The 69,280-nt window shown below is 58.7% G+C and overlaps 2 protein-coding genes and 1 non-coding gene across 10 annotated transcripts; 2 read left to right on the top strand and 1 right to left on the bottom strand.

Moving 5' to 3' along the window:
• The first annotated feature begins 9,561 nt into the window (after positions 1 to 9,561).
• Positions 9,562 to 13,677, top strand: NKX1-1 (NK1 homeobox 1). The gene is made up of 2 exons (XM_005554273.4): positions 9,562 to 10,203; positions 12,197 to 13,677. The coding sequence occupies exons 1-2, from the start codon at positions 9,741 to 9,743 to the stop codon at positions 13,078 to 13,080; spliced, it is 1,347 nt and encodes a 448-aa protein (XP_005554330.2). The 5' UTR covers positions 9,562 to 9,740; the 3' UTR covers positions 13,081 to 13,677.
• Positions 13,678 to 26,093: 12,416 nt separating this feature from the next.
• On the bottom strand, positions 26,094 to 67,757 carry UVSSA (UV stimulated scaffold protein A). Of its 8 annotated transcripts, none has more exons than XM_065544653.2 (14): positions 67,001 to 67,757; positions 66,764 to 66,863; positions 65,234 to 65,564; positions 63,416 to 63,536; positions 61,846 to 62,229; positions 60,425 to 60,537; positions 60,015 to 60,143; positions 48,966 to 49,077; positions 37,881 to 38,025; positions 37,225 to 37,359; positions 34,158 to 34,341; positions 33,426 to 33,534; positions 30,477 to 30,651; positions 26,094 to 28,557 (listed from the first exon to the last, which is right to left on the bottom strand). In XM_065544653.2, exons 2-14 carry the CDS (start codon positions 66,859 to 66,861, stop codon positions 28,464 to 28,466), a joined length of 2,130 nt encoding a protein of 709 aa, XP_065400725.1. In that variant the 5' UTR covers positions 66,862 to 66,863; positions 67,001 to 67,757; the 3' UTR covers positions 26,094 to 28,463. The 8 variants fall into 8 exon arrangements, 5 of the variants coding, with proteins under 5 accessions (XP_065400725.1, XP_073895299.1, XP_065400724.1 ...); XM_074039198.1 differs by having other exon boundaries at positions 62,350 to 63,536; positions 67,459 to 67,757; XM_065544652.2 differs by having other exon boundaries at positions 67,459 to 67,757.
• Positions 35,087 to 35,614, top strand: LOC101925818 (uncharacterized). The gene has a single exon (XR_006698104.2). It is a non-coding gene; the product is annotated as an uncharacterized protein (transcript).
• Positions 67,758 to 69,280: the final 1,523 nt, after the last annotated feature.

The following is a 69,280-nucleotide window of genomic DNA, read 5'->3' as shown; positions in this document are numbered from 1 at the left end:
AAGATGAAGAGGAGGTGACTTCAGAACAAGGGGACAGCCAGTGCAAAGGCAGCTGGCCCGCTCACCCGGCAGGCAGCAGGGAGGCCACGCGGCGGGGGCGTGGGAGCCAGGAAAAGGAGAGGGAGGGTGGGCAGGGCAGTCCTGGCAGGCCCCGTGGACCCCGGCTAACGGCATGGGTTTCAATCTCCGAGTGTGGGGTGGTGTTGGAGGAGCTCGAGGTGAGGACTGGGCTCCAGGCATGCAGGGAATGGTCCGGCCAGGTCCTCACTTCAGAGAAAGACAGGAAAGCCAGTGGGGCACAGGGTGCTCCAGGCCCCAAAAGAGAACCCAGAATGTGGGCACCTGCCTCCCTGCCAGGCCTGCAGCCCTGGGCCAGCAGCACAGGCAGGCGGGCCTTCCACTCCAGCCTCAGTCCCGTTGGCCAGCTGAGGGCCCCACCTCAAGCAACCCTGCCCAGTGTGCCCACTGGCTATGTACGAGGGAACTGGGCCATGCTGGGCCTGCTGGTGGGGACGAGGCCAGCGAGGCGGGCGGCAGTATCCCAGGCCTTCTCGGCACCTGTCCCCAGATTAGATTTCCCCTTTCTCATTACCACCGTAATGGGTCCTTCAGACCTCATTCCAGCCCTAGATATTATCTGACCCGTATAATTAATTAATTATAGCCCAAATATTATAGATTATTAAAAATAGCATAACTAATAGTGTAATATCTCAAGCTGTCGACTTTAATAGTCAACATTGTCTTGGCGGAGCTTATCAGCCCGGGACACCCGGTGAGAATATTGATTCCGGGTAATTTTAGCCGTCATCTGCCATCCTGACGGGGAATTGTCAGGTCCTCACCCGAGCCGGGCCTCATTTGAAATCGTTAAACCGCCGCGCAGCACACAGCGGATCTTAATGTTTCCTTTTTCTCCCCTTCAATATGTTTCGGCAACAGAGAGGAAAATAAATAGAGAAGTGAAGTCGGGGGGGAGAGAGAGAGAGAGGAGGATCCGTTCAAGAAGAGGGGGTGACTGACTTGTCTCTTGCTTTGGGGACCTTGGACTCTGCATCTCCCGTCTTTTCTGGGGGGCTCCTTCCGGCCAAGCCCACGAGGCTGTGAGGAGGAGGGGCCAAAGGACAGGGCCAAGGGACTGGGAGTTACACACAGACACCCCACGTGGCACTGCAGCCCGGCCGGAGACCAGGGGGCCGAGTCCAGGGGCCCCTCAGGGTGCGGTCTGCCTGCTGCACCCAGCAACCCCCCCACAGGCCCACGACAAAGGCCCCCAACACGCTCAAGCCAGGAGCAGAAACACACGCACCCAGGCGCACAGACCCACGGACGCCCGGACGCTCAGTCGGCACGCACCGCGCGGTCACACGCGGACATGGACACGCGTGGACGCCCCGCAATGCACACGATCGTAGGGACACGTGGATGCGGACACTCGGACACGCCGCGCGGTCACAGGCTCACGCACCCACTCGGAGACCACAGGTTGGACGCGCGGGACGGACACCTGCGCGCCACTCACGGGGGCCTGCGGGTGCCGGGAGGGGCCGAGGTTTAGCAGGGGACGGCGGGGGGCGGGGGGCGGGATCCGCCAAGGTCGCAGAGAATCAGAAAATGCAGGGGCCGCGCGGGGGCGAGGGCGGGGCCGGCTCCCAACCGCCGAGAGGAGGGCGCTGCTGTGGGGGGAGGGCAGCTGCCGGGCTAGTGCGGGGCCCGAACGGAACGGCCCGTGGGGGAGGGGCTTGGCGGTGCGGGGGCGCGAGGAGGGGAGTCGCTGCGGGGTGGGCGGGGCCGTCTGAGACCCCAGCCTTGGGCGCAGCCGGGGGCGCGCCACGTGAGCGCGCAGTAGCCCGTGCTCACACGCCTATCCCCACCCACCTCCCACGGGCACGCGCCCACCCTTACCCCCTCCCGCGGACACATGCCCATCCCCACCCACCCCCCATGGACACGCGCCCACCCCCACCCACCTCCCGCGGACATGTTCCCACTCTTAATCCCTCCCGCGGACACGCGCCCACCCCACTCCCTCCCGCGGACACGCGCCTACCTTTACCCCCTCCCGCGAAAACGCGCCCACCCCGACTCCCTCCCCGCGGGCGGCCCCAAGCACGTGGTGGCGCCAGAATCACTCTCCAAGGCTTCCCCAGGAGCGTCCCTCAAACTTCTAATTATGATTCATGCGCGCGATGATGATAATTTAATAATCACGGAGCTGCGGGAGGCACTAACCTCAATTAAGCTCATTGCGCGGCCTGACCCGCCCTCCCCACTCGCCCTCCGAACCCAGAGCGGCCCTGCAGGGCGGGGTGACGGGTGCCGAACTCGTTTATTGAGCACCTGCTGTGTACCTGGCCTCTCAACCCCCTACTCCTCCTTCCTCCTCGCACCCACCCAGCTTCCCTGGAAGCTGCTTGCTCCCCTGGCAGGCAAGGGCCGCCTTCTCACGCCCGGAGCCTTCCCAGACCACATCTGCCGCCTTCCTCCTCCCTGAAAGGCTGCGGTGACCGCGGGGTCTCCCTGAGCGCGCTCATCCCTGCCTCTTACAGCCCCCACAGTGCCCACCCTGTCAAAGGAGCCAGGAGGAGCCCCTTGAGTGATAACGAGGGAGTGGGCTCCTCGTGAGGCACGGAGTGCTGGAGGAAACGCTGGCACCTGCATCTGGGTAAGGGTGGGGAGGATAGAGGTGAACACATGGAACCCTGTCACAGAGGGAGAAACTGAGGCAGAGTAGCCAGGTGAGATGGGAGCCAGGTAAGAGGGTGGGCTCTAGGCAGATGCACGGTGGTGGTGCTGAAGCCACATTTTCTCAACCCCAAGACTCAGTGGCCTGCAGTGGCCAGCGGCACGGCTTCTTCCAGGCCGGTGGTCTCTGCTTGCCTCTGGGTAACAACCCCGAAGACAGGGTCGAGGCGGCACCGTCTCCTGCTCTGGGCTGCAGTGGGCTCAGTGTGGATGCCCTTGGTGGGCTCATTAGCATGAAGGCTTTGCATTGGATCCAGTTGGCTCCAAGCCTTCATTCCAAGTCCCAGGCTGAGGGAGTAATCCCTGCCTGCAGCACGTTCTCATGGAGGGGGTCTCCAACTGGCAGGGGGCCCTTATGGACTGAGCTCAGAACCCACACCTCACTCTCTGCCCACTGCGGGTCATGGGCCAAGACCAGCTTCAGCGTGGCTGGAAGTGTTCGCTTCCCGAGGAAGGCATGGATCTTGGAGAGGGCAAAGGGAGGAGAACTGTGGGTAAATTCTCCCATGGGTCACATTGCTGATTCAATTAGGGCTTCCCCAGTTGGATGTGGCTGCGATGAGGGAGGACGGGCCCTACCGTGAATGCACACCACACATCCTGGCTCCTGACCTGAGCTGGAGCCAAGCTCCACAGCATGGCATGGATGACCACTCCCCCTGTGCAGGGGACTCCCCAGGTTTCTGTTTCCACCCTCTTCCTGCACGGCCTCTGGGGAGGCCAAAGCAGAGCCAGAGGCAGGGATTCAGATGCATTCAGATGCCCGGGATTTACCAAAGGCAGGGATATCAAGAGGGAGTCCAGGAAAGACAGAACCAGAACTGAACAAAAATACCTCTCTGTAAAGTCCCCCATGGCCTGATCCGAGGGCAGTTCTGGGTTGTAAATCCCACCAGCTGCTCAGCCATGGAGGAGGGAGTAGTGTGCTCCCAGGTGTCTCTGGGGGCCTAGGGAAGTTCCCCCAAGTTAAGCCACGGCACTCACAGCAGCCCAGAGCAGGGGTCCACCAGCCCACACAGAGAAAATGGATCAGTTCCAGGCCACACTGTTCGTGGAGGACAGAGTCAAGGTGGCCAGAGCCATTTCCCTGCCCAGGGGCTAGACAGATAGACCAGGACGTCAGACTACTAGAAGGGTGGAGGTGGGGTGCACAGGCTGAAACACTGCCCCACCTGCCAGCATTGGGCCCTTCACTCTTCCCTGTCCCAGAATGCTTTTGCCTTTTGCATCCTGGCTCTACCTTGATGAAGGACAGAGCTAGGTGAGACACACACCATGTCCCAGAGCCCACAGTCTCGGGGGCAGATGGTGATCCACGAGTGAACAGATAAAGGTCATGTGATGTGTTAAGGCAGAACTGTGGAAGCTTGGGTTGGAGGGCGCACAGGATGGTACCTGCCTCACTTGAGGAAATCAGAGTGGCTTCCAGGTGGTGCTGCCACCAAGGGGAGCAGGGATGATGCATGTGCACTAGTGAGTGGCTAAGTGCACCACCAGCAGAGAGGACATGGCAGCTCGGCCATCCAGGCACAGGGAGGGGCTCGGAGTACCGGGTACAGGCTTAGGGAGCTTACAGGATAGCTGGAAGGATCCAGCCAGGAATGGCCCCTGATACCAGGCTGCAGAGCCCAGACATGGTCCCCGGCGTTTCTGCAAGGGGAGGGTACTATTCAATTTACATTTTAGAATGATGGAAAGCAGACCAGAGGCAGCCAGGCTGGGGCAGGGGCAGGCAGAGACCAGGTAGCCAAGACACCCCCAGACCCCCACTCAGAAGGGGTCTCCTGACCATGTGTCTCCAGGCAACATGACCCTGGTGTTTCCTACAGAGCCCCCCAGATGACTGTGGCAGTCATAGACAGGAGAATGCCAATGCTTCGAGCCCTGAGTACCGGCAGGAGCTTGGGGACAAGGGAGGGAAGGTGGCCATCCCAGGCAGGCTCCAACCTTGGCACCCTGCTGCCCCATGCAGTGTAAGCCAGTGGCAGGCAGAGGCCAGAGAGGGCAGGGGCAGTAAGACAGAGTCTGGAGGGACAGAGCCTGAGGAGCAAGGACCCCTCTGGGCTCAGATGCTCTCTCTCAGAGACCAGTCACATGATTACCTATGACTTTGCACATGAAACATGCTGTGTCAAAGGAAATCAGCTTTCACATGAAAACCCCACCACTTACCGGCTGGGGGACACTGAGCACAGCATGGGTCCTCACTGGCCTCAGGTTATGCATCCGTAAGGTGGTAATCCCCGCCCCGGCCTGACCCTGTGGTCAGTAAAGCCTCAGGAGCCAGGGTGCTCCCCAAGTTCAACCAGCAGTACCCGGGAGAGGGAGCCAGCAGCGGCCTCCTCTGCAGCCCTGATGGGAAGCCAGGCGTCCTGCCCTCCAGATAGCACCCATGTCCCCAGTTGTTCCGATTGTTTGTATCTTTTTATTTTTAAGTGTAAAGTGTTTCAACCTCACCTTTGCATCTCTGGTGGGCTCCTCGCCAGAAGCTAGGCCCTGTGCCACGTGCTTTCCATCCTTAACTCACGCAGCTTGCAGGTAGGAGAATGAAAGCCCACGCGGTGAACGGCCTGGTAAACTTCTGGCCCTTTGGTGGGTGCTGGCTTGGTCGAGGTGAACGGGCTGGCTTCTGATCCGGCTGTGTAATGTACGCCGTGCCAAGACTCCACACACAGCCTGTGGCCCTCTTCCTCCCCTGGGGCATCCCAAAGTTTGAGAAGGAGTCGAGGGCGGGTCAGGGAAGTCAGAGAGGCGGGCTGGAGACCGGGAGACACACGGAGTTGCGGGCTCTGTCCGCGGTGCTGAACACGGCCCGAGCTGGTGGCCTCCGGGGCGTGGCTGGAGCGCGCTGTCCGCGGTGTTGGCGCTGTCCGCAGTGCTGAAGCCGTCCTGTGCGGAGGCGCCCGAGGCTGGGGCCGCTGGTCTCCAGAGCTGACGTGCTCTTAAGGTCCGACCCTGTGTCCCCTCTCGCTTCTGGTGTTCCGAGTGTGGTGCACTCTTTCTTGAGGAGTCACAGGCCCCTAAGTGGACATATCTTAGAGAAGGAACCCAGGCCTGAAAGCAGAGGGCTCCCCTCTGACTTCCCAAACTGCGGTGATCAACAGGGGTCGCGGTGGTGTGGAGTGTGTGTAAGGGCGAGAGGAGGGGACACAGGACCCTTCTTCCTCGTCCTCCGCCCGCTCCCCTGCCCCCATCCGGCAGATGCAAGGAGGTGCACAGCGAGGCTGTGGGGCCACGGGTGGGGTGGTGTGCACTTCGCACGGGGCAAACACTATACAAAGTGGAGGTGAGTATGCCTCTGCCCAACCCTAGAGCCCCCGGGACACTGCTGCCCTTCCAGTCTATCCAGCTAAAGCTTTCCAGGCAAAGAGAGAAGGGACTCCCCTCCATGCACCAAGTAAAAGGCTGTGACCTTGTCGTCATCATTCGCACCACGAGTGGAAGGTATCAGGACCTGGAAGCTCGCATGGGACTCAGTCCCTGCAATTGACAGATGAAAAAAATGAGGCAGGGGGTGGTTCATAAACCCACGCTGAGTTCGTGGCAGTGGTGGCTGGCTCCGCCTCTTCCTCTTGTCCCTCAAACTTTAAAAACCTCTAATGCTGGGGAGGAAATCCTTGAAGTCTCAGCTCCCACCCACTCCTTTCCTCATGCTCCCTTCTAAGACCTTTTACCATCCCCCAGACTTCTGCCCCTGTCCCAAGCCTGTTCCTGCCCACACCCGCACCCAAGCCCATGGTTACCCCACCTGGACCTGCAGCGGGGGAGGGGGGAGCTCTGCAATGGAGGGAATGTTTCCTGTGCACTGGGCAGGCAGAGGCAGCGCACCCCCAGCACTGATTTCACCTGTCAGTGCCCACCTGGGGCCCTGCAAGTGAAACTGGTGTCTTGCAGATAACCCGAGATGGCAGATGGGCAGAGATTGCACAAATGGGGGTCTAATTGACAATCAATTGTGATTAGGAGTGAAAGGACGTCTTTATAGCCCCAGACATGCTAGGTTGAGATCGGGGAGGGGAGGGATGTTCCTGGGGATCTGAGAGAGGACGAGGAGGAGGGGTGCCCTGCATCTCTGTGGCATGTGTTTTCCTCAAAGATGGGGGAAGGGTGGGGCAGGGGAGCATGCAGCAGTGCCCTCTCCGAGCCTTTCCCAGGGGAGGCGATGGGAGGTGCCCTGTGTAGCTCTGGGGGACCCCTCAGGCTCCACCACCCGGCCCCTGCTCCTCTGAGCCTGACTGAGAACTTGAAAGTTCATCACCCTGCCCACTGCAGCTCACATGAGGATGGTGTGGGGCAGAGAGAGGAGGGGAGGGAAGGCTCAAGGAGAACCTTGGGGCCCGCAAACTTCAGATAGCCACGTGCTTTCCTCAAAGTGTCACTCAACCATGACCAGGCCCCGCCCCCATCAGGAAGAACATTCTGCAGTCCTGGGTGTGCACGTGTTTGCTGGGAAACGCATCATCGTTGTATATTATAACACAATTCCGTTATGCTATTCCCTATCGTATTTAATGTGTTATATTTACCATGTTTTAGTGACAATCATCATACACACTGCATCTATGTTGTATAAAACATCTTTTACATGTGATTGCATTCGTTTTGAAAGTTATACCAAGAGGGCTGAGTGCCCATTACCCATCCCTTCCTCACGCGCAGGTGTTCCAACTCTCTGGGACCTGGCAGGGTTGAGTGTTGTGGCTACTGGTGGGAGATGCTTGGCTGAGGTCAGGCCGTGGCAGGGACGGACGCTTTGAGTGGGTTGTGCTGCAGAGAGACCGGCAGCCAGGTCAGGGGTCTGCCCTTGAGACCTGCCCTGCCTTCCCCCACCCAGGCCTCGCTGGCCACCCAGCAGCTGTGCCTCCTGGGGAGGGGTACAGGGACTGGGAAAGGGTCCTGTGTGCCTCTCCTCCGGAGAGAGTTAAAGACAAAGCCAAGACCAGCGTGGAGCTGGCGCTGGAGCTGGCGCTGGCGGGGGAGAGGGAAATGCAGGGATGCCAGTGCATTTGTGAGGGCTCTGCCGGGCTTGTGTGCCTGGGTGCTCATGAACGGATCTGTGCTTGTATGTGCTACGCACTTGTGAACGAGTGTGTGTGTGAGTGGCGTGTGCACATCTATATCCAAATTTAGCTGGGGGAGAGGGAGAGAGTGAAGACCAAGGTGGGGCGGAAAGGAGATAATTGCCTCCCTGCGATGGGAGATTACCCACCCTCCTTCCCCAGAGGTGATTTATAATTTAAAGATAAAGAATAATCAAGTCCTGGCAAGGAAGGACACAGTGTTGTGGATCTGATTAGAATCTCGGGATGGACCAGCAGCGGGGAGGGCAGGGGAGGGGAAGCGGGAGAAGAAGAGGGACGGGAAGGCCTGCGGCCCCCCCCACCCCACCCTAGTTCCAGCCTCCCCGAGGCTCGGCGTGTCCGAGCTTGGCCCAAATTACAGCCGATCGGTCCACCATTATTTCTCTCAACTTTTAATTTCTGCTTCCAAAGGATCATTGCCCGCGGTAATTGCAAAGGACCGCCCTGCGCGCGGAGCAGGCTCCGGGGACCGCGGCGTAAGGCGGCGCGCACAGCCGCCGGTGCATGCGCCCGCGCGCTCACACCCTGAAGAAGCGTGCGCGCTCCCACTGCTGGCGCCCACCATGGTCCACCTGCATCTGGCTGCTCGCTGCATGGGCAGGAGAAGGAGAGAGACTAGCGACCCGCCGGGGAGCTACCGCGATCCCGCACTGGGACTCCGGACGCCAGGCCCAACCCTCGAGGACCGAGGGCCGCAGGGTCTTGTCCTGCAAACATCGCGGCTGTAGATAAAACGTACCCAAATAAAGACTCAGGCCGTGGGGCTTCTTATTTATCCGGATGTGGCGAAGGGGGCATTTGTCGTATTATTTTTGGAAGAAACACACATTTTTCCCTTACTTGAAGAGGATCGATTTTATGTAGGCCGCCTGCTGTGTGTGCAATTTGTCGGTCCCCCTTTTGGGGGTGGGTTAAGAGGGACAAGCAGCCTTCTCATTTTCGATTCCACTTCTAATGAGCGGCTCGGGCGCAGCCGGCCCCGCCCCTCTGCTGGGACTCCAGATCGGGCCCTAATTTGACGACGTGAAAGGGGCGGGCGTGGGAAGGGATGGAGGGGCACAGACCCTGAGAAAGAGAGACCCCGAGACGCAAGAGGAGACCCCAAGCGGGAGCAAGCGAGAGAGGCGGGACCAAGACCCACGGAACACGCGGGAGGGGGCTGCAGACCCGGCGGAGACTCGGAGAATCGCGCGTGAGAACGGCTCTCCCCATCCCCAACCCAACTGCGGAGGGGCACCAGAGCTGTGGGAACCTTTGGAGCTCCGGGCCCCGCCCGCCGGGGCCCCGGAGGAGAGGCCGGGCCAGTCACCGCAGCCTGCGCCGAGATGTTCCACCCAACTCTTGGCGCTCGCTGGCCCGCGCGCCCTGGGGTCTCTGCGGCCCCGCCGCAGATTGATCCCGCAATTATTTAAAAGCCAGGGCTGTCTCCTCCCCCTTTGCCAAGGAGGCTGGTGCGCCGTTTCCGGACGAGCGGAGGCGCAGCGACGCGCCGCTGACCACTACAGCCGCCTGCGGACCGCGCTGGGCTCCGGGCTGCGTGTCTGTTAGTCCGGCCCGGCGGCTCAGTCCGTGTGTCCGGTGCGGGGCCCGCCTCTTCGGCCCTGGACCGTTCGCAGCCAATTAGGCGCGCGCGCTAACGAGGGCGGCGGAGCCCCGCGGCCGCCTGCGGGCGCACGTGTGTTCGGCGTGTGGGCGCGTGGGCGCCGCCGGCGGGGCTGCCATAAATGCGCGGACCGGGCGCCGCGGGCGCCTAAGGCGGCGGCGAAGGCAGCACCGGCCGAGCGCAGGGCGCGGCGCCGAGAGCCAGCCGAGCAGCGGCCGCCTGCGCGGGGTCGTGTGGCGGTGCCAGGGCCGCCAGGTATGGGAGCCCAGTAGGCGGCAGGGCCCGAGTGGCCGGAGCGGCGGAAGGCCGGCATGAGCGCTAGCGGCCCCGCGGCTCCTGGGGACGTTCCCGCGCTGCCGCCACCTCCTCCGCCAGGTTCGGGGCCCGCACCGCCAGCTCCCGCCGCCGCTGCCCGGGACGCTATGGACGGGCGCGCGGAGCTGCCTGCCTTTCCCCGCGCTGGAGCTCCACCGCTCGCGGCCAGCGACACTGTGCCTGCGGCGCCCGAGGGGGCTGGAGCGGCCCGGCCCGCAGCGCCCCCGCGCCCCACCTCCTTCTCGGTATTGGACATCCTGGACCCCAACAAGTTCAACAGCAGGAGGCGTCGCTGCGTGCTGCTGGGCCCAGTGGCGCCCGCCGCGTGCGCCCCGTGCGCTTCGGCCCCATGCGCCCCTGCACCCTCTGCCTCAGGACGCTCGCCGCGCACAGAGGAGCTGGAGCGCCGCGCCCTTGCCGGCGCCGGAGGAGTCGGAGCCGCCGGAGCTGAGCCGCCGAGTGAGTAGGATGCGCCCGGCGCCAGGTCGCGGGGACAGGGGGACCGGCCACTTCTACGCGTTTACAACCCTGGGACACCGTGGCGAGTTGGGTCTGGCCCACGCCGAGGCTCCGTGGAAAGTTCGCAGAGCGCGGGGTCCGCACCAGCCCACCCGTGGCCTCCGTCCGACCCGGACTGCAGGCCCGCATCGCCAGGCTCCTCTGGAGAAGTTCAGCCGGGTCAGGCCCAGGGGCTGCAGGGCTGTGAGGCAGGTCCAGGGTTCGCCTCCGCGCGTCTCCGGCCTGGAGGGGTAGTTGGTGCAGGAGGCGAGGGGCCGCGCGCGGTGGCTGGCCCGTGACCTCCCCACCCCCACTGTGCCCGCCCGAGGCCTCCTTCCCTCCCTCCTCTCTCTCTCTCTCTCTTTTTTTTTTTTTTTTTTTTTTTGGACAAATCAGACTAATTGTGACAAAACGCTGGTTATCTCTGGAAAAACAATTAAATCCCTTCGATTACGGTTAAGGGGAAATGTGCTTAGCGGCGGAAAGCGGCCGGTAATGGGGCGGCCCGCGCCCCCGGTCGGGTCGATATCCCATTACGGCGCGTGCATATCTCTTTCAAGCACCTTGCAAACTCCCCCCGAACATCTAAATTATAGGGTCAAAATTCGGATAATTACTCGATTAAAACCTATTACACTTATTAGGGGCCGCTATTGATCGCGAATTGCATTCGACCCGCTCCTGATTGCTTTTTGTGTCCCCTCCCCCGCCTCCTCCCTCCAACTTCCCGGCCCCGCCGAGGCACAGGGAGGACAGCGCGGGCAAGATGGGGCTTGGCCGCGGCCACCGGCTCAGCGCCTGGAGGCTGCGGGCCGCACCTGCGCGGGGCCTCTTCCGGTCGGCGGAGATGGAGGGCAAACAAATCCGGCTGAGTGAAGGGGACCTTACGGACTCTGCGGCGGCGGCGGCGCTCAGAGCCTCCACCTCCGGGGAGCCTACGGGGCGGAAGGACGGGATCCCGCTGAAGCCGGGAAGGCGCGCGCATAGCACAGCCGGGGAGGGAGCAGGACCAGGCACCCGGGGCAGGGCTGGGACGGCGCTCGCGGTCGTCTAGGGGCGGATCCTGCTCCTGCTGAGGGAAGCGGGGACCCACAGTCGCCCTGGAGGAATCTGACAGGAGCGATTGATCATTTCTTACCGGAGATTTCGGTTCCGACCTGGCCGGAGAGCAGGCCGTGGCCGCCAATGGGCAGCTCTGTGGAGGGCATCTGCCCCAACTGCTCCTGACTTAGGCCCCCAGTGCCAGGGCATAGAAGACCCTGTCTGGGAGAGATGCTTTCTTCCAAATTTCAGAGACTCAAAATGCAGTCACTGCAGGGCCTCTGCTTGGAGGATGCGGGGCTGCTGTTCAGACTCGGGGCCTGAGGTAGGGTCGGGGCCAGGGCATAGGATTTGGGTCCCCCAAGCCCCGTTCTCTCGGTCGGCTCCGGCCCCACCCCTAGACCTGTTATTAAATGCCCGGTAATTGGCTGGTCCTGCGCCGGCGGTAATTGGAGGGTAATATACGCCGAAATAAATTAAATGACCTTAACTAGTTTGTACATTACACAAAATGAGTTTAATTAAGTTTGTATCTGCCCCGCGGATCGATCGGAGCTTCCACTCCGCTGTAATCTCCGCAGCCCGGCCCGGCCCGCAGCACCCGTCCAGCCCCGCTCCGGCAAAAACGTCGGGCGCCGCGAGAACCGGTAGCTCAGGGCGAGGAGGACTCTCTCCATAGAAAGAAACGAACAAGGGACTGGGAGGAGACGCGGGCGGCGGGAAGGAAGGACAGGCCGAGGGGAAGGAAACGACGGAGCGAAGGAGAGAGAGAGGACGCGGGTGAAGAAGCAGGAGGAGCTGAGCAGGAGGCGGGAGGGAACCCTGGGGGAGGAAGCGGGGCGCGCGTAGGGCGGGATCCGGGAACGGGCCTTCCCTAACTGCCCTGTCCTGTCCCTGTTCCTCCCGCCCGCAGATGCCGGCGACCCCTACAAGGCAGGGGAGGCCGAGACCAACGACACCAACGGCTACAGCAGCGGCGGCGGCGGCCACAGCCCGAGCGCGGACAGCGGGGACGAGGTTCCCGACGACGAGGACGACGACGAGAACGAAGCGCCCGAGACGGAGGCGGCGCGAGGCGCGGAGGAGGCGCGGGGAGGTAGCGGCTGCCTCGGGGCCCGCGGGTCGGGCTGCCCGGATGCGGCTGAGGCGGACGCGTCCCCCGGCGCCACCGTCGATGAGGCCTCGGCCCTCGGACCCCGCGGGAACTCGCCCGGAGCCCCGGGCCCGCCGGGAGCTGCAGCGGCGCCGGGGGGCGCGGGGACCACTCCGCAGGGCGCGGCGACCGCGGCGAAGCCCAAACGGAAGCGCACGGGGTCCGACTCCAAATCTGGGAAGCCGCGACGAGCGCGCACCGCCTTCACCTACGAGCAGCTCGTGGCGCTGGAGAACAAGTTCAAGGCCACGCGCTACCTGTCGGTGTGCGAGCGCCTCAACCTGGCGCTGTCGCTCAGCCTCACCGAGACGCAGGTGAAGATCTGGTTCCAGAACCGCCGAACCAAGTGGAAGAAGCAGAACCCGGGCGCCGACACCAGCGCGCCGACCGGCGGCGGCGGAGGACCGGGGCCGGGGGCCGGGCCTGGCACTGGGCTGCCCGGCGGCCTCAGCCCGCTCAGCCCCTCGCCGCCCATGGGCGCCCCTCTCGGCATGCACGGCCCGGCTGGGTACCCCGCGCACGGCCCCGGAGGCCTGGTGTGCGCCGCGCAGCTGCCGTTCCTGTCGAGCCCGGCGGTGCTCTCGCCCTTCGTGCTGGGCTCGCAGACCTACGGGGCGCCCGCCTTCTACGCGCCGCACCTCTGAGCCCCGTGCCGCTCCGCCCCCGAGGCCGCCGCCGGGCCCGGCTGTTTTCTAGCATTCTAGTCGTTGACTCTGTACATAAGCGGTTGCTACGGAAGAGTTTTAAATTTATAAATGACCATGCGCGTCGGGGCCGGGCAGGCGGCTCCCGCGGGCTCGACCCGCTGCGAAGCACTTTGCAGAACTTCACTCAATCAATAAACCGCAGGCGGCCGCGCCCCAGTCTCCCAGGCTCCCGCGCCGCCCTCCGCCCGGCCCGGCCCAGCCCACCCATGAATCCTCTCCCGTGGGGACCAAGGCGTCTAGGGTGTTCGGCCTCGCGCGGGACTCCAGCCGGTTTTCCCACCGGCCTGGCGTCCTCCGGCCAGAATTCAGGCCTCTCTGCTGGTGCCTGCCCGTCGTCCTGGGCTTGGGGCTGGGCGCAGGGGCTCACCCGCCAGGCTGGCTGAGACTCAGGTCTCAGTGTCCCCTCCCTGACCGTCCCCCCAGCCCCAAGAAAGATTACAGGTCCCGGAAAGTGACCATCTGCTTGCTCCCTCTTCGCCTCTCCGCTTAGCCACCGAGCTGGTGGGACCGCGGCTGGGGGTGCAGCATTTTCTGCCTCCTGTTCTCTGCCTCCTGCTCCCCACCCCTGCAGCCTGCTCCGGTCCCACTCCCCTGGCCCACATCCCCGCAAGGGAGCACCGGGCTGGGCGTGTCAGCCTGGGGACGGTGTCAGTTTCGGCTACTGCCTGGAGGAAGGAGCGCCTGCCTGCTTTCCCTGGGGAGGAAAAGGGGCTAACCCGGCGCGAGAAGGGGCTGGCCGGGGGCGCAGCTACCTGCCCAAGAGCGTTCCAGCCCATTCAGAGCTGGGCCCCCAAGAGTCGGGTCGAGTGCTCCCTCTTGGTGCGGCCACCTCTCCTCCAGCGACGCTGGAAACGGCCCCTACATTCCCTGCACAGGCTCTCGGAGCCCTGTGGGTTTGGTGTTCGCCCTGAGCTGGGCTCAGGGAGGCCAGAGGCAGAGGCGCCAGGGCTAGGTGGCAGTGTGGATGCAAAAGCTGGTGCTTCCAAGCGGGGAAGGGCGACATGGGGAGGGTTCAGAGCCCCAGAACGGGTGGGGAGGCGGCACGGGACACTGGCGACAGCTGGGCAGGTGCCCACCCCTCTTCTGCTGCTGGCAGGTGTCCTGAGCCCTGCCTCACAGAGGGAGCCTGGCTCTGCCTGGCGGCTGTGCCCTGACTGGGCCCGGTCTCCTGGTGTCCCGTCCATTTTCCGTGAGTGGGCTGAGCTCATCTCTGGGCTGTCAACCTGGCACCAGCCACTGGGGGAGGGCTGGGAGCAGGTGGTGGCAGTGGAGTACCTAGTACCACAGGCAAGATGGGAGACAGAGCTGCCCACTGACCTGGCCAGCACCTGTGGACAGAGAGCAGGCCCAGAGCAGCACCAGCCATCAGGCAGGTTGGTGGGGGTGGGGCAGGGGTGGCTGGGACCACCCTGTGCATTTGCTGCCCCCACATCCCGGGCCCCAGGCAGGCCTTGGCTCCTCCAGCTGAGGGCCAGCCTGACTCCCAGTTGCTCTCTGCTCCCTTTCTGGGTCTGCATAGGTGAAGTCACCTGCCTGCAGCAAGCGTCCTGAGGCTCACCAGTCCAGGGGCAGGGCAGCCTCTCCCTCCTCCCTCTGCTGGCAGAGCTCGGGCTTGCTGGGAGGGGGTCGGTGAGGGAAGGTGAGCCCCACCTGCAGGTGGCCAAGTGTAGCCAGAGGGTCGACTCAGCTGAAGCCAGTGCAGCAGGCTTGGCCTGAGCTGGGCACTGGGGCTGCCGAGCGGGAAAGCAGCTGCCGCATGGCTGGGAGGGACCCAGGTCTGTGCTGCAAGGGCCTGACCCTTTGCTGAGCTTGCTGGAACATTCCAGGAGCTCACAGACCCTACAGGGAGATGACAGAAGGCTGTGACAGTGCAGGCCAGATTCAGACCCACTCAGAGCTGGCCAGACCGCGGCGTGCAGCCCTCCCATGGAGCTTAGATCCTGGCTCCCCATCCCTCCAGCTTCCATATGCCCCCACCCTGGCCTTCTCTGTCTCCTCCCCTCAAGGCTCAGCCAGAAACACAGAGCCACACCGGAGGGCCCTTTAGCAGTGCCCCTGGGCTGCTGGATGGGATGGAGGGTATGGGCTGGGGGCTGTGAGGTCTGGGAAGCAATACCCACTCCATGCACCAGCGTCGCCCACCCCTTCTCTAAGCTCCCTGGACAGCCCAAAGCCTCATGCCGCAGGCGTGGGGGACATTTCCTTGGGTCGCTCCAGTCTCTGGTTCACAGTTGCTGCGCAGCGGACCCTCGTCAGAGGAGGACTGCGTGCAAAGCCACCCGAGCCTCCCACTGCACTTTGCTGAGAGTCAAATGTGGGAAACTGAGGCCCGGAGGTCACAGGGCTTGCTGAGGGCAGTGCCAGCTGTGGTGCCAGTGGGTGCCCTGCTCCCTCCTGGAGGAGCCCCCACTTTTTAGCCCATACTCCTACTGGGTCCCCAGGCCCCCAGTCTCCCTGGGGAGGCTGGGATGCTGTTCCCTTGGCTGCCTCCCAGGGAACACTCGGGCTGCCCCACCACCCCCATTTCCACCAGGTTTGGGCCTCCCCTGCCAGCCATTTCCAGTCTAGGCCGCCTGTGCCTGACTTGGTTTCAGCTCCCTGGGCCTGTGCTGCAGGCAGAGGTGAGCAGGAGCCTTGTTAGGGGCCTTGACATGTCCCCCACTTTGGTGTCAGGGCCGTGAGGTCTTGACCCCAGGATCTGAGGACGCTCTTCCATGGACCCTCCTAGGGCTTAGGACTCATCCTGCCCTGGACCACACCTGCCCTGAGTTCCCAGAACTGCACACATGTCGTTGATGCAAAGCCAGGCACAGAAGGGGCCTCCTGTCAAGTGAGCATGAGCCCAGACAAGGGCGGCATTTGCTCTCATGCCCTGGGCTCCTGTCTCCTGCCCAGGGACCACTGAGCCCAGATGGTGAGAGGCCTCCCAGTGAGGCCACCTCCCCACCCCCACCAGCCCGTGGTGCTGTGGTCCGTTGCTGTGGGGGTCAGGATTGGGTTTGGCTGCGTGTAAGAAAAAACCTGAATGAAGAGAGTTGAAAGGAGACTGTTTATTTTCTCTTTGTGAGGGAATTCTGACCGGTGGCAGCCCTGGGCAGTTGTGAGACCTTCACTGAGTCCTTGGAGACCCAGCTCCTGGCTCTCTGTGCTGCATCAGGCCTGGGCAGGCCTCAGCCTCACAGACCCCAATGGAAGCTGAGGCTCCAGCCACCACATCCTCACCCCCGGCTGCAAACAGGAAAAAAGGGAGCAGCTGGAAACACCCGTCTTTTTTAAGGAGCTTTCCCGGAAGCCCACACAACACAGCTGCTCATGTCCCATTGGCCAGAACTGGGTCATGGGTGCTCTCCTAGCCAAGGGAGGCTAGGAGATGCAGTCTCCCCCCCACCCCCAGGCATCTCACTCCTAGTGAAAGGGGAGGATGGATTGGGGCCACCGGCTGCCGCTGCCGAGCCTCCCTGTGCTCCCCACTCCCATGCCCACGTGCCCACATCCCCAGCCCCAGGCAGCTGGGCTTGCTGAAGAAAGTCTCCCTCAGCCCGCCTGGTCTTTTCCAAAGTCCAGGGCCTCAACCTTGGTGGGCACCCAGCTCCTACACCCTAAGGTGTCTGGTGTACCCTCTCCATAACCCCACCCTGGGGTGGCCACAGGTCCAAGCCCATCTTTCAGCCACAGGATCTTGTCACCTGCCTGTGTCTGCCAGGGAAGACGGCCCCTGCTGGGCTTTAGATGCGTCCAGTGTCTCCCAGCTTAGGCATAACCCTCCCTGGACCCTGTGTGGCCTCCAGCTCTCCCCCTTTCCTCCCAGCCTCGAGCCAAAGTATCAAAAGAGCCATCTACACCTGCTGTCTACACTTCCTCCTCCTCACTTCTCCACCCCCAAGCAGGCTCTCACCATCACTCGGGCCTTTGGCTGCCCCATCCTGGCATTGCCTCCCCAGCGCCCTGCTCACTTGGTGGCTGGTTCCTCCTGTTCAGAGTCCTGGGGCAGCCTGGGCTTGGGGAGCCCTCATCCCCCACCTGCCTTCCTGACATGGCAATGGTGTGCCTGGCCCTGTGCTTGCCCCATGATGTCCTGGCAATGGTGTGCCTGGCCCTGTCCTTGCCCCGTGATGTCCTTCCTGGGGCCAGGGGCCCTACAGGCACCACAAAGCCAGACCAAGCTCCTCCCAGACCAAGCCAGCCCCACAGCCTCAGAGCAAACCCCTGGCACCAAGCACCCTCCCCACATCCAACCTAATCTATCCACATCCAGATGCCCAAAAATACCCCACATCCTACGTGCCCCCACATTGTCCCCCCCTCCCTAGGGGCCTCCCTGCAGTGCTCAGACCTCCCCACACCCAGTGTCCTGCCTGTGATGGCCGCCACCTGGGTCCCCCGTTTCTTCCCTGGTGACTGAGTGCCCCCTCACTCCTGGTCTCTTCTGGTCGGCTGTGCACAGCGTCAGCTGGGAGGGGAGGCTTCCTATAGAGAAGCCATTTACCATGGGGGGAGGTGAGGCTGGACAAATAGGCCAGCAGCAGAGGGAGGTGAGCTCGGGGAGGAAGGGGCAGGGGTGGGTGGCCAGGCAGGGTTGCAGGACTGCACCTGAGGGAAGAGGCGGGGCTGAGCCCCATCCTTGCCCCCATGACCACTGCGGTCCCCACCTGCCTCTGGCACTGCTGCCTCTCCCCCATCCCAAGATCACCTTCTAGTCCACAGAGGCACATGGGGTGGGGCATCTCATCCACTATTGGGCGGGGGGGCTTGCTCATGGGTGACAACCTGGGGATGTCCACATCCCACCTCCTCCTGACTGCCCTGCAGGGTAGACAGCTCTGCTGGTGGGGATGCCTTCTCTCTTTTCTTGGGAGGCTGTGGCTGAGCACTCATCTCCCAGGTTGAGGGCCACATGTCCTGCCTCTGGGGCAACAGGCAGCTGGGTGCAGCCGGTGACTAGGTTCTGGCCAAGTCGACATGAGTAGTGTATGGGGGTGGGGGGACTGAGAAGGCTCCTTATAGGAATCAGCTCAGAGGGGAGGCAAAGCCCTTCTCCTCCCTTCTGCAGACCTGGTGATGGCTGGAGCCCCAGCAGCCACCTTGGGCCATGAGGTAGCCTTGGGGCTGGAGGCCACGTGCTCTGATACTGAGCCAGGAACTGGAAAAAAACAAGGTCCTGGTGGAACTGAGCCCCCTCATAAGTGCTTGGGGGCACCTACCCTTGGGCTCTGGATCAACAGGACACAAACCTTTATGTCTATGAGCCACTCTTACTTGGAGTTTCTGGTTCTGTGTAGCTAACCCTGACACCACTTCCCATGGTGGCCCGTCCACCCCAGCACTGGGGCTGTGACCCATGCCCACCAGTGCTCCTTGGTCACTCCTCGCACCCACCCTCTGCTGCTCTCCATGCTGACCTCAGCCAGTCTGCCTTGGATGAGGACAGCAGCACGCTGGACCAGCCGGCATGGGCTCCCTCCCACTGTGAGCCCCACCAGTAGCCCCCGTATCCCTGGGTGGCAACCCTGAACCCTTGGCCTGGCACTGAGGACCTGCTCCTGACAGCCCTGCCCACCACACCCAGGCTACCTGCTGTGATGGGCACCCTGCCTCCAGAATCTCTCTGCTTGCTGTTTCTGCCCTTCTTAAGAGCCACACCCAGCAGATCCAATCACCGATGCAGCTGTGCCTGTGTCTGGCGGCCATGCTCTGTCTGCAACACTGTTTCCAGATCCCAGCTCCTCTGTCCCCACCACCCAGGGTCACCGTCTGTTTAGCTGTGCACCCTGGGGCCTCTCCGCAGCCTCCACTGCCTCTGCCCTTCCTTGCAGATGCCAGACCGATGGAGCTCCCTTCCCATCCTCACTGGGACTGACAGTGTGCACCTGCCAAGGCCCCCACAGCTGCAGTGACCCTGCGTGCAATGTGAGGCTGCTATAGTGCCTGCCCTGTCCCCTCTGGGCCTGAAGCCTCTGGGGATGGTCCTGTTTTTAAAGCCCAGTTGCCTGGGCTACCGGCCTGTGTCAGTGCAGAGACACAGGGGAGGGACGGGCAAGCTGCTGACCCCTGGCTTCTGTGCTGCTTCTTGGTTTCCCAGGCTCAGTCAACCCCAGGTGTACAGGGCTGGGGGCAGGGGTGTTGCAGGGAGCTCCTGGGAGGCCCCAGGAACTGCTGGGGGTCGCTCCAGCAGGCAGGGGAGGCGAAAGGAGTCTGCACGTACTTCCTGAGCTGAGGGACCACTCTCAGGGTCCTCAGGAACCCCACCCCTTCCTGGGCTGCCCAGGCCCAGCTTTCTTCCCCGCCTGAATCCTCGCTGGTCCCTTCCCTCCCTAGGGAGGGGGCAACCTGCTCCCACGGTGGTTCCTGCAGGAACTGGACACAGCCCCGTCGTCTGGCTCTAAATGCATCTGCAGGCCAGGCTGCCCCAGGCTCCTCTGCCCTCTCCATCTGCCTGGCTCATGGGTACCCAAACCACTTTGTGGCAAGTATGGGTGGAAGGGGTTTGCTGAGGGGATCTGAGAAAAGGATGGGCCCACCCCCAGCACCCCCTTAGTGCCAAGTCAGCTGCTCCCAGGGGCACAGTCCCCACCCCCTCACCCCACCAACCAGAAGGGCCAGCCCAGCACCCCCACCGCACGGGCCCCGCACTTGGTCGCAGAGTCACAGGCTTGTCTTTCAATCAGCATTCAAGAAAATTCATTAAAAGTCTGATACAAAAAGCACCAGGCTAACAAATCGGTCCTGAATTCAATTTTACAAAAACACCCTCTCCTCTTCCATCTCATCCCTAATATTCCCACTTTATCTCAAGGTGGAAAGAAATATAAAAGGGGTCTTCGACATAAAAATGTATTAAAAAGCCACCATAAGTACAATGCACGGTAACAGCGTCTGACTCAGCCAGCAGGACAGGAAACCCACAGAGCCACCATGCCAGGGCTTTGTGTGAGCAGGCGGGCACTCCACATCGGCACGCGTGTGAGCAGGCGGGCACTCCAAATCGGCACAAAGCAAGGGCTCATTGATAAGAGGTGCAGGGACACCCGGACAGCTATGTGAAATTTAAAAACTGGGTTTCCTGGCTCACATCTTGTATCAAAAACTAGAAGTAGATCAATGATTTCAATATGAAAATGAAATCCATAAAACTACTAGAAGAAAACATGGAAAACATTTCAAATATAATCTTTGAGAGGGGAAGAGCATTATAACTAGAATACAAAACTTAGAAGCCAAGAAAGACTGATAATTCAACTACATAACTCATGAAAGGAGGGTCTGAGGAACGAGATGCCCACGGTGGCCGCTGAGAAGCTCTGCCACACTCCTGGAGGCGTGGAAGGCCGTGCCCACACAGGCACAGAGCCGTGTGCATGCCCAAAAGGAACCTGAGTCGTTCAGCCCTCACCTCCGGCTGGCTTTGTGGCCGTGTGCAAGCAAGAAGTGAAGGCAAAGGCACGGCTGGCAGCCGCCTGCTGGAGCGCTAAAGGCACACACACCACGCATCAACTGCGTGTCGGCAGAACTGTGAGCGTTATTGGTGCAAAGCACTTAAAGGGGTCCTCAGTCCAGTCACTGGCTGAACATGAAACTGACGAGGTGGACACTTCAAATTAGTCCAGAACACACACTAAACAAACGGTAACAGCAACAAAACAAAAATAAACTCGTGGAGAGCACATCTGATTTCCAGAGTTGCTCAGCACGTAATTAAAGTGTCCAGTCTTCAAAAACAATAGATATACATGAGACCACAAAGAAAGAGTACATTATTTCCTTGGTTCAGACATAGGAAAAAAGGCCATCAATAGGAACTTCCCCTGAATAGGCCCTGATGTTCATGAACTTACTAGATAAGTCCTATCTATCTAATCTATATCTATCTATCTATCTATCTATCTATCTATCTATCTATCTATCTATCTATCTACCTACCTACCTACCTACCTACCTATCTATCTTAGTTTTGAGACAGAGTCTTGCTCTGTGGTCCAGGCTGGAGTGCAATGGCTTGATCTCAGCTCACTGCAATCTCTGCCTCCCGGGTTCAAGTGATTCTCCTGCCTCTGCCTCCCAAGTAGCTGGGATTACAGGTGCGCAGCACGACGTCTGGCCTAGACAAGTACTTTAAATCAGCTTCTATAAATATGTTCATACAACTAAAGGAAACTGTGTCTACAGAATTAAAGTATGAGCCTATTTCACTAAATAAAGAATATGAGTAAAGATATAGAAATTATAAAAGAGAGCCAAATGGAAGTTTGGAGTAGAAAAGTACAATAACTGAAATAAAAAATTCACTATAGCAGCTTGACATCAGGTTTTGTTTGGCAAAAGCATCTGTGACCTTGAAGATAGGTCAATTGAGATGATTCTTTCCGAGAAGAAGAAAAAATTCCGGAACAAGGGAAAGTCAACGAGGCCTCCGAGCTGTGCCCAGCTCCACAGAAACACATGTAACTGGAGTCCAACGAGGGGACAGAGAGCAGGGACACAAAATATTTTAAGTAATGACAACCAAAAATTTCCCAAATTTGCTGAAAAATATTAACCTCTTTATCCAAGAAGCTCAAAGAACTTCAGGTAGGACACACTGAAAGATCCACAATTAGATACACCACAGTCAAACAGTCAGAAGCTAAAAAGAGACTGAGACGTGGTGCCGTGCTCCTGCCATGGAAACCACGGGGGCCAGAGGCAGTGGAGCGACATCTATAGAGGGCTGAAAGAAAAAGAGGGCCATATCCAGCACAATGATTCTTCCCAAGAGAAGGAGAAATTACAACATTCCCAGATAAACAAAAACAAAGAGAATTCATTGCTAGAAGATCTGTCCTACAAGAAATACTTGAGGCTGAAGTCCAAGACACCACACTCAAATCCACACAAACAGCACCAAAAAAGACAACCGCAAAGCCAGCAACAGAGGCAGCAGAGACTCATTTCTGTTCGTACATCTTTTCTTCTTCTACATGATTTAAAAGACAACTGCAGAAAGCAATAATTACAAGACTGCTGATGGACTTACAATCTAAAAGGTAGCATTTATAGGACAAATAGAGCACCAAGAGGCTGAGAGGAAACAAAGCTACTCAAAGCAAAGGGTTTTGTACATTATTAAGTTCATCTGAACACTTGATTGGTTTTACATTGTTACTGTAATACTCAGAGCAGCCACTAAGAAAATTACTTCTAAAAAACCCAGTAAAACAGACAAGGAAATTACAATGTTACAGAGAATTAAATGTCCATTTAACACAAAAAAGTAATGGAGAAATAAAGGAAGAAAGATAAAAAAGACAATATAGAAAACAAATTTAGAAATGGCAGATACAAATCCAACCTTATCAGTAATCACACTGAATGTAAATGGATTAAACATCCCTCTCAAACAGCAGAGACCAGCAGGACAGATGAGAAACACGATCCCACTATATGCTGTCTACAAGAAACACACTTCTGATTCACAGCAGAGACCAGCAGGACAGATGAGAAACACGATCCCACTATAAAATGTCTACAAGAAACACACTTTCAATTCACAGCAGAGACCAGCAGGACAGATGAGAAACACAATCCCACTATATGCTGTCTACAAGAAACACACTTTAGATTCAGAGATACAACGAAAGTAAAAGGATGAAAAAAGATAATATGCAAACAATCAAAAAAGAGCTGAGTGGCTACACTAACATCAGACAAAAGGGACTTAAAGACAACATTTTTTTTTTTCACTAGAGACAAAGAAGGACATGTCATAATCATAAAAGGGTCTGTTCATCAGAAAGAAATAGAAACACAGATGCACTTAACAGAGTTTCAAATTTATGAAACAAAAGCTGACAAAACTGAAGGATTCAATACTCCACATTCAATATCAATATAACTAGGCAGAAGATGAATAAGGGAAGAGAAGATGTAAATAATCAGACTACAAACCAAACCAATCAGACCTAACAGGCTTCTCTACAACTCTACAAACCAATCAGATGCAACAGGCTTCCATACAACACTACAAACCAATCAGACCCAATTAGACCTAACAGGCACCTATACAACACTACAAACCAATCAGACCCAACAGGCTTACATACAACACTACAGACCAATCAGACCCAATCAGACCCAACAGGCATCTATACAACACTACAAACCAATCAGACCCAACAGGCATCTATACAACACTACAAACCAATCATACCCAACAGGCATCTATACAACACTACAAACCAATCAGACCCAACAGGCATCCACACAACACTACAAACCAATCAGACCCAACGGGCTTCCATACAACACTACAAACCAGTCAGACCCAACAGGCATCCATACAACACTACAAACCAATCACACCCAACAGGCATCCATACAACATTACAAACCAATCACACCCAACAGGCATCTATACAACACTACAAACCAATCACACCCAACAGGCATCTATACAACACTCCACCCAACAAGAACAGGATAGAAATTCTTCAACACTCTGGGACAGAAAATATGGTATGCCAATAAAATAACTCTCAATAAAGACAGGAAATCATACAGTTATGTTCTTCAGCCATAATGGAGTGAAATAAGAAATCAGTAACAGGTCAGGCACGGTAGCCCACGTTTGTAATCCCAGCACTTTGGGAGGCTAAAGTGGCAGGATCATTTGAGCCCAGGAGTTCCAACACAGCCTGGGCAACACAGTCAGACCCTGTCTCTACAACAAAATTTTAAAAAATTTAGCTGTGTTTGGTGACTCATGCCTGTAGTCTCAGCTACTTGGGAGGCTGAGGTGGGAGGTTGAGGATGCAGTGAGCTGTGATCACGGCACTGCACTCCAGCCTGGGAGACAAAGTGAGATCCTGTTTCTCAAAAACAAAAAAGGAAAAGAAGTCAATAACAGAAGGAAACTTGAGAAATTCACATATATGTGGAAATTAAACAACAAACTCTTAAATAACCAAGAGGTAAAAGAAGAAATCACCAGAGAAATCAGAATATACTTTGAGATTAAAAAAAGGCAAAACACAATATACCAAAACTTAAGGGATGAAGTAAATCAGTGCTGAGATTAAAAATTTACAGCTACAAACATCTATATTAAAAAGAAAGATTTCAAATCAATAAGCTAATTTTCCATCTCAAGAAACAAGAAAAAGAAAACAAAACCCAAAGCAACCCAAAAGAAATAATAAAGGTTACAGTGGAAATTAACAAAATAAAGAATGGAAAATCATAGGGAATAATAAACAAAACCAGAAGTCGTTTCTTAAATAGATCAACAAAATTGATAAATCTTAAGCTAGACTGACTAAGGGGAGTAAAAGAGAGAAGAATCAAATTACTAAAACCAGAAAATACTATGAATAGGCTGGGAGCAACAGCTAACATCCACAATCCCAGCACTTTGGGAGGTCACGGTGGGAGGGTCGCTTGAGGCCAGGAGTTTGACAAAGATCAGCCTGGGCAACACAGCGAGATCTTGTCTCTACAAAAAAATTTTAAAGAAAATTAGGGCTGGGTGCAGTGGCTCATGCCTGTAATCCCAGCACTCTGCTAGGCTAAGATGGGAAAATTTTTTGAGGCCAGGAGTTTGAGACCAGCCTGGGCAACATAGTGAGACCCAATCTCTACCAAAAATAAGCTTTTAAAAAATTAGCCAGTCATAGTGCCATGCCCCTGAAGTCTTAGCTACTCAGGAAGCTGAGATAGGAAGATTGCTTGAGTCTGGGAGGTCGAAGCTGTAGTGAGCCATGATTGTGCTACTGCACTCCAGCCTGGGCAACAGAGTGAGACCTTGTCAGTTAAAAACACTTTTTTTAATGCTATGAACAATTGCATATAAACATTGCAACAAAGAACCTAGAAAGGGACAAACTCCTGGAAAGATGCAAACTACCGGAACTAAACAGATCTATAATAAGTGAAGATACTGAATTAGGGAAAAAAAAAATCCCACAAAGAAAAGTCCAGCCTTCACTGGTAAATTCTACCAAACGTTTAAATAATTAACAACAATCTTTCACAAACTCTTCCAAAAAATAGGAGTGGAGGGAACACTTCCCACCTCAATCTATGAGGTCAGTAGTGACGTGACTGAAGTCAGACAAAGACATCACAAAAAGACTACAGACCAATATCCCTCATGAATACAGATGCAAAATCCTAGCAAACTAAATCCAGCAGCATAAAAAAAGGATTATATACCACGAACAAGTAGAATTTACCCCATGAATGCAAGGTCGGTTCAACATATGAGAAACAATGTAATATGCCGTATCACTAGAGTAAAGGACAAGAATTCTACTGTCATCTCAACACACGGAGAAAAAGCATCTGACAAAATTCAACACTTTATGACAAAAACACTCAACAAACTAGGAGGAGAAGGTAACTTCTTCAACCTGGTAGACAGCATCTACACAAAACAGCACGGTTAGCATCACGCTCAATGGTGAGAGACTGAAAGCTTCCTGCTAAGGTCAAGAGTCAGACAAGGATGTCTGTTCTCACCACATCTATTCAACATTGTCCTGGAGGTACCAGCCAGAGCAATTAGGTAAGAGAAATAAAAGAAACCCAGATTAGAAAGACAGCTGTTTGCAGATGACATGCAGATGATTTTGTGTATGGAAAATCTTAAGGAACACACAACTAATTAGAATGAATAAACAAGTTCAGCAAGGAATGCAGGATACGAGATCAATACACAAAAGTCAATTGTACTTCCACATATTAGCAATGATCAGCCCTAAAATGAAATTCAGAAAACAATTACATTTATAATTGCTTTTATAAATGCAATTTATAATCTTTTAATAATTTATAATTGCATTTATAATCCTTTGGTTATAAATAAAAAATAAAATGAGTAAATTTAACAAAATAAGTGAAAGACCTATATACTGAAAACTACAAAATACTGTTGAAATAAATTTAAAAAGACCCAAATAAATGGAAAGATAATCAGAAGCTCATGACTCAGAAGATTTAATATTAAGATGGTAATACATCCCAAAGCAATCTCTAGATTTAATGTAATTCCTATCAAAATCTCAGCTGCTTTTTTTTTTTGAAGAAACTGATGAGCAGATCCTAAAATTCATTTGGAAATGCAAGGAATGCAGAATAGTCAAAACAGCCTTGAAATAGAACAAAGTAAACATCACAACAAAGCAACATTGATCAAGGCACTGTGGTACCGGCATAAGGTTAAGGTCAATGGAATAGAGTCAAGTGCCCAGAAATAAACCTGTACATTTTTGGTCAATTGATTATAAATAAGGGTGCCAAGATAATTCAATGGGGAAAAATAATGTTTTCAACAAATGGTGCAGAGACAACTGGATATCCACAGGCAAAAGAATGCGGGCTCTTATACCACACACAAAACTTAACTCACAACAGATCAAAGATCTACACATAAGAGCTGAAATTATAAAATGCTTATCAGAAACCAGGTGTAAATCTCTGTGATCTTGGATGAGGCGATGGCTTCTGAGATGTGACAGCAAAAGCATAAGTAACAAAAGGAAAACCCAGATAAATTGCTGGACTTCATCAAAATTAACTTTTGTGCTTCAGAGGACACTATCCAGAAAGTGAAAGGACAGGATGGAAGAGTTTTTGCAAATCAGCCGGCATGGCGGCTCACACCTGTAATCCCAGCACTTTGGAGGCCGAGGTGGGCGGATCACGAGGTCAGGAGATCAAGACCAGCCTGATCAACGTAGTGAAACCCGTGTCTACTAAAAATCCAAAAATTAGCTGGGCGTGGTGGTGCGCGCCTGTAGTCCCAGCCACTCGGGAGGCTGAGGCAGGAGAATGGCGTGAACCCGGGAGGCGGAGCTTGCAGTGAGTCAAGATTGGGTCACTGCACTCCAGCCTGGCGACAGAGCTAGACTCTGTCTCAAAAAAAATAAAAAGAAAAAGAAAAAAGAGGCCGGGTGCGGCGGCTCAAGCCTGTAACCCCAGCGCTTTGGGAGGCCAAGACGGGCGGATCACGAGGTCAGGAGATCGAGACCATCCTGGCTAACACGGTGAAACCCCGTCTCTACTAAAAAATACAAAAAACTAGCCGGGTGAGGTGGCGGGCGCCTGTAGTCCTGGCTACTCGGGAGGCTGAGGCAGGAGAATGGCGTAAACCCGGGAGGCGGAGCTTGCAGTGAGCTGAGATCCGGCCACTGTACTCCAGCCTGGGCGACAGAGCAAGACTCTGTCTCAAAAAAAAAAAAAAAAAAAGAAAAAAGAAAGTTTTTGCAAATCACATGAGGATCCAGTATTCACAATATACATATAAACTCCTGGCTAGGAGTGGTGGCTCATGCCTGTAATCCCAACACTTTGGGAGACCGAAGCATGAGGATTGCTTGAGGCTAGGAGTTCGAGACCACCATGGGCAACACAGTGAGAGCTCGTCTCTACAAAAAATTTTAAAAATTAGCCAAGCGTTGTGGCGTGTGCCTGTAGTCCCAGCTACCTGGGAGGCTGACGTGGGAGGAGGCTTGAGCCCAGGAGTTTGAGGCTGCAATGAGCTATGATCGTGCCACTGCACTCAGCCTGGGTAAGAGCAAAAGCCCATCTCTAAAAGAGAGAGAAAAAAACGGTTACAACTCAAGACAAATATTCAATTAAAAATAGGCAAGAGATTTGAACAGACTCCTCTCCAAAGAAGGTACACAAACGGCCCGTGAGCACAGATGTTCAGTACCCTCGACGCTGCTGTGGACATGTGTGCACGAGCTTCCACATGGACAGGTTTTCACCTCCTTTGTTTTATACGTCGGAGGGGAACTCCATGGATGGACCCTGAAAACAGAATGCCAAGTGCAAGAAGCCAGGCACAAGAGGCCACATGTCGTATGAAAAGCCAGAAACAGAAAGCAGATGAGTGAACGGTTCACTGGCCTTTGTGTTTGTGTTAAAAACAACATTTGCATAAAAGTGGGTTTCCCAGAGTTCCTCTGAGTGGTCGCCTCCCAGGTGGGGAATGCAAGCTCTGAAAGCTGAGCTGCAAGCACACGCTGTCAGTGCTGAACCCCGCACCACCACATGCACTGGCCTCACGAGGACTCGCAGATGCCCTCTGGAGCAGGGCTGCTGCCTGTGTTCACATCTCCGGGCCCGAGGGCCTCTTCTACGAGGACAGACCCGTCACCAGATGACGACGAACCCTGTCGCAGCAGCACGGCCAGACCTTCAGGGCATTTCAATGTGCCATTTCTTTACATCAAACACAGTAATAGCCAAAGCACGGTTACTGCCCAGACCCACGCCCACTCTGCTGTCCTGAGACACTGGCAGAGGGAGAAGGTGCTAATGGCCAGTGCACTGGGCCCAGCTCTCTAGTTCAGTGCATAGTTAAACTGGTTTGAAAATTTCTCGTGCTTCTTCTGGTCCATCTGGTTCATGGCTGTCACGACCCTCCGCACAGCTGCTCTGTGGGGAAACAAGGCAAGATGTGACCTGGGAGGCTTCCGCCAGGGGCCTGGGCTCCCAGTGGTGGCATCACCAGGGTTACGCACTGGTCCTGGGGCAGCTGCTGCCCTTGGATGCTAACTGCCTGTGGGTGCCACCCTCAGAGAAAGATGGGCGACGGGACCCTTGGCCCTGTTCCAAGACAGAGGCAGGCTTGGAAAGGGCCACCCAGGTCCCAGAGCTGGGGTCTGTGGCGGGTGGTTCTGCGTGGTGAAGGTGGCCCCAGCCCCACCTTGGCACTTCTCCTGTGGCCTCCCACACTCCACGATGAGGGCACAGCTTCCCTCTTGGTCTCCTGGGGAGTGGCCTTGCAGGAGATGCAGCCAGGAGGCATCAGGACGGCCCTGCCCACGGCTGCACACACAGCTCTACAGCCAGGGATGGAAATGTGGAGGGCCGTAGCAGGGAGGGCATGGGCAGGGCAGGCACTCCGGGGAGCGGGATGAGGTGTGCTGTGCTGACCAGTTCAGGTGCCACGACACACGAGGGTGTGGAGCCAGCAGGGCCTGAGGCCACAAGGTGGTGAAACCTCCGCTCAGCTGTGGCCCTGTGGGGCTGCCAGGCACTGCTATGGGGGCCCCTCAAGGCAGGGTTTCGCCTGTGGTCACCCCAGGTCCTTTCTGTGGGGAGGGCTCTGGGCCACACAGCTGCTGTGAAGAGCCAGCTCCTGCCATGGGCTTCACTGTCCCCATGAGACACAGGGAGGAGGCCTGGCACGGGGCCACTGGCCGTGCCTGCTGCTGGGCATCAGCACCCAGGCTGGCCTCTGCCCCTGGCTGGTCCACAGGAAAACAGCCTCATCGTGAGCTACCAGGGGCCGAGGCGCCTTGTGTGGTTGGCTGACGTGATGGGTCCAGCTCTGTGCCAGGGGCCCCAGGCAGCCTCTCCGCAGCCCCCACCAGCACCCCTGCCCCACCCAAGCAAAGCTGTGGATGCACCACCCACAAGCCCAGGGGATGCGTGGTCTGAGCGCTGCGAAGGCGCCTCCCGCCCGAGCACACTCAGGCCGGTGCAAGGTCATGCTGGCCAGGAGGGGCCGCCTCTGCCCGGCGCACTCAGCACCTTCCGGGGTGTCCAAGGGAGGGTCTCTGGGACAGCGATGGGTGGGGCCACCTCACTGGCGCTACCAGATAAACCTGCACCAGCAGGGACTTGGCACAGATGTGGGAGGGAGTCAGCAGCCTCAGGTGGCTTCTAAGCAAGCATTCTGGATTTTCTTGGGCGAGAAAAAGGCAATGTGAAGACAGAAACACAAGGCCGTGTGGGTGGCTGATGCCCCAGCGGACAGACCGCATGCAGGGATGTCGGGCTGGTGGGCTTTGCACTCTGGCCCTGCCGAGGCCTCACCAGTCACACAGGCCCACGCTGGGCTGCAGAGACACCAGGTCAGCCTCCCAGAGCCAGTGCTCAGAGCAGCCACGCTGGGACTGGGCTCTGCTGGGGCTGATGCGTGGACCTCTGTTGTGGCCACCTTTGCAGTCACCACCCTCCCTGAAGTCACCGCTGCAGAAATACGCAGGCACTGACCTGGGGGCACAGCCAGGCAAGGGAGAGACGAGGGGGCTCACTCTGTACCAGCCGAGGCCTGTGTCATGACACGGCTCCCCCAGGAAGCGAGGATGACGGTGCCTGGCAGTCGAGCCCCTCTTATCCTGGGGAATGCTCAGGGGCGTTCCTGACCAGACCCTGCCTGCTGCCCCTGCTGGCTGGCACTGCCCCTCCCAGGGGAAGGGGTGGGTGGTCCCCCAGGGGAACTCAAAGCAGGGGAGCCCCTGGAGGCCCCAGGTCCCTGGAATATCTTGGAGCTCAGATGGCCCCCTCCCCCGAACACCCTCACGTTGGGGCCACGCGGTGGGAGGTGGCCCAGCAGCCACTCTTACTTGGCGAAGACTTTTCTCCCGATGCGAGCGCGGGCCGTGTCGGCCTGAGCCTTCAGGTTGGTGAGGCTGGGGTACCTCCTCTTCTTCCCCCTGCCTTTCCCGCTGTACCTGGACGAGCCAAGATCCTGCCCTGTGGCTGCCTCCACGTCTCTCATCAACTCAGGGTCCTGCCATTCTGCAAACAAAACTCACGCACTTCAGGAAACAGCTGGCACTGACCACAGCCCGTCTTGCCCGAGGCCCCCAGGAGGGGCTCCTGGTCTCGTCCTGACAGCAGGGCCGGGGGGGCTTGCCTACAGCCGTACCCTGGCACCAGCAAGCCCGAGAGGAAGCTCGGCGGGCAGGGTTCCCTGAGCAACAGGCTGGGGAGGGTGGGCACGCTGGTCCCCGTGGGGTGAAGGCGACACAGAGCTCGTCCCCACCGCCCCACACCCCCACAGGCCCCTGCCGCCCAGATATGGGGAGCCGGGGCTGGGCCCAGAGGCCACTGCTAGGGCACCCATGGACCTCCCAGGCTGGAAGGCCAAGGCCAGCGGTTGGCGGTTGGTGCCATCCGCAAGCTACTTCCTTGCCTACGGGCTGGACCGTGCCCCACTAGGCCAACTGTGCCCTGCTGGACCTGCCTGCTGGTGGGGAGGTATGTGCGGCAGGGCTGGGCCAAGCATGATACTCAGCAAAGGGCTTTTCTTTTTCGTTGATCCAAAGATGACCTGGCCTCAGGCCTCAGAAATGCAGGGTGGGGCTCTCCTAGACAGAACTGCCCTTCCCAAGCAAGCCAGGCGTTGTCTGCTTGAGGCCCTGTGGCCGTGAGGGGACACAAACGTCACCAGCCCCACTAAGCAGCCTCCCAGGCTGACAGCACCCACTGTGCAGATGGGCACCGAGGCCCTCAGGGGTCACTGGCCCAGGCTTCCCGTGGGGTTCCCCACACAAGACAGAGGAAGGCCTCCACCAGGCGTGGTACTGGTCGGGCTCAGAGAGGCCACCCAACGGGACAGTGATGGCCGAGGGATTCACAGACAACCCCGGCTCGCAGAAGGGGGCTGGGCACTGATGCTCCAGAGGCAGCTGCTCCTGCAGACAGGACCCCATGAGCTGAGTCAGTGGGACCAGGCCACGGGGGCGACCAGGCCACGGAGGCACATCCCTGAAGGGATGCCTACGCCTTGGACTGATGGCCAGGCCTCCCAAGCGGATTCTTTGAAGTGAAGGAATACGGGGCCCACAATTCAGATACAGGAACGATTAATCCAAGATTAAGGAAAACTGTCCAAACAGTTTATCTCCCAGTAATAAGAAGGCGTCACAGTTTAGGAACCCAGTGAATGGAGCAATTGTTTAAACACAACGAAAAGGCGCCGGCACCCAGTAGAGATGGAGCGAGCGTCTCAGTGAAATGAAGGAGCAATTTAAAAGCCTTTGAGGAAAATCAATAGATGCTGGGAAGCGCCTTCCTGGGCGCTGACGGGCCCTGCAGCACACGCACATTGTCACTGAGGTTAGCGCCAGGGAAAGGAAAATTGCGCCGTGCGCGAGGGAGGCGGGGATCAATACTGTAGTTAGTAAAGAGATGCTATTTCACATCTGACTGGCCAGCGCTGGCCGCAGCCCGCGGCCTGATACCTGTTTGTTAACAAGTCACCAAGGGCTGGAAAACCAGATACTCTTCAGGGTTGACACAAAAAATAGGCACTTAATTTGCTCCTGAGTGTGAGCCCCCAGGGAAGGCCTCACCCAGAGACGAGCAGGTCAGGGCCCTCCCTCCGCCCAGGGCCGAGCTGCTGCCTCTGGGCTTCAGGCTGCACTCAACATCCGCCTCTCATGACCGGAGTGCAAGATGCCCAGGAGCCACGACAGAGACGGCTTGGAAGGGCCCCCGGGCCCCCAGCACTGCTCTTCAAGACAAGGTATGACCCCCGCTTCAGGCCAGGGCCAAGCTGCAGGCGTGGCCACTCTCCAGAAGGGATTGAGGCTGGGCAGGGCTCACACCTGTCATCCCAGCGCTGTGGGAGGTGAGGAGGAGAATCGCTTGAGTCCAGGAGTTCACGACCAGCCTGGGCAATACAGTGCCACTCCACCTCCACCAAAAATAAAAATACAAAACTTGGTCGGGCACGGTGGCATGGTAATTCCAGCTACTCGGGAGGCTGAGGCAGGAGGACGGCTTGAATCTGGGAGGCCATGATTGCGCCACTGCACTCCAGCCCGGGTGACAGAGAACGACCCTGCTTCAAAAAAAAGCCAAATCAGATTGAAAAAGGAGAGAGAGAGGGTCTGAGGCTGGCCAGGGCCTCTAAAAACAAAGTCTTCCTTGGAAAACAGAAACGCACCCCCACCCGGGGATGAGCCTTCGGGAGGCATGGGGGGCAGATGAGCCCGGGGGGAGGCAGGGCAGACAGATGGGCCCTGCTGATGTGGCAGTGCTGCCCCACAGTGGCCTTGCCGTCCAGAGCCTCCGGGCACCCGCACTCCTGCTGCCATAGCAGTGGCCACACGCCTCCTGGACAGAGATTTGACCACTTGCACACTGAGGCAGGTGCGGGGCATGGCTGAGGAGGCCAGAGGGGTTCCTGGAAGTCACTCCGGGCTCAGCCCAATCAATTCTCTCGCCTCAAGGCCTTCACCTGCCTGAAAACACGAGGAAGCAGGACCCAGCCACACAGATGGCACCTGTGGCTTCGGGGCCCTGGGTGCCCACCTCCCGGTCGGGGTCTCATGAACACGTAACTCCCCCTGAAGCCGGAGACTCCTCTGGAGCTCCCAAATCCAAGACCCTCGGGGCAGCATCCCCTCCTGATTCCACCAGTTACGACCGAGGGGCGTGTAGCTCTGTGGACTGAGCTGGCAGAGTGGGTGCTCTATGACTGCAGACGTGCCCCAGGCAGCCAGTGGCAGAGTCCTAGGCTGTGCCTCCCACGGCGCCCGCCCCACCTGCCTGCCCAGACCTACCCGGGCGCTCCTGCTTCTGCAGCTGCCGCCGCTGCTCGCGAGCCCTGTCCTCCGGGTCGAGTGGCCTCCCTTCGTCATCCCTTGGAATGATCTTCCCGTGGAAAGGGCACTGCACAGCGAGGACATGGTGGCTGACAGCGGGGAGGGGTCCACCCGCCTCGACCACCTGCCCCCACCGCGATTCAGGCACAAACAGCGACCAGGGAGGGCAGCATCGCAGAGCCAAAGTGTACACAACCCTGGAATCCTCAGGGGAGGGCGTCCTGAGAGTCGTGTGGGTGGCTCTGTCCTCCCCCTGGAGCCGGGAGCTCTTGGGCAGCTGTGGAGAGTTTGGGCCTCTCTCACGCCAGCACGGCCACAGCAACCCCCCTGCACCATGCCCAGCTGCCAGGCTGGGAGCTGCCCTGGCCCCCCGGCCTCTCCTCACTTTTGAGGAGCCTAGGCCCAGCACAGACCCGGGCTGCAACCATGGAGGACACTGTGTGTCTCGGCCCCTGGAGAGTCCCCAGGCCATGTACCCAAGTGTCAGACTTCAGGGCCCTGGGCAGGAGCCCCAGACACCATTCTGATGGCCAACAGCTAAGAAATTTCTGCCCACCACGGACAAGCCCCTTCCATGGGCTTCTCAGTGCTTCCCCACCCAGGGCAGGGGCAGGTGGGGCTCAGCACCCCTCCGGCTGCTCCACCCTGGTCCAGCCCACGCCCACCCCTGCCCTCAGGCCACGGCCTCACCTTCAGCCGATCTTGGCGCTCACAGAGCCGGCCGTCTGGCCTCGGGGCGCGACACCGGTGCTGCACAGGCTCAAACCTCCCTGCAAAAGTGATGTGGCGGCTCCGGAGCATCTCGGAAACGTCGGCATTGACCACTTCCTCCTCCACCTCGCTGGGCTTCCAGAAGCGGTGCTCGGAGTCAGATCTGCAGACAGAGCCAGAGGCCCTCAGAGCATCTGCAGGGATCCCAGAGGAACGTGGCCAAGGTGGTGCAGGCACAGGAGAAGGCCAAACCACCGCAGCCCAGCCACCCCACCCTGCGGACAGCACCCAAGCAGGAGAACACGGTCACTCCTGCCTGGGTCTGAATTCTGACGCCACATGAACCAGCTGCGAGACCATGGGCACAACTGCCACCTGCAGGATGGGCTCTCCCTACAGGGCAAGGGCGATAGCTGCTGGGTCCCTGAGGCATGACCTTGAAGGTTTACGGGACATGCACACGAAGGTCGTCTTTCCACTGCAGGAGCGTAAGGACAGGGCGGTAGCACACTCAGGAAAAGGAGTGGAGGCTGTTCAGCCCTCGGCAGCACAGAGGGACCAGGGGCTGGAGACCAGACTCCGCGGCCCTGGGTTTCCCAGGCGTCCCAGGTCTCCCAGGCGGGTCCGGTCCCATGTTCTGCTGCTGTCACCAGCCTGATTAGAGATGCTTTCCTGTGGATGCCACAGGATGGGGGAGATGGGTGTGCTGGCCTCAGAGGAGGCTGGCCTCAGAGAACTATGCCCCCTGCCCACCTGGATGCCCAGGCAGAGGAGAAGTGTCTGAGGGGAACTCACACAGACCCGACTGTCCCTGTGCTGCCACCAGGCCTCCTTCTAGGGCATACAGCCACACTCGGGGCCAGCAGGAACTGGGGAGGACAGATGGACAGTGCCAAGGGCTCCCAGTGATGAGAGACACCACTCACCGCCTGCTGACTGGGGAACGGTTGGCTCTGCCCAAGGCTCCCGGGCTGCCACACCCTGTGCCCGAGGGTGCTGGAGGAGCAGAGCCCAGCAGCCCTGCCCTCGCCCCGGGTCCACAGACAGGAGCACGGCCCCAGGCACGGCCCACACTAGGGAGAAGGACTAGCAGGAGGCCCTGCCCTGGGGCTGCCTGGACCTCATTTCTGCACCCACCTTGGTCTGGGATGAGGCTGGGTTGGGACAAGGCAGTGGGTGGGAACGCAGGCAGAAGGTGCTGCCTGGGGCCTTGGCCCCACTACAGGGAGAGGCATCTGGGGCAAAGCCCTGGTGGGCTGAAGAAGAACACCTGGCCGTGTGCCCTGTGGTCAGGAGGGGTACATGCGGCTCCCCCGAGGGTGCCTGACCGCCTGGCCAAACGCCTCCTGCCACACCAGGAGAGGCCCCGTGTGAGAAGCAGCGATGCCTTCTGCCACCCAGAACTCGGACCAGAGACGCCCCGTGGACCGCACTGACCCGGCGCACAGCAGCCACACCACGGGCTCCACCGCTTCCTCCCCATCCAGGCGCAGGGATACTCCCCTCGGCTGCCCTGGGCTCCCCTCGGCCGAGGACCACTGGCTTTCTTTTTTTTTTTTTTCCAGACAGAGTCTTGCTCCGTTGCCCAGGCTGGAGTGCAGTGGCACGATCTCAGCTCACTGCAACCTCCGCCTCCCAGATTCAAATGATTCTCCTGCCTCAGCCTCCTGAGTAGCTGGGATTACAGGCACCCACCACACCCGGCTAATTTTTGTATTTTTAGTAGTGACAGGGTTTCACCATGTTGGCCAGGCTGGTCTCGAACTCCTGGCCTCAAGTGATCTACCTGCCTTGGCCTCCACAAAGTGCTGGGATTACAGGCATGAGCCACTGCACCCAGCCGGGGCCCGCCAGCCCTCTGTGTACCAGCATGGCTTCATTCTAGTGGTTGCCTGTGGCCACGAGGCCCTCACAGGCAGGGGTCTTTCCAGAGGCTGTGGAGAACAAGCTGTTTCCAGGGCCCAGGGGCGCCAGCCCCATCAGCCCTGTCTCCCACCACGGCCTGGCCAGGCCCTGGCCTCCTGGACTCTCATCGTCTTGACTTCCTGGCTAAAAGGGGTGAGCCCAGGCTCTCCAGATCCCTAAATGCGGCAGAGAGCCAGAGGGCAGGACCCCTCCACTTGGCAAGGGAATGTGGGGTGAGCAGCCTCTGCCATCCTGGCTAGGGGCCAGACAGCAGGAGTGTGGCCCTCAACTGCCTATGGGGCATACATGGCACCCAGGTGCCATCTCCTGCACCAGCCCACGCACCTCCACCCACGCGGCTGACACGGGGCCCTTCCCCAGCCCAGGCCACTGCCATGTTCAGGCTGCAACTCCATCAAGCCGGCCACTGCAGCAGTTTGCAGGCAGTTGGGGGAAACATGAAACCATGAGCTTGATGCACCAGGTGTGTGGTGCTGACGGGCCAGGCAGGTGGAGCATGAAGCCAGGCCTGCCCAGCAGGGCCCTGGTGCCACCCAGGACTAACCGGGTCCTCACCAGGAGCTGTTCAGGCCTCTCTCTCAGCCCAACTGCCCAGGGGGTCAGGGCAAAGCCTGTGGTCCTGGGGACAGGCCAGGCAGGCGGGAAGAGAGCCAGGCATCCGCTTCTAGGTGGGAGCTTTGCTGGGTGTCACCTGCCAGGCTCCAAAACCAAGCGCTGGCCTTGGGGCACCCCTGGTGGCAATGTGTGGCAGGGACGGCTGTTTCTTCCCGACCTCAGCCAACTGCAGTTTGAAGCAGAACAAACTCAGTGGGCCCCAGGGCCGCCTTTAGGGAAGCGGTTTCTCGTCCAGCTGTTCCCACAGGATTGATAACACTCACGTTCCACGGACGGCCCCCGACGCAGCAGCAGAAAGGCTCACAAAAGCCCTGCTGGGCTCCACGAGCTGACTCAGCAGGGGAGGCCCATCCCTGTGCCCCTCCAGGTGCCCGGAAGGTGGGGCAGAGCTGGGAGGTGGGGCCAGCTTCCTCAGACCCAGGGAGGCCTGGCAAGCCAGCAGCCCCTCCTCAGGCTGGGACCCTGGCTGTGTGCCCTGGTCGACTTCAGACACATGGGGACTCACTTGAGGATCTTCCCGGCTGTGGGGAGCTCCTGGCCCCAGTAGTGCAGGTCCACGCCGTAGGGCACCACGGGCGCCCGGGCCCGCTCTGCTGCCAGCTTCTGGGCCTCCTGTGGCTCTGACAACACTCTGGGGGGGCTACAGAAACAGAGCAGGACATCCTGACTGTGTGCTGCTGGTGCTTGCCACAGCCACCCGCCTCTCCCTCTCTCCACCCTCACAGCACGGCCAGGGCCTCAGGTCGGCTCAGGTGGGCAATGGATTCCACCACACGACACCCGGGCCTCAGAGCCACCACTGAGGTCCTGTGAGAAGCTCTGGGCCCTGGCTGGCCTCTGGTCTGCAGTTCTTTGCCCTGGCCCAGGGGTGACCTGACACCTGCCTCTCAAACCCTAGCCCTGGGGGCTCCTCTCAGAGGCACGAGCAGTGTCTGGAAGGGTATTTGTTGGCCCAGCCCCACACAGGCTCCAGCTGATGCTGGCACTGACAAGCCCAAACATGGCACCAACAGTGCTCACCCGGCCGGGGGTGCAGATCCCAGGCTTCCGCCAAGATATCCAGAGAAGGCACTGAGCAGCCTGTCGAGGCCAGCCAGTGCTCTGGGCAGAGGTTGTGGCAGTGCCAGGCAGGGGCTCAGCACAAAGGACACTGGGAGTCACCTGGCAGACGAAGGTGGGGGCAAGTGTTTCCGGAGCCACCGCAGCTGAGCAGCCGCAGACGTGGGGTCCGACGCCTCCTCGTCTTTCCTCATCCTTGTCCGCAAGCCCCGCACAGCTGTGTCTTTCTCTAGTGTTGCCTCCAGCCCTGAAACAGACACGTGTCCACTCCCTGCCACCACTCCCACAACCCGCCAGGCACATCCGCGAGACTGGGCAGTTAGGATGCGTCTACGCGTTAGCGTGTTCCATCTTCCGACAGTCCTGAGGTGGGTGCCTGCTATCTGAACCTCACGGGTGAGGGTGAGGCCCGGAGCAGCAGCTCAGGCCACGCTCTGCCAAACATGGCGTGCGTTGGGGGCTCCGGCCGTCTTGCCTTGTGGCCATACAGTTCACGCACTGTGCTACCTGGCTTTGCAGAAGGGCCAGCCTGAGCAGATGGATTTGCCAGGCTGTAAAGAAGCTGGGCAGCAGCAAGAGCCCAGACTGCCCAGCACTCTGTGCCCGTGAGATGTAGGCAGCCTGCAGCCCTCCCCAGCCCCCAGGCCTGAGGCGGCAGCCACTTGGAAAGGCCACCCACGGGGTGTCCACATGGTCCTCAAGGAGAAGAGAACGCACACTTCCACACAGGGTTTCAACCCACGTCTCACGCCGAGGTAAAACCGCGATGTTAGCGGGGATTCCAGCCCCTGCGTCCCCACAGAAACACCTGGGGCTGTACCACAGCTTCAGCAGGCGCCTCTGAGAGCCACGGCCCTGGCCCTGGCAACTCCCTCCCTCTGTCTGCCAGGCAGAGGCTGAGTTCCAATGAGCAAGATGCCGTCCCGGAGTGCCTGTCGCAGAGGGCCCAGCCCGCCGCCAGCAAGACAAGGCCATGGCGCTGTATCTCACCAACGTCCCACAGAGACAGACAGGGACGAGGCCACCAGCCCCTGGCCTCCGCAGCCCAGCGTGCACCCAGGGTCCCCGGAGCAGGACAAGGAGATTCTCCAACACTGCTGGGCCCTGACCTGCCTCTCCCCTCACCTGCCTCTCCCCTCCTCCTGTACCACGTCCTGGGCTTGGCTCTCAGGCTGCCCCGCGGGGCTCACCCTGACCCTGATGGCGCCTCTCGGTCAGGGCAGGGGCCTATACTCCCTAGTGGCTGTCTGAGCTGGTGTCCTGGGACATCAGGATGGCAGGGGGCACAGGAGGTGCCAGCAGGCTATGGGTTAGGACAAAGGGCACCACCCACCTCCCCAAACCTGCTGTAGGAGCAACTAAGGCCTGCACTTGAGCCTGTCCACCCCTGTGGGCTGCCGGTCGGCAGGGCTCAAGACCCCAGAGGAACCTGGACTGCAGGGAAGCCAGACTTTGGAGAGCTGGCATGGAAGAAAGAAAACGGAGCGAGCAAGGCATCCTGGCTGGGGCAGAATCCACAGAAAGAAAATGGACCCAGCAAGGCGTCCTGGCTGGGGCAGAATCCACAGAAAGAAAACGGACTGAGTAAGGCGTCCTGGCCACGGCAGAATCCACAGAAAGAAAACGGACCCAGCAAGGCGTCCTGGCCACGGCAGAATCCACAGAAAGAAAACGGACCTAGTAAGGCATCCTGGCCGCGGCAGAACCCACAGAAAGAAAACGGACCGGCAGCCCGGGCGAGGAGGTGCACAGCCCATGTCATGCTCCCCAGAAGCTACGAAGACAGAGCAAGAGGCCAGGAAGGGAGGGGGGAGGGGGGATCCTGAAGACGCCTCCACTAAAGACGAAGGGCAAGGAAAACTGTCAGGTGCAGAGGACTTGCTGGATGGCTGAGGGGACGGGCCACAGCAAGAGTGAGACACAGGTGACTGCAGACAGCGAGGGAGGAAGCACGGAGGACCCTCTTAAGAGCTCCAAGGGGTGAGGGGGACGCGCGGGTGTCAGCATCCTCGTCTCTCTTAAAACCCCGGAGGAGACAGAAATAATTGGAGCGCAGAAAATAGTTGAAGAAACAATGAGCCACGTTTTCCTGGAATTGGAAGGCTCACTGAGAGTCAACGGAGACAGAGGAAAAACCATGGCTAGAGGCGCTACAGGAAAACCAAAGAACACCAGGGCCTGAGACAGTTAACACCGAGCACTGAGGTCAACCCGACTGCCTGAAGGATACAAAGAATTGATCCTGGGTGTGTCTGTGAGGGTGCTGCCAAAGGAGACTAACAGGAGTCAGTGTGCTGAGGAAGGCAGACCCACCCTTCATCTGGTGGGCGCCATCTAATCAGCTGCCAGCAAATATAAAGCGGGCAGAAAACCGTGAAAAGCAGAGACGGGCCTCGCCTCCCCGCCTACATCCTTCTCCCGTGCTGGATGCTCCCTGCCCTCCAACATCGGACTCCAGGTTCTTCAGTTTTGAGACTCGAACTGGATCTCCCTGCTCCTCAGCCTGCCGATGGCCTACTGGGGGACCTTGTGGTCATGTAAGTTAGCTGATACTTTCAAAGAAATAAAAATTCTATTGACACAAGATTTTCAACAGCAACTGTGAATGATAGATCTTAGAAGGTCACTTTGAAAGTGCGGAAGGAGAAGTTCAAGCTCAGAGTTTTAGAGCCAGCTAAACGATCGCTTCTTGTGTAGACAGAGGACGATGACCTCATGGAGACAAGTCCTTTTGAGGTATGCCATGGTGAGGTCCGCTTTGAAAACACCTTCACAGCCAGTAGTCACAAAGAAAAGCCGGGGGGGTGGAGCAAGACATGGGCAGTGCCCTGAGACATGAGCACTGAGTGTGCAGAGACGCGGGAGGTGAGTGCCCTGAGACGCGGGAGGTGAGTGCAGAGACGCGGGAGGTGAGTGCAGAGACGCGGGAGGTGAGTGCAGAGACGCGGGAGGTGAGTGCAGAGACGCGGGAGGTGAGTGCAGACATGCGGGAGGTGAGTGCAGAGACGTGGGAGGTGAGTGCAGAGACGAGGGAGGTGAGTGCAGACATGCGGGAGGTGAGTGCAGACATGCGGGAGGTGAGTGCAGAGACGCGGGAGGTGAGTGCAGAGACGCGGGAGGTGAGTGCAGAGACGCGGGAGGTGAGTGCAGAGACGCGGGAGGTGAGTGCAGAGACGCGGGAGGTGAGTGCAGAGACGTGGGAGGTGAGTGCAGACATGCGGGAGGTGAGTGCAGAGACGTGGGAGGTGAGTGCAGAGACGAGGGAGGTGAGTGCAGACATGCGGGAGGTGAGTGCAGAGACGCGGGAGGTGAGTGCAGAGACGCGGGAGGTGAGTGCAGAGACGCGGGAGGTGAGTGCAGAGACGCGGGAGGTGAGTGCAGACATGCGGGAGGTGAGCGCAGAGACGTGGGAGGTGAGTGCAGAGACGAGGGAGGTGAGTGCAGAGACGCGGGAGGTGAGTGCAGAGACGCGGGAGGTGAGTGCAGACATGCGGGAGGTGAGTGCAGACATGCGGGAGGTGAGTGCAGAGACGCGGGAGGTGAGTGCAGAGACGCGGGAGGTGAGTGCAGAGACGCGGGAGGTGAGTGCAGAGACGTGGGAGGTGAGTGCAGAGACACGGGAGGTGAGTGCAGAGACGTAGGAGGTGAGTGCAGACATGTGGGAGGTGAGTGCAGAGACACGGGAGGTGAGTGCAGAGACGTAGGAGGTGAGTGCAGAGACGCGGGAGGTGAGTGCAGAGACGCGGGAGGTGAGTGCAGAGACGTAGGAGGTGAGTGCAGAGACGCAGGAGGTGAGTGCAGAGACTCAGAAGGAACACTGAGCACATGACTTTGTAAAGCTGACTCCCGCCTGTCCCTACCCAAACGCAAGTGTTCATATCAACCAGAATGAAGTTGGTTCTGGACGACTCAATGTGACGGGGTGGAAGGAGGCCACACATGGGGAAAGGGTGCTGGGTGATTTGTCTTATGCAGGAAATAGTACAGTAATGGAGAAACGCTAGAAACAAACAGTGAATGGTACATATGTGTGTAAATCCTTTCCACAACAAGGAGTGACCATCCGAAGAATAAAAACCAGCGGAACAACGGGGCACATAAACGGTGGGAGAAAGGAGGAAACGAGGCAAGGACGGTGGCTGAAGTCGGAGAGGAAGTGCGACGGGTGGACGCACGACAGGCCGCCAGATGCGTCTTCTGAAGACTTTGTAACAACCATTAATTAAACAGATTCAGATTAATGAAAAGACAGACTCCGGAGTGGACGTCTTTAGCAATATGCCATCTAAAGAAGACCCACTTAGGGCCGGGCGCGGTGGCTCACGCCTGTAATCCCAGCACTTTGGGAGGCCGAGATGGGCGGATCACGAGGTCAGGAGATCAAGACCATCCTGGCTAACATGGTGAAACCCCGTCTCTACTAAAAAATACAAAAAACTAGCCGGGCGAGGTGGCGGGTGCCTGTAGTCCCAGCTACTCGGGAGGCTGAGGCAGGAGAATGGCGTAAACCCGGCAGGCGGAGCTTGCAGTGAGCTGAGATCCGGCCACTGCACTCCAGCCTGGGCGACAGAGCGAGACTCCGTCTCAAAAAAAAAAAAAAAAAAACAAGACCCACTTAATACAATGGTTAGTGAAAAGTTGAAAATAAAGGGATGAAAAAAGATTTACTATGAAAACAGTGACCAAAAGACAGAAGAGGTCCTATGTGGGTACTAGAAAAACTAGATTTTAGGTAAAACTAAGAGAGTAAAAGAAGGAATGTTTGAAGATGTAATGAACATGAACAGACACGTAACTTACAAATGCAGAGTCTCAAAACATAAAAAGCAATGCTGAGGGGCTACAGGTGCAGAGACACCCCTGACTGTGGGGGCTTCGGCGAACCCTCTTGGGAAGTGGCCGTTAGGCAGAGAATGAGCCGTATCATGGAGGTCTGTACAGTACAGTCAAAACCACCAAACTAAGAGACACGGTGAGACCTCCTATCTGACACAGTCTGGCTCTGTGTCCCCACACAAATCTCATCCCGTAGCTCCCATAACTCCCACACGTGGTGGGAGGGAGCTGGTGCCTCCTCCCCGTGGTGTTCTCGTGAGAGTGAATGCGTCTCACGAGATCCGACGGTTTTAAAAGCGGGAGTTCCTGTGCACAAGCCCTCTCCCTGCCTGCCGCCATCCACGTAAGATGTGACTTGCTCCTTCTTGCCTTCCACCATGATTGTGAAGCCTCCCCCATCATGTGGAGTGTTAAGTCCAATAAACCTCTTTCTTTTGTAAATTGCCCAGTCTCGGGTATGTCTTTATCAGCAGCGTGAACATGGACTAATACAATATCCAAGTCCTTCTCCAACACACATGCAGAACCGACGAGAGAAAACCAAGTACTAAGTCAACAGGGGCCTCAGTCACCTCCCAAGAATCAGCACCGCCCAGACTGTGTTCTGAGACCACAGAACAGAGCGTCAAAAACAGAGGCCGCCAGAGAGCTCAGACGCCCAGAAACTCATGTACACGTGATCGATTACACACACACACACACACACACACACACACACACACAGGTCCACGCACAGACACGCTCTCACTGAACATGGGTGAGCTGCAGAGCATGCAGGCTTTCTGTCTGTGCAGGCTGACTGAGTATATACACACACGTCCACGTCCACACACGCACGTCCTGACAGGCATGCTGTCACTGAACACACGTGTGCTCACGGCAGGCTTTCCAAGGACACCCACGGTGCCTCCACTTACCTATCTGCATAGCCAGGAATGCTCTGTTTGGAGAAGAACTGGGAGGGGAATGAGGAGGCGTGAGAAGTGGGGGTACTGCAAGGCTGCCTGTGCAGGGGCTCCCTGGGAGGGAAGTGGGTAAGGACAAAGGGCCTTGCTGAGGCCCTTGACAAGCATCCTGGAAACCAAGGAGGGAAAAACTGCTTCTCTGAAAGGGCTCACAGAACTTGGGCAGTCTGGAGCCACCTCTGACTTGGCTACCAGCTCTCTGGGCAGAGGTCAGTCTGGCACATGCAGAAACGCCACACCCTGTGCTCAGGGCTCGCCAGCCTGTGGCTGTGGGCCAAGTCCAGCCCACTGCCTACTTTCGTGAATAGGGTGTTACTGGCACACAGTCGCACCCATCATCTACATGCAGAGACAAGGCCTCGTGTGGCCCCTGAAGCCGAAGAGACTGAGCTCTGGCCCTTCACAGAAGGTGCCTGTCCCACTCAGGAGCTCTTTTGAGCCGTGCACAGCTGCACAACTGCTCACGGCTGCACAACTGCTCACGGCTGCACAACTGCTCACGGCTCCACACCTGCTCACGGCTGCACAACTGCTCACGGCTGCACGCCTGCTCACGGCTGCACAACTGCTCACGGCTCCACGCCTGCTCACGGCTGCACGCCTGCTCACGGCTGCACGCCTGCTCACGGCTCCACGCCTGCTCACGGCTGCACGCCTGCTCACGGCTGCACAACTGCTCATGGCTGCACACCTGCTCACGGCTCCACACCTGCTCACGGCTGCACGCCTGCTCACGGCTGCATGCCTGCTCACGGCTCCACACCTGCTCACGGCTGCATGCCTGCTCACGGCTGCACGCCTGCTCACGGCTGCATGCCTGTGGGGCTGCTCCCATTTCCTGGGTTCCCAGGGGCTGAGAGCAGAGGACGTGAGACAGAGCCACCACAGAGCAGGTGACAGGGCCGGACCTCCAGCCCCGAGGCGTGCATCCAGGAGACACTGGGCAGCCCCTGCTCAGCCCTGGCACTCAATGCCGTGTCCTGGGTTTTACTCACAGACCTGCCAAGTGCCCCTCAGTATTCTGGAAATACACATGACACAGATACGGGCTGTCAGCACATGCGTGCACATACAGGCACGCACACGTACACACACGCACGCACACACACACGCGCACGCACACACGCACGCACGCGCACACACGCACGCACGCACACACACGCACACGCGCGCGCACACACACACACGTGCATGCTCACAGTGAGGCAGGCAAGACTGATAAGTGAACAATGTGACATTTAGATACAATCACAGCCAAAAGATCAATATGAGAATTCCTAAGAGTTACAAGAATGAAATATATTTTTCATCGATTTGTTGTTTTAAACCATTAAAAAGATGGGTAAGCGTGTTACAGCAGGGTAAATACTTAGGGCACTAAAAACACTCCCACTTGCGCATCGCGTGGAAAATCAATCTCACTGACATACTTTCAAAGCAAAACCCCAAAAAGCAGACAGCATTCCTCAGGCACCGAGAGCACGCATTTTCCGGAAGAATAATGACTCCTGGAAAACAAGAGGCCACACGTCGAACCCGGCCTGCCCCGCCCGCACGGCGTCTCACTGAGTCCAGCATCTTGGCTCAAATTCACTCCCACAGTTGTTTTTAGAAAGAATCATAAAAATGTCCAAATCCCCTTTTTTGTTTAAATTGGCCAAGTGGCACCTATTTGCCTGAAGCACCAAAGCAGACAGTGCGGGAGGGAATCGATGGCAGGAAACGGAGAGGCGGGGGCCTCTGCGCCCAGGCGGGCTGCCCAGCGCTGACATTATTGATTTTACCTAGTTCAGCTGGCCTTGTAATTAAAATGTAAATTTGAGAAAGAGATTATGTCCTGACAGAAATGGTAGGATTAAGGGGAAGATAAAGGCCCCTCAGTGAAAATTCAGAGAAAGAAATGAGCAAGCAAAAGAGCACGGGTTTCCTCCATGGTGTGGATTTAGACTAAATCTAACTACTTCAGATTCGCCCACGTTTAATTGAAAAAACAGCGACAGAATATAAACTCGTGTTATGGACTGAGCTGGCCCCGCGTCTGCCCCCACGGTTCCCGTCTGGTTCCTGTCTCCGGCACTCTTAGGGCCCCTGGGGTGTGAAGCTGAGTGGGGCCGGGGGGTCCCCTCTGCACACCCCAGAGGGCAGCTCTGTCACCAGGGCCTGCCCCTCCTTTGGGCCCTCCAGCCCTCGCCTGGGGCTGGTACAGCTGGTGCCGCACACTTGCACCCAGGCGACTCCCAGCAGTGCCGCCGAGGACACCCAGGCCAGGCCTACAGGGGCCGTCGGCACCTTCAAGGCTGAAGGCAGAAGGTGGTCAGCCTTCCCACTTCAAGAAGTCAATCAGTGGCAATAAAACTACCAGGGCCTCTGCCTGCCCCAGGCGAGGCTGTGATGGAGCCCCCAGCTTCTAAGGCACCCTCCCCTCCGCCGGGCATGCGTGGGCCCTGAGAGCAAAGGGGCAGATGCCATGCAGTGGAGGAGGCTCGGAGCCAGCAGAGGAGGGCGCTGTGGGGACCTGCAGCTGCAATGACAAGAACCGGCGGCCAGTGCCCCAGCTGTGCACACTTCCCTGGACCGGGACTGACCCAGCAGGGACAGCTCATCTCTGCTCTGCTAAGCCTGGGGCCTGAGCTGGAGACACACATCTGGAGGTGCCTTCACAACCAGGGTCAGGCTGGGACAGCCCACCGGTGGGGCTTAGTCAGGACTGCCACGCCCAGTGCCTACGAGTGACCCTGTGAGGCTAGGTGTACCTGCAGCAGGGCTGTGTCAGAGCAGGTGTCCCGGCACACCCAGCAGGGGCTGCGAGGCCTGTGCAGCTCGGTCCCTTTGGCTGGACGCTGTTGTGGATGGACTCAGGACCCCTGGGCTCCAGTGGGGAGGGGACGGCCAGGCCTAGTGACGAGTGAGCGCCGCCACCATTGTGTTTGGCCACAGGCCGGAGGGAGCCTCACCTCTTCTGATGAAAGGAGACCGCTCTGTTCTTTGGGGAGAGTCACCTCGTTTGAGTTTCGCTTCTGGCCTTGCTTTGGATAATTTAGAGCCACAAGTCAGGTTTTAGGGGAAGTGGGGATTTCTGCCTTTGAGACGCCACACATCACCCCGTCTGTCTAAGACATGTAACTTCCGCTCAAAGGGCTCAGAAGCCATCGTAACAGGTCCGTGCAGAGACCCAGGGCCAGGAAATGTCAGTGACACTATAGGCCAAGAGTCAGTGCCAGCTCCCAGACTCTGAAGACGCCCAGAAGGGATCCAGGAGATGAGGCAGCCCAGCAGGCCGGGTCAGGGTGGGCCTATGCAGACAAGATGGCTGCCTAGGCCCCGGCTGCAGAATCTCCAGGAGACACCTCTGTGCTTCGACCGGTGCTCCTGGGGCTGGACCCACAGCCTGGTCCACCTGAGGGCAGCCAAGAGCCAGGAAAGAGATTGCAGCGGCCAACAGCGTGCTCAGGCACCCCTAGGGCCCTCATGTCAGGCATGGGGACTCCTGCCCAAGGTGGGGAATCAGCAGAAAGGCCATTTCAGGTGGACGCTGGAGTTGGAAGAACAGAGTGTGTGAGGTGGGGACGGGGGAAGCCCAATGAGGGCACAGCTGGGGCTGGGGCCGGCAGGGGACGGGGTCTGACACAGTGAGGTGGGTGCGGGGAGGGCACAGCTGGGGCTGGGGCCCAGCAGGGGACAGGGTCTGACACAGTGAGGTGGGTGCGGGGAGGGCACAGCTGGGGCTGGGGCCCGGCGGGGGACAGGGTCTGACACAGTGAGGTGGGTGCGGGGAGGGCACAGCTGGGGCTGGGGCCCGGCGGGGGACGGGGTCTGACACAGTGAGGTGGGTGCGGGGAGGGCACAGCTGGGACTGGGGCCCGGCGGGGGACGGGGTCTGACACAGTGAGGTGGGTGCGGGGAGGGCACAGCTGGGGCTGGGGCCTGGCGGGGGACGGGGTCTGACACAGTGAGGTGGGTGCGGGGAGGGCACAGCTGGGGCTGGGGCCCGGCGGGGGACGGGGTCTGACACAGTGAGGTGGGTGCGGGGAGGGCACAGCTGGGACTGGGGCCCGGTGGGGAACGGGGTCTGACGCGGTGAGGTCGGTAGTGGGGAGAGGCGTGTAGGTCCCTCGGCTTCTGCCTGCCTGGCCAGAACCCCTGGAGAAGCAGCACGGGACCCTGGTCCGGAATGGGCCAGGCCACAATGGTGCCCAGAGAGAGGTCCCAGATGGCCCCAGGCATCTGAGGCTTTCTTCCAGACCCTCAAGCTCACACTGACCCCAGGAGCTCAGCCTTCACAGCCTGGGCCCTCACTGGGTGGCCCCGGGTCAGAAGACAGCAGGACCCCAGTAAACAGGACCATACAAATGGAAGATCGTTAGAAGCCTGGTTGTGCTAATCTGGCATGACACCCTTAATGGGTCATAACTTCACACATGAGTTGTCTAATCATCTAAATTCTCTTAACAAATTTACATCTCTTCTTATACTCTGATTCAAACCAACTTGCCCATTTCACACAAAAGCTGAGGGTCTTGTTTTCATTTGCTTCCCCTCCATGCAAACACCACTGTGGGCACTCTGGGGAACTTGAAGAGTAGACCCACCTGGGCCCACGCACCTCCTTGAGGGCCAAAATCCTGGGTGTGGCATGGGAACGTGGCTTTGGGAGGTATTTTTGAAAAACCTAAGCCCTCGATGGCACAGCACAGGCTGTGGCAGCACTCAGCACCTCCCGAGTGCTCCCTGAGAATGACAGGAGCTCCCTGCTGTGGAGGGCACAGCAGCCCTGGGCCCAGACCCGAGTCTGTGGCATCACCAGTGGTGAGGAGGGATGCCTGTGACTAAGCAGGGAGGGGAGCCTGGAGGGTGTGGGGTGGCGGCCCCTCCCACCTGCCAGCAGCGGCTCCTGTAGCTGCGGGAATCACACACACAACCCTCAAGTTCAAGGAGCCCACCAGAGCCCACCCTCGTGCGTGAGGCCTTTCTGTCCCTGAGCAGGGTTGCTGATGGCAGAGGGAGGTCAGGACCTGCCCCGCTGCATCCTTACAGCAGGCCAGTGTGCTGGGGCCTCCACACACAAGAACCAAGAGTAGGATGGCCCCTGCCCCAGACTTGGGCACCTGAGGGCCTGCCTGGCAGAGGAGGACCAGCAGGACCACCAGAGAAGGAGCACACCTCGGGGCAGGCTGCAGGGAGGACCCTAGGCGCGAGACCCCGAGATGGAGCCAGAGCACAGAGGAAAAGCATGCACACGACTTCTCAGCCTCATGGCTACGATCATGGGCAGGAAAAGCAGCATTTTAAACCAAAGCAGCAGTTACCACAAGACGGATCCCAAGGGGCCACATCCTGAGTGGGGGACCCTCCACCCAGGCACCCTCCGACAGGGCCCGCTACTCACCATACTCAGAGTGCAGGTGGTCGGGGATGTGGGGCTCATACCCCTCCTTCTCAGGGACCTCCACAAAGTCCTCATCATCCTCATCTTCCTCCGCATCCCCCAGGGCTTCCGTCTGTGGAAAGACGCCCCAGCACAGATCAACCCCCAGACCCTGTGTATGAACACAGCTCTCAGTGGGCAGAGCCCTGGAAATGCCTTTTTGTTGTGGAACTTTTTCTCCCGCTCAGGGCTCCAGCACCAGCCACAGCTGGACTGCAGTTAGGGTCGTCTCCAAGGCTGCTCTCCTTCCCCAACATCACACCACCTCCGCACTGCCCCTGCGCTTGGGGCTGTTTAGAGTCTACGTCAAAACCACGAACTACAACCCTGGCTGACTCCCCAGGTCCCTGTGGGAGGTGAGGTCCTCATGTGCAATGGCGTCGCACTGGTGCGAGGGCGGCCGCGCCCCCGTGGCTTAGGGGAGTCATGTTCCCACCAGGTGGAGCAGGTGCATCTGCTCTTAGGCAACGGCCAGGGCTAGCTCCCCGTACAGGGTTCTCCCGTGGCGCTGGTGTGACAACAACATGTCAGATGACCGAAAGGGACAAGTACTTCTGGAACATTCTGTCCTTGAGGGCTTGCATGAAAACCACCTCAATTTCCTTTTGACAAGGTCACTTCTCTGCCAGGGTAGGTGTAGGGGATCCCTCACTGAGTCTGGAGAGCCCTCAGGCCACCCCCGCCTCCCTCCTCCCATGAGAAAAAGGCTGCCTGCCCTGAAAAAGCCTTTCTCTTCCCAAAAGCTGCTGCTGTAGTACTGGCTTCTGTGTGCACTCGGTAGCAAGCCCACTGCTTAGTAACATGGCCACACGGTGGGCACCGCCTGCTCCATCCATGTGCTCAGATGCGGCCATGGGCAAACTGTTCTCCGCCTCACCTTCCCACTGGCCTGCATCCTTCCAACAGCCCCACCACGGCCCAGGACAGGGTGTGGGAGCTCACACATAGCCCCCAGGGCACACCATCCTTCCCTGAGAGCCCCGCCTCTGCAGCTCACCCACCACAAACCTGGTGTGGGCTCAGCACAGCAGGGTGGTCATTCCTCACCTTCACCTTCAGCTCCCTCAGGCCAGGAGAGGGGCTGGCAGGGCTGCTAGGGCAGCTGAAGGTCATGCCCCCAGGGTGGCCAGGATGGAGGTGCCCTGGGGTGGCTAGGGTGGAGATGCCCCAGGGTGGAGGTGCCCCGGGGTGGAGGTGCCCCGGGGTGGAGGCGCCTGCGTGGAGGTGCCCGGGGTGGAGGTGCCCGGGGTGGAGGTGCCCCGGGGTGGAGGTGCCCGGGGTGGAGGCGCCTGCGTGGAGGTGCCCGGGGTGGGGGTGCCCGGGGTGGAGGTGCCCCGGGGTGGAGGTGCCCGGGGTGGAGGTGCCCGGGGTGGAGGCGCCTGCGTGGAGGTGCCCGGGGTGGAGGTGCCCGGGGTGGAGGTGCCCCGGGGTGGAGGTGCCCGGGGTGGAGGCGCCTGCGTGGAGGTGCCCGGGGTGGGGGTGCCCGGGGTGGAGGTGCCCCGGGGTGGGGGTGCCCCGGGGTGGAGGTGCCCCGGGGTGGAGGTGCCCGGGGTGGGGGTGCCCCGGGGTGGAGGTGCCCGGGGTGGAGGCGCCTGCGTTCCTGTTCCCACAGCACTACAGCGGAGGGAAACTTCCCGGAAGGGAGATTCCTATCAGAGGAATGCCAAGCAAGGGGACCGTTAACTGGTTTATAAGAGAAAAACCGAAAACCAGAATCACTCCGACACACACCTTCATCTCTAAAAAGCATTCCCAGCATCAACACCTCAAAGGCGCCTGCAATAGCAGCTTTGTTTCCTGAAGGGAGGAAGGACAACTGAAGAGGGGCCTGACCCCTGACCCCCAGGGCAGGAGTCCACATGTTCACCAGAGACGAAGCCTGGGTGAGCAGGAGACCGTGGCTCCACATCCAGCCCCCATAGAGCCAGGCCACACAAGGCCGCGGGGCCCGGGCACCAGCACCCTGCCGGGAGGTGGCTCCCACAGAGCCAGGCGACACAAGGCCGCAGGGCCCGGGCACCAGCACCCTGCCGGGAGGTGGCTCCCACAGAGCCGGGCCACACAAGGCCGCGGGGCCCGGGCACCAGCACCCTGCCGGGAGGTGGCCCCCATGGAGCCGGGCCACACAAGGCCGCGGGGCCCGGGCACCAGCACCCTGCCGGCAGGTGGCCCCGGCACCCGATCGTCAGACCAAGTGCACTTTGTTTGGGAGCAGCCACTGCCAGGCATCTGGGAAGCAGCAGACATTAATCACTGGAAACTGTAATTTTTGTTATCAGTCTAACACTGATCAAAAGGGAAGCCTGTCTCCACCGCTGACCTGTGAAACGTCCCAATTATACTCTTTGGAAATGACGGGGGCACTTAACTCCCGCGCTGAGCAAATGATGGCGATCCATCACGTCTGAATAACAACAAGCCACGGACCTGAAAATTATTTCTGTACAGAATCTGCCAGGAATTTATGAAAGGTGGAGAGCAGCCCAAGGTTTCAGGGCATTACGGTTCTCAGCCAGTGCAGCGCGGATCACACACTAAACAGAATTTATGTGTTTTAATTTTCTAAAAGGTAGATGTGGACCGGGTGCTACAATGCATAACATATAGTGCCAGATTTTAAATATGGGGGTCATTTTCAAAAAATATTATGCTTATTGCTCGCACCCTTGAATTTCATCAGGGACTTTTATCAAATTTTCATTTCCTAAAAAATATTCAACCGCTAAGCTAACTATTAGGAATTATACCTTCTTTCTCCCCAAATAATGGTTCATTTCTGTGATTAAATTAGAAGCCCTGGGTTCCCCTTTGTTCTTAAATTAGTGCTGATGAGGCCACCCTGGTCCTGGTAAGCGGCTCCCTCTAACACCAGCCAGGCCCGTGGGTGGATTTCCCTTCACCTCCAAGGAAGCCCCAGGGCTTTCTCCCGGGCAAGAGCCCACCACAGCCACCATCTCCATATTTCAGCTTGAAACTATTTAGAGGCTGTGGTAGCCCCTCAAACCACAGCAACTCAGGATTTAGGGACTTTACTGTTAATACTAAACGGAAGGCTGAAAGCTGCTGTTTTCAGGTTTCAATTCACACGGGATAAATTCTCATGTCTGAAACCCACAGATGCACAGTGCGGTCACCTCCGACACCCGGTGCTGGGCACACTGAAAGTCAGGGACAGGCGGGGGTGCTGACGGTGGGCAAGCTGGGAGCCCAGGACGCTGTGTGGCTGTTCAGGGGCCTGTTCGGAGGACAGGAACAGCGTGGTCACTGGGGACTGAGCTCCCCGAAGCCTCAAAGCGCACGGAGCCCAAAGGGAGGGTGAGACCCCACATGAAGCACCCCTTCCACGTGGTCCCACATGCCTCCAGTTCACCTCTAAGAAGTCAAATCATCAAGTGGTGACAGGCAAGAGCCACCCGCCCTCAAGGTCAGCGACAGACGAGCCGGGGGCCAGCACCATGTGTCTGCAGGCCCTGCCGAGGGGCTGGGCACTGGCGCTGGGGGGCTCTGGACGAGCAAGAATCCTGGAAAGGAGATCACACACCCTATGGCGGCGCTGGGACCGGAAATGTCTACAAAATGAGGTTAGGTTTGGAAAAGGTTCTCAGAGCAATCTGCTTTGACCCCCACCTGGAAGCTGAGCCTCCTGTGATAAAGCAGGGGTGTGGGAGGCACAGGTCACCCACAGGCTGCCCCTCCCAAGGGGACTGTGACCTGTGCCCACACCTTCCCTAACAGGCCAAGTCCCCTGCGAGGCACTGGAAGCCTCCCGAGGCTGGTCCGCAGTGCTGCAGTGCAGCAGCTATGGGAGCTACAGACCCTCGACACGGAGAGCCAAGACCGCCCGCGCACAGGCTGCCTCCAAAGGAGCCCCGGCCACCACGGGGAGGCGGGCAGGAGCACTTGGGGCCTCTGCTGGCTTCATACAAATGGATTCTCACCCACACTTAAAAGGATTTAGAAAAATGAGCCTCCACGATCATAATTAAACAAGCAATAAAACGGCTAAAATATACAATGCAATCAGTTCACAGGAGTAGGGTGGCGAGGTTACTAATTATTTGAGAAGGAAAGGAAGAGGAGAGGCCCGGGTGAAGGGGCAGGTCCGTCCACCACACGCAGGCTGGGAGATACAGCTGGGGCCATTAAATAAATTTTGTACGATCTAATTAACTTGGTATGCGGTCTCAATTACTTTTCACCCAAGAAATTACTTTTGTTCAGTTTTATGTGTGTGTGTGTTTCCCTTTTTAAAAAAAAAAAAAATGATGTAAGGCCTCGTCAGACAAGTGAGTTCCAAACTACATTTGTCTTTCAGCGCCTTGATGGCTATGCGTTTAAAAACCCATTCTATCTTATAAACTAAAAATTAAACGTGCTCAGCTGTGATGGTCCTCATCGCATCTGCTATTTATATGCTAATGCCCTCCCTGGAAGGCCGTGCAAATTGCCCGGCCAGGCCAATATCTCATGTGCATCTCCGGCTGCCAGGGACGCACCTTGAGAGGACGGAGGGCGGCGCGGAGCAGGGCTGACCACAGTGAGCGTGCGGGAAGGACACCTGGCGGGCAGCACTGTCGGGGCCGAGCGGAACCTGCTGGACACAGACACAGCACCATGGGCACGTCCTCACCTCTGAAACGAGAGCCTGGAGGTTCTGCTGAGGCAAATCGTTGCTTTCTAGAACGACTGGCTCTTTACTATAAAATCTACACTAATCAATACGCTCTTACAAGAATATCACAAAACACAGTGCTGTGGGCCTCTTCCCATTCTTGTCTAACCCAGATCATTCCCAGGGATGAGGCTCAGACAGACCTGCCCTTGGGAGCTGCTAACCAGTACGGTGGGCCTCGGGCCGCTTCCTGGAGTCCCAGTTGCAGGGCCAGGGCCACAGCACCACAGGCCTGGGGGCCTTCTTGGGCGTGAGAGGAGGAGGCCTCAGGTTCACAGAATGCCTGGAGGTCGATTCCAGAGCCAGGCTGGGGGCAAAATTTCTGCCAGGTCCCCAGGGCCGCCTGCCAGATGGAGACATACATCTGCCAATCAGATGCGGGCCGGGGGTCCTGGGTGTCTGTTGCCCTCCAGATGGATGGAGCTGGGCCAGGGCGGCCTCTTCTCCTGGGGCAGCCAAACTGGCATTTGTCCCTGGGTCCCACACAGGACGCTCTGAGCAGAGGCTGTGGGCCTGGTTCTTGCTGAGCAGGAGCGCTGTGTGCGGTGCTGGGGAAGCAGCTCGAGGCACCAGGGGTCACAAACGCCCCCTTCAGTGGAGAGCGGAATGACTTCTTATGTCTGGCACCTCCAGATCTAGTAGCTCCTGCCCCCGAGCTCTGCAGGGAAAGCTAACTCTGGGCTCGGGAAAATGAGGGCTGCCTGTGTCCTCGCTTCTGGATTCCAGTGAGACACACACACACACACACACACACACACACACACACACACACGGGGGCGGGAAAGGACCCCGCTTCAGCCTGACCTTTTCAGGGAAGGAGAGGGCAGCCAGGGTCCACAGGGGCCAGAATGCCAGCCTCCGGGAAGCGGGCGGAAGTTCAGCTGTGCGGCCACAGTGCCAGGTCGTCAGGCAGCCCTCAGGCGCACTCACATTCATCAGGCGGCCAGGCCTGGACAAGGAGGCTGGGCCCACACAGCTTCTCCAGGGCTCAGCCTCCCGGTCTGTAAAATGGGGTGGAAAACCAATCGACCCCACAGGGCTGCTTTCCAAAGGAACGGGGTAACAGCCTGGGGAGGTGTTTCAAGCAGCGCTGGGCTTGTCTGGGAAGTGCCCTCTGTTTTGCAGACAGGTACTGAGGGATGGTGAAGGCCCAAGAGACAGGCCTGAGCCACCTGTGTGAGAGGGAGGGCTGGCATGAGCCCCGGCTGGGCCTCAGATGTTCTCCCCGTGTTCCCCGTGCTGACTGCGGAGAGCCTGTGTATCTGCGCCCCCCGGCGGGCAGCCCTCAGACACGGCGGCGGACGTGGCGGCTTGGCCTTCGGCGTGATGGAGGGGCCCCATCACCAGGAAGGTTCTTTCCCGGCCCTATGGCGGTCCAAGGTTTCCCGACAGCGCTGATTTAGGTCCCTCCTCCCCTGCCTGTGCCTGGTGGGTCCACATTTCATCCCTGGGTTTTCAGTTTCTGTCCTTTTCACCTCTCGGAAGTCAGACACTCCCACGGCTCCAGAGCATCACAGAAAACTTCCCCTCACGCACAGCAGGGAAAGGAGGTGGGGCCTCCATCCCAGGGGCTGACAGGGTCCCCAGGACGCTGTCGGCTGCATCCCGGAGCCCACTGAACATCAGAGGGCAAGAGAATGCTTCTGGCATCTAACTCCAAAGATCAGAGCTCTGGTGGTAAGGCCGGTGGAGAAGGCAGACAGGCAGCCGACAGAGAAAGAAAACCACAGAGTTGGGGGGACGACTCCAGTTCTGTGAGCAATGGAGGACGCACCCACGGCTGAACCCACGTGGCTGCCCCAACAGCCTCAACACCGGTGAGAACAAAAACAAATGCATCTTTCAGCCACGGAAACAAGTAACCCAGTAACTAACAGAAGGAAAGAGCCACGCTGACAGTACTAAAGAGAACGATGCTTAAGATGGTTTTCTGACTCACTGCCTGATAGGAAATTAATATTTTGTTAATTATACAATACAAAGTAATTGGTGATCTGAGCTATGTAATTTGGCAGCAGGCAATGTGAAAGTTTCCAGAGGATTTTTATCAGCTCAGTGAATGACGCAGCCACGGATGATCACACCTGCCCTGGAGTGCGGCAAGGCTGGACACTCAATCTACCAAATGACGCTGCACATCGATCTAGGAGATTCACCCTCAGCCTGCTCCCAGACGGGAGCCACAGAGGCACTCCAAACGCACGGCACACGGATGGAAGCCACAGAGGCCACTCCAAACGCACAGCACACGACGGAAGCCACAGAGGCGCTCCAAACGCACGGCACGTGTACGGGAGTCACGGAGGCGCTCCAAACGCACAGCACACGGACGGGAGCCACAGAGGCCACTCCAAACGCACGGCATACGGACCGGAGCCACAGAGGCACTCCAAACGCACGGCACGTGTACGGGAGCCACGGAGGCGCTCCAAATGCACGGCACACAGACGGAAGCCACAGAGGCGCTCCAAACACACGGCACACGGACGGAAGCCACAGAGGCGCTCCAAACGCACGGCACATGGACGGGAGCCACAGAGGCGCTCCAAACGCACAGCACACGACGGAAGCCACAGAGGCGCTCCAAATGCACGGCACACGGACGGGAGCCAGAGAGGCGCTCCAAACGCACGGCACGTGTACGGGAGCCACGGAGGCGCTCCAAACGCACAGCACATGGACGGGAGCCACAGAGGCAGTCCAAACGCACAGCACACGTATTCAAACCAGCGTGAGCATTTTCTGAAGACAGAACATCTGTGTCAAAAGGAAAACAATACTACGTAGAAACCAAGCGGAAATGATAAAAAGGAAAGACACGGTGTCTGCTCCCGGGTGACTGCCTGAGAGCCTCGGCACCAGCACCGGCCGGAGCTGCCACAGGATGGGCTGGGCCTTCCAGCGCTGGGCTCCGGGCTCCTGCCTGCTGCTAGCAGCGCTGCGTGTTCCCATCTCCTACACAATTGTTGGAAGTTCTAAAAATATTTAAATCAGGCATGATTGAATTAGCGTGCTCTGTTCTACACACGGAGTTAATGACGCCAATCCCGTGCTAAATGGGGAGACACTGAGGGAACTGATTTAAACCCTCTGTAAATTTTATTCGAAAATTAACGAGGAGCACCTCATTCATAATTTCTAATTAAAACGGCTCTAATTAACATCCACGTTCGTCAGCCAGCCACCTGCCGCATACGCGCCACTCGGACACGGTGGCCGCGCGGAGCCAGGAGGGAGATGGGCAGATACTGCAGTGGCGCCGCGGCATTTATTCTGGGAAGCACCACTCACCTGAGCCAGGCGAGCCCGCCAATCACTTCATCTCCAGGCAGCTCCTCGCACTCCAGCTGCCGCGAGCAAAATCTCCAAGGACTTCAGAGCAGTGCTTTAAAAAACATCAGTTTGCGGAAAAGAGTCTAGAAAGTGTCCATTCAACTGACAAAGGAGCAGCGTGGCGCCTCCCTTCCTGCCAGAGCTGTGACATCCTCAATCCAGCCTCACAGGCCCTGCTGCCCTTGCACACTCACCAGCTCTGAAGCACAGCTGCGGCGCGTCTGCTGGCCAGACCGTGTGGTCGAAGGGGGCGAGGGGCCCTCCAAGCACCGTCAGTCCTGGCCGCAGACACCCCCCACCCAGTGCCACCACTCAGATCTCAAGAGGACGCACACAGATGGGTCAGGAGTGGGCCCTCGGCCAGCAGGAGTGAGGAAGGACAGTGGAAGGGCAGCAGGTCCCAGGTGCTGGGTCAGGGTGGCTGCCTGTGTGCCAGGGGCCAGGGTCATGCGCCACGGAGGGGCGGTGCTGGTAGCTCCACCACGTGGGGTGTGAGACGCTCACGTCAGTCACTCAGAAGCTCAGAGACAGCTAACAGCATTGGCAGGGTCCCCGGGACCTGGTGGGTGGGAGCAGCAGCAGCTGGGGTCCTTCAGGCGGCCATGCCCTGCCCAGCATTCTCCTGCATGGCCTGGCCCACACCCATCTTGCGGGCCCTGGCCCCCACAGACCAGGCCCTGAATATAGCACCCCTGAGCAGCCCTGTGGCAGGAGGGGCTGGCGCTGCAGCCAGGAGGGCACAGCCAGCATGGGCCCGCAGCCGGCAGAGGTCCGGGAGGCCAGCTCTCCTAAGCCCACACAGGGCAGGGGCCAGGCTGAGCTAAACACTCACGGGAGAACATGCAGGGCCCCTGGCACAAGGGAGTTTGCATCCACTAGGGTGAGGTGGAGCTGTGGGTGCAAGTCAGCCATGGCCGGGAGCCTGCAGGCCTTGCCGGTACCGCGGCTGTGCTGAATTAAGAGTCCCGACTCGGGGAGCGGCAGCTCCTCATCCTCACCCAAGTAGGCCAAGCTGCCAGCAGCCCCGGAGGCTGCCCAGACGCACTTCCACCAGCCAGCCCCAGCTGGGGGCCGTCCCAGATGCTGTGGAGCTATGAGATGCAGGCAGGGGGAGCACCCAACATTCCAGAAGGTTCCACTGCCAGAACCTCAGGCCAAGGAGAGCCACCTGGCTGCCCCAGCCCCAGCACTGCTGCTGGTACTAAAAGGACTGTGCCAACTGGAAGGGCCCAGGCCTGATGAGACTAGACCATGCCACCCATCAACCCCCTCTGCTCTGTGGACCCTCACCAATAAGCCAGCTGCCCCAGGGGTTTCCACTGCCAGGCAAAGGCCCACCAGCCACCTTCAGACAAAACTGTCTGCAGACTACAGGAGCCGCACCAGGTGAGTCCAGGGTGGCGGCTGCACAGGGGCAGCGCCTGGTACAGGGTCTCAGCGTGAGGCTCCAGCAAGCCTCGCCCGTGCCGTGGAGACTGGGCAGTGACCTTCAAAGGGCCCCAGTGTGAGCCACAGGGAAGCGCCCTGACACAGCTGGCAGCCCCCACGCGGCCCACTCGGCAGCGGTGACAGGGGCTGCCATCGGGGCCTGATCCTGCAGCTGCCATCCTGTGGGCCTGAGTGCACTGGGCGTGAGCAGTGGGCTCACCCTGATCCTGACATGCTGACAGCACTCACCATCTTCCTCCTCAGCCTAGACCAGCATGCTTTCTCATTGCAAAAAGTATATTTTTGTCACAACTCACAAAAGCATTTCCTCGTGGAGCGAGGTGTTGACCAGCACCCACAAACACCGCCACACACGAGCGGCGAGCGGCGCAGCCACCGGGCTCCCACACGACTATAAATTCTCCGGGAATCAGTTTCGGACTTAAAGGAGAAAAGCAAGCTCGCCCTCTGCTGGCCCCGGGGCGTCTGCACGCCCCCGCCATGCTGGGGACGCCGGCCACTGACCCGGGGAAAACCACAGGCTCCGCATTTCATCCAGAGCTTCCCGGCCTCCCACTTCCATGGCCCCGTACATCTGCCGCTGTGGAACCCGACCTCTTCCTCAGCCAGGAGCACGATGTCACTTCCACCGCAAAGCTTTCCTTAACGTGGGGAGAGCCAAAAGGCCAGCATCTCCCAGGCCAGGGCTGGGTTTGGGGTCCGAGTTCAGGGGTGTTGGGGTTCAGGGCTTGGGTTCCCTGAGGGAGAGGCGCCTGACAGACAGCACTGCTGTGTGAGCCCAGAGTGGCTGCGGTGTGCCTCCAGTCCCAAGGCCTGACTGCTGGGTGCCGCCGAGGACATCTGCAGAGGACCCCAGCTCTCAGGCCCTTCCAGGCACTGAGGCCCAGATTTCCATTCTGTGCTCAGGCAGTTCAAGGCCCTGGCACAGCAGCGTGCCGGGCACTGCCACCCTTGACCGGCTCCAACACGCCCAATGCGACGGTCTCTGCTCCCAGCTTCACCCCGCCAGAGGCACCCCATACCTCCCTCCAGCCTCCAGCTGGTGGCCCTGCCCCTTCTAACCCTACACTCCTTGCTCAGGGAAGTGCAGTGCCCCCTATGACCCTCCCAATCCCCTCGCAAAGCCCAGCAGACAGTAACCCAAGTCTCCACCCCTAAGTTCACTGGAGACCGCGGTGACCCTCTTGGCCGTCTGAGGGCTTGCCGGGGGTCTCTCCTCTGGTGGACACAGTGCCCGCCAGGACAGGCGCCGCACTGTGGATGACTCCCTAGAAGGAGTTGTGGGGGCACAGCCTGACTGGAGGCTTCCTGGAGGCACGAGCAGCACTCAGCACCTCTGCTCAGCTACCATACACGGCAGCCGGGCAGCACCCAACAGCTGCACCATCCCCTCTGCCACGGCGATGACCCTGGGCTCACAGGAAGCCCTTGCTGGGGCTGAGTGGGCTTGGGGTGTGGTTGGGTTCTGCCAGGCCCACAGGCCCAGGGTGCAGCCCGCCACAGCTTCTCCTCCCCCACTGAGGCCTTCTGGGACGCCTTCTCGCTTGCCCACTCACCCTGTGCCTCTGCCCTCCCTTGGGCTCGATGTCCAGCTCCTTGTATTTTCTCAGCGCAAGCTCCAATTCCGCCTTCAGGTCAATGGCGCGCTTTAAACATCCACCGTGGGTCCCAACGCGGGTGAAGCGCTGCAAAACGGGGGTGCGAATAGCTCAGGGGCCTGGCCGGCAGGCCCCAGGAAGCCGTCCCGCCGGGAGGCACACGCCAGGTCCACCGGACCAGGGGGTCTCTGGTACACCTGGGGTGCAGAGGACGAAGCTGCAGGTGAGGGACAGAGCCCTTGCGGGTCAGGGACCTTTCAAGTCACCAGACCACGCCCCCGGGCCACAGCGCCCCCAAGAAAGGGACCCCCCATGCCTGGCGCTCTGCACGTGGCCCTCCACCCACAGGTCCCAGGTTTGAGGCTCACCTGGATCCACGAGCACACGGCCGGCAGGAACTTGTTCCGGATGAGCTTGAGTGTGTCGCGGGCGGCGTGGACGACAGCGAGGTTGTCCTCATTTTCCTGCACCTTCAGGCCCTCTGGGGAGAGGCACACAGAGGTCACCCGACGGCGCCGGCTGGCATCTCCCACAGGCCCCGGAGAGGCGGACCACGCAGTGAAGGCTGCTCTAGCCTGAGGGGAACCTGCCAGATGCCCATGCCTGCCCCCAGGAATCCCAAACCTGATGCTGTGAGAAGGAAGTGTTTTATGATCTTAGAAAAGAACACTGAGGCTTCACACCGAAGCCTCCCCTCACACACGGCTCCACTGCCTGTGTCTCAATCTCCTGGGCTGCAGCCATCCCACCTGGAGGGGCAAGACCACCCATGGCCTCTTCTACTCACTGCCCCCACCCGCCGGGCACAGAACCTTCCCCTCCACAGACTACCCCACAGGACGGGCCTGCCCAGTCCAGCCTCACCGGCCCCCACCCACCCCGGCCTCTCCTCCGCCGGACACCCCAGCTCCAGCTCTGCTCTGCCGTGGCTTCCCCCACTGTGGCACGCTCAGCGTCCGGCACAGGGCTGAGCTCTGTGCAGGCAAGGACAGCCCTGGGCTGGCAGCAGCGGTGTCCACCCCGCACAGGCCTGCAGCCTCACTGCTGAGGCACCTCCGGGCAGCTGAGCCCTGAGGATCAGTTCTCCCAGCAGCTTCCCAGCCCGGCTGCCTCCTGGCCCTGGTGAAGGGACACCAGCTGTGCCTGCTTCCAAAGAAGCAGGTTCCTCAAAGAGAGCGATTTGAAGCCATGCACAGACCCAAAGGGCCCCAAGGGGAGCATCAGTGGGGTTGGGAGGAAGCTGGGGCTGGGGGAGTGGAGGGCGGCTGTGTCTCAGCAACCCTCACCCACCCAGGCTGCAGTGCCGAGGCTGCAAGTGGCCATTTCTGGATCACATTTTCCTCCCAGCAAGGGCCGGTGCTACCTGACCCCTCACGGCAACACGGGACCGTGACAGGCCTGTGAGCTGGCGGGACGCCCACACAGCCTGCCCAGGGCTCCTGGTCACTTGGCGGTCAGGCCTGTGCTCCCTCATCCTTCGAGGACCACACCAGCCTCGAGACCCCACCTCACCCCAATTCTGTGGGTCCTTGCTCTGTCCACAGCCTTGCTGAGGTGGGGGCTGCCATGAGCTCTTAGAAGTGTCCCCGTGGCCACAGAGGCCTGGCATGGGTGGGGGGATCCCAGTGCAGAGGCCACACAGAAGGAAAAACCTGGTGGTGACCCCTGATCTAGCCCCCCAGGGGAGGCCCCTGCAGTCCAAAGCTCCGGGACCGGGTGCCAGTGAGGGAGGGGCCTACCTGGGAGCTGGGGCAGGGCGACGCCGCAAAGATCCCAGGAAGGCAGTTACCTGAGCAGAGCTCCACGTCCAGCGTGTACTTGTGTGAGCCAAGCCCGTGGCTCCGCACAAATTCCTCGAGGTCACTGTCCTCATCCTCATCTGAGGGGTCACCTGTGGCTGTTTGGGGTGGTTGTGCCCTGCCACCCGCTCTAGGGTGGCCTGCAGAGGCAGGCAGGTCTCTACTGCAGCAGGGCTGCTCCCCGTCCCAGGGGTCAGGGGTGCCAGACCAGCAAGGGCCCACCTGGCCCGCGCAGGAGGAGTGAAGGGCATCGGACGTGCCGGAAGCCACGCCAAGCGATTCTGTCTCCGGGTTCGGGTGAAAGTCAAAAGGCACCAGTAGCCTAAAGCAGCTCTCTACCTCCGTCAGGCAGGATTCAATTTCTCCAGACATTTCTGCCAGAAGATCAAGACACCCGTTTGCATCACCATGTGGAGCAAAAGCACCAGCCCACCCAAAACCACACCCAGAGGCCCACTTTTCAGGTGGAATGTAGTGGTACAATCACAGCTTACCCCAGCCTCAACCTTCCAGGCTCAGGTAGTCCTCCTGCCTCAGCCTCCTGATTAGCTGGGACTACAGGCACGTGATACCATCAACTAATTTTTTTGTAGAGACAGGGTCTCGCTATGTTGCCCAGGCTGGCTTCGAACTGCTGGACTCAAGTGATCCGCCCGCCCTGGCCTCCCAAAGTGCTGGGATAACAGGTGTGAGTCACTGCGCCCGGCCGTGCAGTGCACTTTTCAACTGCTTCCTAAAGCACCCAGCTCAGCAGCTGGGCTTGCAGGCAACCTCTCTGCACCCCTGGGTAGCAAGCACGAGTGTGCAGGGAGGTCAGCCTGCCTGCACTTCCCAGGACACGGCTGCACCTCCTTCCTGGGGCAACAAAACAGCTTTGTTCATGCCACAACTCTCGGGCTGGAGCAGCTTTCCTCCTGGCGGCCTCCTCATCGTCTAGGCGCCTGGCTGCCTGCCTTGTGGGTTCCCCTGAGGCCTGTGTTTCCCAGAAGTGGCCTGCGGCAGGGCCCGCGTCTGCAACCACAGTCTGTCAGGGGAAGGATCTGGGGCACATGTAGTCTGAAGACACGGCTGTGCCTCCACCCATGCCAGGAGGTATCTCAGGAGGGCCGTGGCACCCCCTCCTCACACCATCGTGATGACACTCACGAGAAAGGCTGACTGCCGTGAAGCAAACGGTGAAGTTTTGGGGAAGGGGCTGGCAAGGCAGTCACAAAATAAACAAGTGGCAGGGCCTTCAGCCAGGCTGGGGCTCAGACCACTGCCCACAGGCCCACCTGTGCCCGGTATCTCTGTCCAGGGGTCTGCGCAGCAAACGGGCGTGGGTGAATGTGACCACCAGAGGGCGTGGGAGAGGCATGGATGGCCCAGGAGGCCCCTGCAGGGTGCTGGGCGGGGTCCTATGGCTGAGAATGCCTTCCAGCCGGATGTGAATCATCTCTACCTAGCCTGTCTCAAAACCTGGGTCCCTTGCGGCCAGGGCCCTGGGACCAGGAGAATGAACTGCCAGACCACGGGCAACCCCCAGAGGTGTGGGCCCCTCCCTCTGTCCTGGGCACTTGCCTTGCATCTCCCTCTCCGCCTGGCTGGCTCTTTCTTGGTAAATTTTATCCAAGTGCTTCTGCTTCTCCTCTTCTCTCTTTCTTTCTGCCAGAGTCCGAGCATTTGTGTCTTGAAAATCCACCTGAGCAATTGAAAATAAAGACTAGGGTCGGCCGGGCGTGGTGGCTCACGCCTGTCATCCCAGCACTTTGGGAGGCCAAGGCGGGCAGATCATGAGGTCACGAGTTCGAGACCAGCCTGACTAATACGGTGAAACCCCATCTCTACTAAAAATACAAAAATTAGGCTGGGCGCGGTGGCTCATGCCTGCAATCCCAGCACTTCGGGAGGCCGAGGCAGGTGGATCACAAGGTCAGCAGATCGAGACTATCCTGGCTAACACGGTGAAACCCCGTCTCTACTAAAAATACAAAAAATTACCCAGGTGTGGTGGTGGGCGCCTGTAATCCCAGCTACTCAGGAGGCTGAGGCAGGAAAATGGCGTGAACAAGGGAGGCGGAGCTTGCAGTTAGCTGAGATCGTGCCACTGCACTCTAGCCTGGGCGACAGAGTGAGACTCCATCTCAAAAAAAAAAAAAAAAAAAAAAAAAGCTGGGCGTGGTGGCAGGCGCCTGTAGTCCCAGCTACTTGGGAGGCTGAGGCAGGAGGATCACTCGGACCAGGGAGGTGGAGGTTGCAGTGAGCCGAGGTCGCACCACTGCACTCCAGCCTGGGGGACAGAGCGAGACCCTGTCTCAAAAACAACCACCACCACCATAACAAAAACTAGGGCCATCTATACAGAATGTGAGGAAGATAAAGCTCAAGTAAGCCTAACAAAAGACACAGCATTCACGTGTGGCCGGGAGCCCTGCACATCTGTAAGTTCACAGTGGTTTTTTCTTTTTTTTAAGAGCCAGGGGTCTTGCTGTGTTGCCCAGGCTGGACTCACTCCCAGGACCAGGTGACCCACCAGCCTCGGCTTCCAGAGTCAGCGGGACTACGGGTGTGCAACCTCACACCCAGCTATTCACAGTGCATTACAACAAAACACAATGCACACCTCTCTGCTGTCGGAGCCTGGGAACGCCAGCACATCTGCTAACTCAAAAGAGGCGACGAGACTTCTCACCGCAAGTACCTCACAGGTAGGCAAGCAGTGTGCTTGTTCCATTGGCAGGCAGGGGCTGCTGACTGGACCCAGGGGTCTGAAACAACCCCTGAGCATGAACCCTGGGAGACAGGGCACTCCAAGGGCACACAGGGAAGCCAGCGGGGCCGGGTCATTGCACTGGGGAGGCCTGAGCCTTCATGGCGGGTGGGGTAAGGGGCACGGTAGGGTAAGGGGCACGGGAGGGTCTGGGCAACGAGGCTGGGTTCAGGCCACAGCAGCAGATCCTGGTGGGTTTCATCATGCCAGGAACCAGCCAGAGCCCACAGCAGGATCCGGGTGGAGCCTTAAAGTGCAAGGTTGGGACAGGTCCCAGAGTCCAGGGGCCACTGCCATAGAAAATGCTGCATCTGAGAAGTTGGAATGGCTTTTCCTTTGTCTCCTACACACACATAAAAAATGACACATGCAACCTCAGCTCCATCCACACACACAGCTTATGCTCTTCCTCTCAGAGCTGCGCCGCCCCTATCAGGGAGGCCCTGACCCCAGCTGCTGTCCACTTTCCCACATTCCACGGACGGTCTGGTAGCCGGGGTGCTCAGGCAAGGCCAAGCAGGCCCCTGCCGTGCCAGGTCCGACAGGAAGTGCATCTTCACCCTGGTACAGTCTGCCCTCCTCATGTCAGGTAACCAGAGTCTCTGAGAAAATGGGCCAGGCCCACCTACCTTTTTGTTGTGTCTTAAGAAGTGGTAGCCCAAGGCAAGCTTCTTGTAGGCCTCCCCGAACTTCTCATTCCACTCTTCCACGGCCCGGGTGGCCGCCTGCCTCAGCCTCTGTGCCGCCTCCCTGGGGGGTGGCAGAGGCTGTGCGGGATCCGTGCCCAGCGTGAGCTCCAGGAACTCCTGGAAGTTGGAAACAACCAGCATCCGGAACTGGTGAGACCTGGCAAAGAGTTCGTCCACGATCTGGAAGGCTGAGAGGCGGATCTCGGCGTGTTCCTGGGTCAGCTGTGCTATCAGCAGGCGGTAGGCACGGCTCAGCTGCTCCTCTGAAGACCTGGGGATACGAGCCAGCCTGACCCAACTGCCCGGCATGCAGAGGATAGGTGGGGGGAGACTCTCCGTACAGGGATGCTGCATGCACGTAGTGGCAGGGACCACCACTGCCTTCCCATCTTCGTTCTCCCCTTTTCTAGAGCAGGGTCTGCATACTGCCGCCCAAGGGCCCCATCTAGTTCCCCAGCCCCTGCCTGTTTCTGTGTGGCCCACAAGCCAAGAATGTTGAAACAAACGAAAAATACTTGATGAAATGTGAAAATTATATAGACTTCAAATGTCGGTGGTCATTCACAAAGTTTCATTGGAATGTGGCCCATTTATCCAGCTGCATCATCTACAGCTGCGTTCACAGAGCTGAGGCCTTACGGCAAAGCCTGAAACACAAACCATCCCGCCCTTTAAACACATGCCACCCGGCACAACGCAGACCGCCCGGCACAAACGCACACCGCCCAGCACGCACACTGTTCAGCTGGGTGCCTCCTGATGCGGGAAGGAAGGGAAGGCCTAGAGCTCGGGACATCTCCCAGCCCCTCCTGAATGCTCCTCTTCCCAGCTCCTGGCCCCACATAAACCATTGCGAATCGGATTTCCTGGTGCATGCTGCAAAACCTGACCTGAAATTTTCTATTAAAATGTCAACACTCCATTACGCTATAAACAATCTGTAAGTTCTCGTTTTACAAACGCAGGATACAGGATAATGAGTGTCCTCGACTTATGCTCCACCCTCCGAGGAGAAGTTCTGCTTCCCCCATGAATCTCTGGCTGCCTGAGGGTGACTTGCAGAGATCCTGGGCGGCGTATTCCCCGGAGGGAGAAGTGAACAGGGGTGGACATACCCTAAAGGCGATGGACCAACTCGCCCATCAGCAAGCTCTATTCTCTCCCTTCGCAAAGTCCAACAGCAAAGAAAAAGACACACGTTTCTCTCTAAATCACATATGTGCACTCAGGAAACGGGAATGAAGAGAGAAGCACCAAGCACGGAGCAGTGATGGGTCTGCAACGCCACGCGCCCCAAACCCAGAACATGACCACCCATCAGAGCTGGGTACTGCAGGGCCCTGAGAAAATGTCCTGGGTGTGTCCTCGGGTGGTTCTCTCCCAGGTCGGGGCAGGAAGGCAGGGCCCTGTGTGTGTCCTGGGCTCTGTGGGCCAGTCAGTTACTGTGAGTTACTAAACCCTAAGACATACTTGCAAATTTTCTTCAGTTCCTTCATTTTCTCAGGATTTAGTCTGGGTTCTCCTGAAGTTGTGAGCTCTTCTACCAACTTCGAAAGTTTCTGATCCATATCTAGAAATAGGTAAGGCACAAATGCTAAATCACCATCTGTATTTTATAGCTCTTGCTGTTATTAACGTGTTTACTGGGCTCTACTATAAACCGAAAGTTCCGGGAGGACCCTGAGCCTGGGGTCCATCTGCCGTTACCTCTGGGGGCGCCTCTCTGGGAAATGTGTCCGGCAAGGCCTTTACAGCGGTGATTACGGTCAGTTTTAAAAGTGAACCTTCAACTCGGGACCTCTACAATCCCCTGCGTGTGGGACGCTGCACTGAGGGCCGTGCGTTAAGAAGCAGTGGCACTGTCCAAATCAGCTTTTGCCTAACGTGACTGTTGCTGTTTCCCTTATTCACTGATTCCGCAGGGCAGCCTCCAGCAAGGCTGCAGAGGCCAATAGGAGCCAAGAAATTCTGAGATCAATGAAAGTCGCGCCCGGAGGCCAGGGGCGGCCCTAACGGAGGCAGCCCGCCCGGAGGCCCAGGGTCGAGCACCGCGGCGTGCAGGGTGGGAAGAGGCGAGAGCCTGCAGCACTGCCAGGAAAAGGCCGAAGGACCCGGAAGGAAGCGCCAGGGGAGGCCGGGGCGGAGGCTGGGGAGCTGCGCCCTACCCGGGGAAAGCAGCGGCCCGGCGGGGCCGCGCGAGGCTGGGGCCGCGGGGTCGCCCTCGCACAGCGGCTGCACCGGGCGGGCGCGCAGCCTTCGGCGGTGCTCGGGGGCTGCGGCCTGTCACTCGGCCCTGGGCCCGCCCTCCGGCCCCGCCGCCGGCGCTCTCGAAGACACGGGACACGCTCCGCCCGCAGGTCTCTGCCCGGCGCCCGCAGAGCCGCCGGTGCTGAAGCTGCTCGACCCCCGCCCCCCAGCGCAACCACAGCCCCACCTACCGCTGACTCGGCGCTCGCCTCGCCCCGCCCCTTCCGGCGGGCGGACCGCCCCTCCTGTCAGGTGCCCAAGAGCTCTACAGCCATTGGCTGTCCCTGGGCCGGACGCATCAGGAGCTGGGGTCACCACGGCGACGACTGCACCTACCTCTTGACGCGGCCGTTCTCGCTGTTGCCCCATCCTTTCCGGCAAAGGCCCCGCCCCTATCACGTGCTCTGAGCTCGGCAGCCAATGGCTCACCCTGGCCGAGGAGGCGCAGGCGCAAAGACGCGGCCGAGGTCTGCGCGGTGACGTAGGCGCGCTCCCGGCGGGGGCGGGGCAGCCTGGGATGGGAGACGCGCTAGAAAAGAGGCGGGAGGGCGCAGAAAGTCCTTAAAGGGGCTGCGGTGTGCGGGCGCCGGGGGCGGGGCCGGCCCGGAAACTGAGGCCGAAAGGAAGTTCCGGTCTGGGCGTCAACGCCACGCCTGCCCGGACTTTCGCGGCCAGGTCCCTTCCCCTGCGGAGGGCCGGTGAGGACTGCCCAGGCGGGAGGGCGCGGGTCCCTGGACCCTGGCGCCCTGGACCTCGCGGCGCCTCCCCGCTCGGGCCCGAGAAGGGAACCCCTGGGCGGGCTCGGGGTTCTTCGGGGCCCAGCTCGGCGCCAGACACACAGCAGATACCCCTGGGCCCGGGCTGGCCCCGGGCAGAATGAGGAGCAGAGGCGCCGTCCGTCCTGCCGCCGAGGTCCGCAGCCTGGAACGGAGGGGAGTGCGAGGCCGGCTGCGGACGGACCGACCTGGAGGTGGCTCAGGAGGAACGCGGTGTGCACCCCACTCGCGGGGCGCCCGGCACAGGCCACGCAGAGCAGACGCCCAACTGGGCGTCCGGGGTTGGGTGCATGGCGGGGGCCGCCGCCGGCGGGGCGGCGGGCCGGGGTTTCTTTTTCGGGGGGATGGGCATGCCCTTGCATTAGAGTGGTGGTAGCTCACAACCCTGTTAATCGTGTTTTTGTAGGGTGGGTTTCTCAGTAAAGCAGTTCTTTTAAAAAAGAAAAGAAGAGGGACTCCCTGCGCCGCCCCTCTCTGCAGCACCAGCCTCTGTCCCTGGGCGTCAGTGGCTCCCAGCTCCTAGCCTGCAGGCACCCTGAGCCGCTCCCCCGCCTCACCCCTTCCTCACCCAGCCTCTTGCTTCACTGAGCAAGCTGGAGCCAGATCCTCCCTCAGCGCCCCTTGCCCTGTGCACCCAATCGCCGGCCTGTGGCTTCCTCCAAGGCACCCATCCAGCAGTTTCCCTCTGTGTTCTACAGCAGGTTTTTTTGTTGTTATTAGTTCTCATTAGCATAAAAGGGTGCCGTTTCTCCCATACTAACAAAACCCTCTCTTTATCCGACTTCTCTCACCAATTGCTAAGTCCAGTTTCTTTTACACTGCCCCGGGGTGTCCTCTCAGCCCTCAGGCTCTACAGCACAGCCAAGCTGCCCGTCCACTGTCCACTGTCCACTGCCCTCTAACAGCTGATGGCCCTGCAGCCTTTTTTTTTTTTTTTTTTTTTTTTGAGACGTAGTCTCGCTTT

The sequence above is a fragment of the Macaca fascicularis genome, chromosome 5, assembly GCF_037993035.2.
Source record: "Macaca fascicularis isolate 582-1 chromosome 5, T2T-MFA8v1.1".
NCBI classification, from domain to species: Eukaryota; Metazoa; Chordata; class Mammalia; order Primates; family Cercopithecidae; genus Macaca; species Macaca fascicularis.
Note: the sequence above shows the minus strand (reverse complement) of the source record. Positions and strands in the feature narration are given on the sequence as shown.

What these genes read in the sequence shown, in the direction of transcription:
- NKX1-1 (XM_005554273.4), top strand. Translation starts at nt 9,741, where the DNA reads ATGAGCGCTAGCGGCCCCGCGGCTCCTGGGGACGTTCCCGCGCTGCCG. An exon ending in CGCCGGAGCTGAGCCGCCGA is followed by an intron (nt 10,204 to 12,196) that starts GTGAGTAGGATG and finishes TCCCGCCCGCAG; the next exon opens with ATGCCGGCGACCCCTACAAG.
- UVSSA (XM_065544653.2), bottom strand. Translation starts at nt 66,861, where the DNA reads ATGGATCAGAAACTTTCGAAGTTGGTAGAAGAGCTCACAACTTCAGGA. An exon ending in GGACGTGGAGCTCTGCTCAG is followed by an intron (nt 60,538 to 61,845) that starts GTAACTGCCTTC and finishes GCCTCTCCCCAG; the next exon opens with AGGGCCTGAAGGTGCAGGAA. An exon ending in GGGAGAAAAGTCTTCGCCAA is followed by an intron (nt 28,558 to 30,476) that starts GTAAGAGTGGCT and finishes GTTTCCCCACAG; the next exon opens with AGCAGCTGTGCGGAGGGTCG.